Source organism: Raphanus sativus, chromosome 6 (assembly GCF_000801105.2).
Source record: "Raphanus sativus cultivar WK10039 chromosome 6, ASM80110v3, whole genome shotgun sequence".
Classification (NCBI taxonomy): Eukaryota; Viridiplantae; Streptophyta; class Magnoliopsida; order Brassicales; family Brassicaceae; genus Raphanus; species Raphanus sativus.
The window spans coordinates 26,058,460-26,128,073 of NC_079516.1; the positions used below are offsets into that span (position 1 = coordinate 26,058,460).

Consider the following 69,614-nt stretch of genomic DNA (forward strand, 5'->3'; position numbering starts at 1 on the left):
ATATTCAATACGTCGTTATCTCGGCTAACGACACGATTAAACGGGGTTAACTTCCGTTTACTGTTCCCGTTAAACCTAAGCTACGTCGTTTTGAAATTAGAAAAACCCCTAAATTTCTATCTTCTCAAAATTGCAATCCCTAATTTCCCAAAACAAAAACCCAATCACTTCTGAGTTTCTGCCTCAAGAGCCCTTGCTTCACGACCAGCTGCTCTTGCTTCACGAGCCTCTGCTCCACGAGCCTCTGCTCCACTTCTGTCACTCATTGATTCAGCATCTTTCTTCTTTCTTCGTCGATAAGGTAATTTATCCTTTGGATCCCTTTGTCTCTCATCATTCTCGCCGAAATTGAATCAAGAGTTTGTATTTTTGATTGGGTTTTTGATTTGGGAAACTAGACATTGCGATTTTGAGAAGATGAAAATTTAGAGGTTTTTCTAATTTCAAAACGACGTAACTTAGGTTTAACGGGAACAGTAAACGGAAGTTAACCCCGTTTAATCGTGTCGTTAGCCGAGATAACGACGTATTGAATATGGCTTAGTCAAATTAATTTGAAGCTTTAAACGGTTTGTCAAAATAAGTTTGTGCCTTAAATGGTTCAAGCAATACTTCAGGCTTTTTTCGAACCAAATTTGAAAGTTCAGGATTTAAAAGACAATTTTCCCCTACAAATATATATAATTGTCACGATTTTGTATAGTTTTTAGGCATGTATGGGATCCGTTGGACGCTCTACATGTGAATGGTTTTGCGAAACAACAAAATCAAGAAAGCAACATCATAAACTTAAAGATATTTTCATATTTCACAACATGGACGTGATCAAGAAATTGTCAGAGTCAGAAACAAGAATTGGAGACTTTACCTTCTGTTTTTGAGTCCTTGTAACATCGTCGCCAAGAGTTCACAAGAGTAGCCATGTATTTGCTGATGCAGCATCATCAAGATTTCCACTCGAGACTACCCCTTTATTTTTATTTTTTGAATTATATGTAAAATTAATTCAGAAAAAGTAGTTGTTACAGCTTTTAGCTACAGAAACAGAGCAGAACTTCTTCATATCCTTTTAGCTTCTTTGGGAGCATTATTAGGCACTGATTGCGAATCTGCCTATCGATGAATTTTACAAGGCAAGCCGTTGAGACAGGTTGTGAGCCATGCCGACGATTGTTCCTTCCCTCCATATTGAGTGTATCGCCACTTGGAAGCAATACCGCAGTAGGAAGAGCTTCTTTGTGGTGTGAGAGTGATCTGCAAGGAGCGCGATGATGTTATGCCAGTGATGTGTGAACCGAGATAACAAAAGCTTCCCGAGAAGACCCTTCCATATCTCATACGAGTAGGTGCATTCAAAAAATAAATGTTCTCGTGTTTCCAGATGTTGATTGCAGAAGATACAGCCAGCATCAATGTTCATATTCCAGAGAAGCATTCGATCACCCGTTGTTAAACGGTTGTGCAATGTTAGCCAACATCTCTTTGTTTCAAAGGAAACAACATCTCTTTTGAATCTTAATGATGCTGCATTTGCAACTACCGGCTGTTAGCAACTATCATAGGCTAGATCTTTTGCCTTATTCATCAAGAACCCAAACAAAACAACCACAGACGAAAAACCCTTGCATGCTTAAAAAAGAAAATTTTTATTCATTTATAAAAATGAAGTTTGTCTTCTTGATCGCCCTCACAGTCGCTGCATCTTATATGCATCTATCTCTCCTTCCTTTTCTTTTTATAACCGAAAGTTTACTACTCACACCTCGCGCATGATAATATTTTTATATATAATATGTAGCATCCCTATCCCCTGGGGATCGACCGGGGTTATCGAAAGGGAGTTGTAGACACGCGTATACCCTTATAGGCAACCCGCCATGTAAGTTACTGGTCCCATGAGTCGACGATCGCATTGCTTTCTTTGAAATTCCGATCCACCCGTATCCACACACTTCTACTTACAGTCCTGCACACAGGGAAAAGGAAAGGGAGGGTCTGAGTATTGGGTTACGCAGTGAAGTGACTCTAGACCAGCCTAGCCCGCAAGACACTCAATATTACTCTATGCGGGAGCTAGGGCTGATCCGCCACTGCAACAATAATGCATCAAGAATCACTTCATACAACATCATTTCTAGCAACCTAACGTTCAGTCAACATAATCAACACAGTCACTGATACACAGCAATCAATAATAGATAAGACCGACTCGACAAACACAACCGACTCAACTTCAAGAAAGGACCTATGACCGTTTACGGATGTCCCTACGGGTTCCGGTCTATCCTGGGCGGCGCCTCTTCCGAGCATCCGTCCCGCCCAGCTTCCTAAAGGCTACCCGGATTGCAGCATGTTGGCCACCTTGCTCTGTCTGCCTCCCGGCCATTCATAGCCTGACACAGCCACCTTTTTGGCTTGACTCGATCCTAAGGCGCCACTACACTTGCTTATTTATATCCCGCCCTCGCGCGGTTCCTTTCACATCACAACACATCACACCCTAGACTCTAGACGCCCACCCGTTCTCGGTGGTCCAAGCAGGACTACAAGCAAGATCCACTGACACTACCACTTTCTCAGTCTCATTCCCATACTCATACTCAAACACTTACACTTAGCCTCTTACTCATACTCAAGACGCCACCCGATATCGGTGTCACACACCCGTCACTTAGCACAAGAGTAATATGCACAACCAGTAAACAAGATGCTAAGAGAAATCTCTACTATCACATGGGACCAAACAACACGCAAGCAATCATCATATAATAGCCACATCAACACAAGGCAGTCCATTAATGTCCCTTTTAATCAGTATGAGCGTTCTTATGCAACATGATTCATGCATCTAACAACCTAGGTCCATCATGAACTACCAACCTAACTCCCAACAAGAACTAACCAGATCTAGTTCCAACAAGATTAATATAAAGGACTTGCGAGAGACTGGGTTCGGATCACCTCACCTTAACCTAGATCTGGACACAAGAGCGAGAGAAGATGAGATCTGAACCACCCGACTGATCAGCTACACCACCACCACACTACCTCGACACACGGCGATCACCACCTCAACCACCACCAAACCGCCGCCGACGAGGAGAGAGAGATCGGACGCCGCGGAGAGAGAGAGTAGAGAAGAGAGAGACGCGCGGAAGAGAGGAGAGAAGAGAGAGAGAAAAGAGAAAAGACGGCAGCGCAGGAAGAAGAGCTTGACGGCTAGGGTTTTCAGTTCTCCGGGAATCTCTGCAGAACTCCGCCTCAATTTTGTGAATAGGACAAAAAGGAGGTGGCTGCAGTCCTTTTTATAAGGATGGGAAGGAGAGACCTAGGTTTTCTAGTCAATCGGGCCGTAGAGAAGCCCGATCCCATTAGAAAATTATTGGGCCCGGGATAGGGATGTTACAATCTCCCCCACTTAATGGAATTCGGCCCCGAATTCAGCTTGTGTACTCCCAATACTTAACATCCCTCACCCAATATTTTTCCAACGGTTTCTGCAATCCAAGATAGCCCTTGGTACGAACTCACTGCGGCTTTATACTACTCCCATGTCACTCCAGGCGGTACTACTTGCTTCGAGGTTCATAGGTCTTCTTTGCTTTGCCTTTTTGTTCTCCCCCACTTCGATCAAGCATACCCATTTCCTAACACTCGTCATTTCGTCCCTGATTTCTGTGTGACACCCACTCGTCCCTTGCCCGCTAGTGGTTTCAAAATGTTAACCGAGGCGCTTATTACTATCCTTACTCGGCCCAATTGGTGATGTCGGCGTTGGTACCGCCAAAGACAATGGTTGAAAACTGGTTGTAACCCAGAAGCAAGATACTCTTCTTCTCCGTCCACCGTTTAAAAATGGACAGCGGTTGTGCACGGTCTTCTGCTTTAGCACTGTAGAAGTCAAGCAGTGGAGTGTCTTTGTCCTGCCATCTCACAAACTCTCTTTTCCAGATAGACAAAAATTCCCTTTGGAAGCACAACCAGTGGCTTAGCCTGAGGATACTTTGCAAGGAAGCTCTGCATGAAACTAATGATCATGAAGGTTTTCCAGAATCCGGAGCATGAGCCACGATACAATCCCCTTGTGGTGGAGCACCGCCCACAGCCCCAAATGGGTTTTTGATTTGGGAAACTAGACATTGCGATTTTGAGAAGATGAAAATTTAGAGGTTTTTCTAATTTCAAAACGACGTAACTTAGGTTTAACGGGAACAGTAAACGGAAGTTAACCCCGTTTAATCGTGTCGTTAGCCGAGATAACGACGTATTGAATATGGCTTAGTCAAATTAATTTGAAGCTTTAAACGGTTTGTCAAAATAAGTTTGTGCCTTAAATGGTTCAAGCAATACTTCAGGCTTTTTTTGAACCAAATTTGAAAGTTCAGGATTTAAAAGACAATTTTCCCCTACAAATATATATAATTGTCACGATTTTGTATAGTTTTTAGGCATGTATGGGATCCGTTGGACGCTCTACATGTGAATGGTTTTGCGAAACAACAAAATCAAGAAAGCAACATCATAAACTTAAAGATATTTTCATATTTCACAACATGGACGTGATCAAGAAATTGTCAGAGTCAGAAACAAGAATTGGAGACTTTACCTTCTGTTTTTGAGTCCTTGTAACATCGTCGCCAAGAGTTCACAAGAGTAGCCATGTATTTGCTGATGCAGCATCATCAAGATTTCCACTCGAGACTACCCCTTTATTTTTATTTTTTGAATTATATGTAAAATTAATTCAGAAAAAGTAGTTGTTACAGCTTTTAGCTACAGAAACAGAGCAGAACTTCTTCATATCCTTTTAGCTTCTTTGGGAGCATTATTAGGCACTGATTGCGAATCTGCCTATCGATGAATTTTACAAGGCAAGCCGTTGAGACAGGTTGTGAGCCATGCCGACGATTGTTCCTTCCCTCCATATTGAGTGTATCGCCACTTGGAAGCAATACCGCAGTAGGAAGAGCTTCTTTGTGGTGTGAGAGTGATCTGCAAGGAGCGCGATGATGTTATGCCAGTGATGTGTGAACCGAGATAACAAAAGCTTCCCGAGAAGACCCTTCCATATCTCATACGAGTAGGTGCATTCAAAAAATAAATGTTCTCGTGTTTCCAGATGTTGATTGCAGAAGATACAGCCAGCATCAATGTTCATATTCCAGAGAAGCATTCGATCACCCGTTGTTAAACGGTTGTGCAATGTTAGCCAACATCTCTTTGTTTCAAAGGAAACAACATCTCTTTTGAATCTTAATGATGCTGCATTTGCAACTACCGGCTGTTAGCAACTATCATAGGCTAGATCTTTTGCCTTATTCATCAAGAACCCAAACAAAACAACCACAGACGAAAAACCCTTGCATGCTTAAAAAAGAAAATTTTTATTCATTTATAAAAATGAAGTTTGTCTTCTTGATCGCCCTCACAGTCGCTGCATCTTATATGCATCTATCTCTCCTTCCTTTTCTTTTTATAACCGAAAGTTTACTACTCACACCTCGCGCATGATAATATTTTTATATATAATATGTAGCATCCCTATCCCCTGGGGATCGACCGGGGTTATCGAAAGGGAGTTGTAGACACGCGTATACCCTTATAGGCAACCCGCCATGTAAGTTACTGGTCCCATGAGTCGACGATCGCATTGCTTTCTTTGAAATTCCGATCCACCCGTATCCACACACTTCTACTTACAGTCCTGCACACAGGGAAAAGGAAAGGGAGGGTCTGAGTATTGGGTTACGCAGTGAAGTGACTCTAGACCAGCCTAGCCCGCAAGACACTCAATATTACTCTATGCGGGAGCTAGGGCTGATCCGCCACTGCAACAATAATGCATCAAGAATCACTTCATACAACATCATTTCTAGCAACCTAACGTTCAGTCAACATAATCAACACAGTCACTGATACACAGCAATCAATAATAGATAAGACCGACTCGACAAACACAACCGACTCAACTTCAAGAAAGGACCTATGACCGTTTACGGATGTCCCTACGGGTTCCGGTCTATCCTGGGCGGCGCCTCTTCCGAGCATCCGTCCCGCCCAGCTTCCTAAAGGCTACCCGGATTGCAGCATGTTGGCCACCTTGCTCTGTCTGCCTCCCGGCCATTCATAGCCTGACACAGCCACCTTTTTGGCTTGACTCGATCCTAAGGCGCCACTACACTTGCTTATTTATATCCCGCCCTCGCGCGGTTCCTTTCACATCACAACACATCACACCCTAGACTCTAGACGCCCACCCGTTCTCGGTGGTCCAAGCAGGACTACAAGCAAGATCCACTGACACTACCACTTTCTCAGTCTCATTCCCATACTCATACTCAAACACTTACACTTAGCCTCTTACTCATACTCAAGACGCCACCCGATATCGGTGTCACACACCCGTCACTTAGCACAAGAGTAATATGCACAACCAGTAAACAAGATGCTAAGAGAAATCTCTACTATCACATGGGACCAAACAACACGCAAGCAATCATCATATAATAGCCACATCAACACAAGGCAGTCCATTAATGTCCCTTTTAATCAGTATGAGCGTTCTTATGCAACATGATTCATGCATCTAACAACCTAGGTCCATCATGAACTACCAACCTAACTCCCAACAAGAACTAACCAGATCTAGTTCCAACAAGATTAATATAAAGGACTTGCGAGAGACTGGGTTCGGATCACCTCACCTTAACCTAGATCTGGACACAAGAGCGAGAGAAGATGAGATCTGAACCACCCGACTGATCAGCTACACCACCACCACACTACCTCGACACACGGCGATCACCACCTCAACCACCACCAAACCGCCGCCGACGAGGAGAGAGAGATCGGACGCCGCGGAGAGAGAGAGTAGAGAAGAGAGAGACGCGCGGAAGAGAGGAGAGAAGAGAGAGAGAAAAGAGAAAAGACGGCAGCGCAGGAAGAAGAGCTTGACGGCTAGGGTTTTCAGTTCTCCGGGAATCTCTGCAGAACTCCGCCTCAATTTTGTGAATAGGACAAAAAGGAGGTGGCTGCAGTCCTTTTTATAAGGATGGGAAGGAGAGACCTAGGTTTTCTAGTCAATCGGGCCGTAGAGAAGCCCGATCCCATTAGAAAATTATTGGGCCCGGGATAGGGATGTTACAATCTCCCCCACTTAATGGAATTCGGCCCCGAATTCAGCTTGTGTACTCCCAATACTTAACATCCCTCACCCAATATTTTTCCAACGGTTTCTGCAATCCAAGATAGCCCTTGGTACGAACTCACTGCGGCTTTATACTACTCCCATGTCACTCCAGGCGGTACTACTTGCTTCGAGGTTCATAGGTCTTCTTTGCTTTGCCTTTTTGTTCTCCCCCACTTCGATCAAGCATACCCATTTCCTAACACTCGTCATTTCGTCCCTGATTTCTGTGTGACACCCACTCGTCCCTTGCCCGCTAGTGGTTTCAAAATGTTAACCGAGGCGCTTATTACTATCCTTACTCGGCCCAATTGGTGATGTCGGCGTTGGTACCGCCAAAGACAATGGTTGAAAACTGGTTGTAACCCAGAAGCAAGATACTCTTCTTCTCCGTCCACCGTTTAAAAATGGACAGCGGTTGTGCACGGTCTTCTGCTTTAGCACTGTAGAAGTCAAGCAGTGGAGTGTCTTTGTCCTGCCATCTCACAAACTCTCTTTTCCAGATAGACAAAAATTCCCTTTGGAAGCACAACCAGTGGCTTAGCCTGAGGATACTTTGCAAGGAAGCTCTGCATGAAACTAATGATCATGAAGGTTTTCCAGAATCCGGAGCATGAGCCACGATACAATCCCCTTGTGGTGGAGCACCGCCCACAGCCCCAAATGAGCTACACGATGAGGCTTCATCTCGCTAGCATGCGTCGGATGAGCAGGAAGCCCACCTATCATCCGCCCTTCTGCAGATAACTTAATCTCGAAATCTGGTCCCCCAAACTTTTTAGTCCGAGATTCGGGAGCATATGATCTCGTGCTCTTTTTCGCTTTACTGAAGTTCACCTCAACAATATCTAAGATGCTTTTGTCAATAACTCCGCAGACACGGCAAACATAACCCCTGTCGTCCCTTAGTATGAAGGAGTGCGCACAGCCTTCCACTTCATCGGTCTTTGATTCATTGCGTGAGGTCTCTGCATCCTTGGTACACACTATTGACATGGCCATTTCATTCCAGATATTACCAAGATCCTCACCTGCTGCTTCAGACTCATTACCACTTTCATCATCCGCAACGCCCACCTAGACACTCTTATCGTTGACCACACCATTTCCAATGGCAAGGACCTTTTCTCTCCTCGTTTGTCCCATGCAGACATCTCTGCCAATTACCATACCGTTTCTTAACGCACGGAGATTGCCTCTGCTACTATGTCCCTCCACCGATGCGGTAATGGCACAAGACATCTCCTTTCACTTCCCCAAAACAACCTCCTCAAAAGCGAACTGCGGCGTCACAGGCACCATATCACCTTGACTCTTCTGATGCTGCACAAGACTCGACTGAATCGTATACTTAGGCTTCTCAATCAGCATCTTCGTCCTCATCATCAGAATCAAGAATAACAATCTCAGTGGAAGGTACCACACAGAGAGCCTTCCTCGAACCATCATCATCACCACCATTCAAGTCAATCACACAATCCAACCCAACTGATTCTCCCAACTCATAAGCTCTCCTTGACCATCCTCCTTACCAGAGCGAACTCCAGAGGCTCCAGAGCTGCCCCGAGTTTGTCGTGAATCTCCCTGCGTAGTCCGGTCTTGAACAACCTACACCACTCCTCTGCAGGCTTGGGCTGACAATGCCTGGCGGTATCCAAAAACTCCCACAAGTAGTCCATCACTTTGTTTGACTTCTGCGCAACCTGAACCCGCACGTCGCAGTCGCAATCGTCCTAATCTGAAGAAGGCTTCTGTGGGCGCCCCCGTTTCTTCTTGGGTGCTCTCCCACCAGATGCCTTGGGGTTCCCATCGCCCTCCTTCGGTTTCCCCTGCCCAGGTTTCTTGGCTTCAATCTCCCCTTCTTCTTCGATCGCTAAACCAGCCATGCGCTGAACCAAGACGAACTCCAGAGGTTCCAAGACACCCTTCACCTTGTCCTGAATCTTCTTATGCAGTCCTCGCTTGTACCATTTGCACCACATTTCTGCGCTCTTCGGCTTACACAGCTTGGCTTGGTTGATGAAGTCCTCAGTTGAGCCAGCAACAGATTGATCCTCCTGCTTATTCCGGAATAGCGTCTTGCACTGGCATTTCCCTGCGATGGATCTCGGAGGCTCTCGGGCTACCCCTGACGTCTTGCTTGGCCGGCCCCGTTTCCTCGGAAGGTCCTCATCGAGAGCGAGCTGGAACGTAGCACAACCCTGGAGTACACGCTCCTCCATAACTATCTTCAGAAAGTGTGGCATTGTCACTATGTGTCCCACAGTCTGCTCGAAAGGGTACCCGAATGGAAACTCTCTGAACTGTTCCTCTGGATCTGGAAACGTACGCAGCACCCAGTTGCCCTCTGCGTCACGGTGCCGCTTCCGGGCGTGCTCCTGAGTGCCCACCGGCCCGTAGTGCAAACGCGGCATCCTCCACTCGTAGTGATCAAGCGGAAACATCATGCAGTAGAAGAGACGATCAGAACCATAATAGAAGCATAGATATAATGGGTGGTTTTTGAAAACATCACACAACTTCCTCAAACATCAAAACTTTTGAAAACTCTTTTCTTTTTAAAACAAGGTTTTGAAAAACTTTGGAAATGCCGACCCCTTAGGATAGCACTAAGGGATCTTAACCCCCGCTCTGATACCAGTTGTAGCATCCCTATCCCCCGGGGATCGACCGGGGTTATCGAAAGGGAGCTGTAGACACGCGTATATCCTTATAGGCAACCCGCCATGTCAGTTACTGGTCCCATGAGTCGACGATCGCATTGCTTTCTTTGAAATTCCGATCCACCCGTATCCACACACTTCTACTTACAGTCCTGCGCACAGGGAAAAGGAAAGGGAGGGTCTGAGTATTGGGTTACTCAGTGAAGTGACTCTAGACCAGCCTAGCCCGCAAGACACTCAATATTACTCTATGCGGGAGCTAGGGCTGATCCGCCACTGCAACAATAATGCATCAAGAATCACTTCATACAACATCATTTCTAGCAACCTAACGTTCAGTCAACATAATCAACACAATCACTGATACACAGCAATCAATAATAGATAAGACCGACTCGACAAACACAACCGACTCAACTTCAAGAAATGACCTATGACCGTTTACGGATGTCCCTACGCGTTCCGATCTATCCTGGGCGGCGCCTCTTCCGAGCATCCGTCCCGCCCAGCTTCCTAAAGGCTACCCGGATTGCAGCACGTTGGCCACCTTGCTCTATCTGCCCCCCGGCCATTCATAGCCTGACACAGCCACCTTTTTGGCTTGACTCGATCCTAAGGCGCCACTACACTTGCTTATTTATATCCCGCCCTCGCGCGGTTCTTTTCACATCACAACACATCACACCCTAGACTCTAGACATCCACCCGTTCTCGGTGGTCCAAGCAGGACTACAAGCAAGATCCACTGACACTACCACTTTCTCAGTCTCATTCCCACACTCATACTCAAACACTTACACTTAGCCTCTTACTCATACTCAAGACGCCACCCGATATCGGTGTCACACACCCGTCACTTAGCACAAGAGTAATATGCACAACTAGTAAACAAGATGCTAAGAGAAATCTCTACCATCACATGGGACCAAACAACACGCAAGCAATCATCATATAATAGCCACATCAACACAAGGCAGTCCATTAATGTCCCTTTTAATCAGTATGAGTGTTCTTATGCAACATGATTCATGCATCTAACAACCTAGGTCCATCATGAACTACCAATCTAACTCCCAACAAGAACTAACCAGATCTAGTTCCAACAAGATTAATATAAAGGACTTGCGAGTGACTGGGTTCGGATCACCTCACCTTAACCTAGATCTGGACACAAGAGCGAGAGAAGATGAGATCTGAACCACCCGACTGATCAGCTACACCACCACCACACTACCTCGACACACGGCGATCACCACCTCAACCACCACCAAACCGCCGCCGACGAGGAGAGAGAGATCGGACGCGCGGAGAGAGAGAGTAGAGAAGAGAGAGACGCGCGGAAGAGAGGAGAGAAAAGAGAGAGAAAATAGAGAAGACGGCAGCGCAGGGAGAAGAGCTTGACGGCTAGGGTTTTCAGTTATCCGGGAATCTCTGCAGAGCTCCGCCTCAATTTTGTGAATAGGACAAAAAGGAGGTGGCTGCAGTCCTTTTTATAAGGATGGGAAGGAGAGACCTAGGTTTTCTAGTCAATCGGACCGTAAAGAAGCCCGATCCCATTAGAAAATTATTAGGCCCGGGATAGGAATGTTATATAATACGTCATACATTTTTCAAGAGAACCTATATAAATCACATTGTTTTCAAATTTGCTGATGAGTTGAGTTTGGCAATTTAGAATTTTGTTTCATTATTGAAATTGTTGTGCGTGTTTGTTTGTGAAGGTTATGCCAGAGAGGTGCCTAAGAATCATCCCCCACCTTGTTATGTGACTCCTCCACCACCACCACCAATTAATCATCCTCCACCTTGTTATGTGACTCCTCCACCACCACCACCAATGGATGATGCAAGAGAGATGTCCATGGAAACAAGTACTCATCCCCCACCTTGTTATGTGACTCCTCCTCCACCACCACCACCAATTAATCATCCTCCACCTTGTTATGTGACTCCTCCACCACCACCAATGATGCAAGATAATTGACAAAGTAAAATGATTTTGTCACATGTACTACTATACTTTAATATTTACCTATATAACTTTAAATAAAAGTTTTGCTTTAAATTAGAGTCTTTAATTTCCTTAAAAAAACATAAAGAAAACAAACATGTTCGGATTAAGAACATGCATACGAGACAATAAGATAAACAGAACTAACAACATGAAGACATCCCTGACCCTGACTGCTACTTTCTTCCTCCTCCACGAACAAGCCTCTTCCGATCTCACCGTCGCAGAATACACCACCAAAACGCAACTCCGGGAAGTTCTCCAAAAACGGCGAGGTATCTGCGTTTGGACGACCAAAGAAGAAGTCACCACGTCCACTATCAGCGAAAACAAAACCTCCAACAACCTCCCGTTTATTCGGTTTGGACACGATGTTTCTAAGCTGAGAAGATACAGCACCCAGTGATGCTTCAGCCACTTTGAGGTCAGGGATGTAAACTTGGAAATCATCACCCGTTTCGATTCCAGCGCCTTTGACTGTTAGATACTGTTCATCGGCTCTGAATAAACCCAAAAAAAAAAGTCATAAACGGGTCAAAAGAAAACGGATACATGTAATGAATCTTTACCCAGCAACTAGATGAAACACAAGTGAGGCAATGATCTCTGGCTTCTGCTCCAAACCAACTGAGTATTTTCTTCTTTTTATCACTCCGATGCATGGATCATCCACCCGGAGGGGGTTTCCTAACTGAGTTTCACATCACTTTAGCTACCAAGTCTTGAGATATATAAGATAAAAGAACATATTTTCAGATGCGTACCTGATTTGCTTCTATGTCATCTAGAATCTGTTCTCCATTGAGAACATCTGCTTCTCCAATTCTTTTTGCCGTCATAAGTGTAGCAGGCCATTTAGGCAGAGTACTAGGCAGAGTATTAGCCACCTTGTACCTCAAATCAACCGGTGAGATTCCTCTTGATATTGCAGTGTGAAACTGAACTCTCCCAGCTTCTGCTTCATTTAGGCACACAACAAATGTTCTCTTGTTTTTTTCCCAAGTAGATGATATTAAAAAGAAAACAGACACTTACCAACGGGTCTGTGTCTATCTCTTGCGAAGATTAGACATGCAAGAACTTTGCTCTCGTCTTCATGAAACTCAAATTTTCTTAATTCATTAGCTCGTTTATGTAAAAATTCCTCCCCCCTTTGATCACCCACGATAATGGTTTCAGCAGGCATGGCATAGTCTGCAATGCAAACAAATTAAATTACAATAATAAGAAAAAGGATGATATGTTTCAATCATATTCTTCGTGTCCTTGGACTTCAGTCTCAAATAAGTTAATTCCTGAAGATGAGTATTTCTGGTTTTAAAATTTTGAAAAAAAATGTACCATAAGGCCAGTACTCATACCCAATTTTCGAATGATAGGTTCTGTGACATAAGTATCAACCTACAAAATACAGCATGAAGACACAAAACACACATAAGCATAGAATTGAATGCATTTCAAGTGAGAGCCAAAAAGTATAGTTCTCACCCCGAAGAGCATAAGACAGGCTGGGGCAGCATCATCTGAAACTGCGGACACAAAATTCCTAATATCCATCACTAATTTGTCTCCAATTCTAGCTTCACATTCCTGCAAAGATATCAACAACACCAACTCTTTCATATATACATTAAAAAAAAAAAAGCATTGGGATAAATAGATAGACCAGTAAACCGGATGTTCACTTGAGTTATAGTTTTCTTTTTTCTATATGTGAAACAATGACTTCCTTTCTTTACCCCTTGTAAGCAAATGAAGCAGATCCATTCAACATAAAAAAAAAATATTATAATATTGAGGACACAGAAACGTTGTTAGATATCTAAATATACACCTCTTTTGCTTGAATTACAGGAATAACGTCGACTTTGATTCCTGGCAAGTAGCCAACGGTCAACAGCACTACAAAAGAACTTGGACCGGTGAACATGTCATCATTAGTTAAGCCAACTTCATGCTTCACCTGTAAACATGATATAAGCTTTAAGAAAAAGAAAAAAAAAAATCAAATCATTAATTGAGAAAATCTAAAAACAAATCAAAAACCTCTCCAGCCTTGTCGTTACACGATTCTTTTCCCAATACTCCTTCAACTACGGATACAATAACAGGAACCCTTGTTCCCACTCTTTCAGTTATCTAACATACATTACACATCATCATGAGCAATTATTATTAACAACATTTTAAAAATCAGTAAAAAAAAATGTGGGAAGAGATTAAGGAGCATCATTACCATATCCAAGGTTTTTCCGATATACCCACATGTAACGTTTGCAATGACGAAATCTGGTCGGATTGGCTCAGACAAAGCTTTATCAATTGCTTCTTCTACAGCTTTCTGCAATTAAAACAAAAATTAGGGTTTATTAGATGTGTCAAATTGTCAATTCACCAGTCTATGCTTTCTCCCTTGGCATGAAATTAGGGTTTTCTCAAGCTTACGAGTTGATCGGAGTTTCTGGAGAAAGCGGAGACCATTTTGGGGCGAGAGAGGATGTGATTGCAGACGATGTTCCACGATCGGTTAACGCAGGAAGCGAAGGCGAACGGTTTCGCGGGTAATCGTTGGAGAATGTTCTGTAGAATGTCGTCGTTCATTGAGGCGATGAACGTCATATCTGCCTTCTTCGATTTCTCCATCTTCTTCTTCGTCGTCTATCACTTCCGCCGTGAGATAATAACGTACTTGAGTTCTTTTCCGGACTAAAATCTCATATAGACCAAGGGACCAAAAAGTAATCTCCCACCTCCTAAATCATTCTACATGGACCGAGAGGAAAAAAATAACAACTTTGTCGTTAATGAAAGAGTTGTATAAACCCCTGGATCATCCCCTCTATGTTTAATCTTAGCCACACGATTTCATACATTTTTCATTCTATTTATTTTTATATATTTCTCTTTTTTAGTCACAATTAATCACAGCCACACAATTTTCATGATTTCATTTTCTCATTCGACTAGGTACAACTAGTATAACTCGTACAAATAAACATATTAAAAATTGTATTGATATATAAATGTTATAATTTACATATGAAATAACTAAATAAATATTATAGCTGGTATATGATGACAAAATTTAATCTGTTTTATTTGAGATTTAAATTTTTTTAATTACATTATTACATTATACTCTAATTTACATTATATACTTTATACTCTTATGTTTTATTAACTATATTATTATGATAAACAAACATTGAACATATTTTTACAAAGCTATAATGCGAAAATATTGGCACGTACAACCTCTAAAGCTATACATATAAATGATTGATGTAATTTTTATTTATTTTCGACGAGTATTACTGATACAACTGGTATAACTTTAACATTTCAGAAATTGACAAAACCAATTTGGTAATCTACATGAGATTACAATCAAATATCTTAACTGGTATGTAGTCAAAAAGTTTATCTTAATTTATTTGAAGTTTTGGAACAAATATTTGAAAATTATTATATAACTTCATAAGTTTACATGATATACCTTATACTTTTAAGGTTTGTTAACTTGTTTGTCCACATAATTTTGAAAAAACACACATGAAATGTATTTTTACAAAATTGATAATTTCATTGTAACCGGGCAAAGATATGTAAACATAAATAAGTGGTACAACTAAGGTAAATGTATTTATCATATGGTACAACTAATATTTTTTTATTTCACTGTCAAAGTACAATTGAACCACTTGTATAGCTTCAAAAACCATAAAATTTAATTTGGTTAGCTGGGGTGCCTGCAATTGTATCCAGTGTTATCAAGCACCAAGCTGATCATCAATGACTTCTTATTTTTGAGGGTAAGCTATTGGTCCTCTCAGATCAGTTCTTGAGGCGAGAGAGGATGTGATTGCAGACGATATAACAAGAGTATTATATCCTCTAATTTGATAACTTGTACGAGTATTATATCCTCTAGACCATAGAACAAGAATCAAAAAAGGTTTCAGCTCGAACAAGTACGTGATTTCAAAAACCTGTAAGGTCATCAAGGAAGAAAAATCTCCAGAACAAATCTGAAAAATAAACAATTTAAGACATGTTAAATTAACAAAATTTGAGAACAGGCAATTTGAAAGTTGAGAGGAACAAAACCGATAACCACAGTCTGAAAGCAACAAAACCGATAACCACAGTCTGAAAGCAACAACAGTAGCTGGTACATTCCACAAGAAAAATTTAAAAGAATCTACGGCGAGATCACTATAAAGCAGCATTATCAAAAATCCAAAAATTCTATAATATCCCATAAAGCATCAATTCCGCAGACGTCTTTTGATGACGATTAATTAATTTTAACCGTCGTCCGTGCCACCATCGTCAGCACAACCTGTTGCGACGAGGCTCCAGATCCTTTACGAAAATGTCACGATCTTCCGGCAAAGAAAACCCGACAAGTACAAATACTTCTCAGTCCTTGTAATGCGACGGAGATCTCCAAAGCAGGAGGCATCATTGGGAACTCTTTGATCTCGCTCCTCATGTGGGGACCTACGAGGGGGTTTCTGAGTCAGCTTCTATCTTCTAGTATGGGAGATGTCATGTGCTGGTCGACATCCTAAATTTTGTCCCTAAGAGTATCCGGTGCTTCTGATTACACCGGAAATTGCATTGATCGGTGCCGATAATCATGAAGTTATCGAAGAGTCTAAGAGTCAACTTTTCCCATACCCCTATTTCTCTACACACAATCTCCTATGGGCTCCCATGATCTTTTATACCCCTTTTTCATAATTCTATTTTTGATCAAAACCTACAACCCCAAATCAAATCTTTCCCCCTCTTCAAAACTATACCCTAACCCCCCTATAGATTAGTGAACCCATGGACAAGTATTTAACTTCTATACCTTTCAAATTTGAAAAAAAAAATATTTTAAAATCGTTTTTTAACCATATTTTGATGATTTTCGTGAAACTATGAAAAAACAGTTTTTTGATTTTTGAAATATTTTTATCAAATTCTATAAATCAAATAAAAATATTCACGTTTCGATTTAGTTTTATGATTTTTCGTTAAATATATAAAATTAAAAGAAGAAAACTGTCTAATAGAGATTGAGGAGTGAGATATAAGGGTATGAGAGGGATTGACTCAGAGTCTAAACGACTCGGAAAGGATTGATTTTCTTTGGTTGCTTATGTGTCAACGTATGTGTATTAATAAAATTATTTGATTGGATATTAAAAAAAAATCATTTATTGACATGACTCCTCCACATGATCCTAAAAATCTTAGATGTAACTCTTTGAGAGAGCCTTATGCTTTTAGTGTGTTGATTTTCAAAACATAAATTTAATCCAAAATAACTAAATCAAGCTTCATAAGTTTCGCCTATTTGTTTTGAAGCTTGATACCGGTTTACCGTTTTCAGATGATTTATTTATTTAAACACATCTCATGTCTTGGGATTTTGACATCAGCGTTCCTTTTTAACTGGTCTTGTTTTTTGAATTCAACAACGAAGTTAACAAAGCCTTTCAAACCCAAAATGTTTTGGAAAATTGTTTAGATTGCTTTTCACTTCAAAACCAAACAAGATTATAGGCAGACACTAATCTATTGTGCAGATTCTTATTTAACACTGTCCCGTTGCTGCCTCTAGAAGAAACTTATTATCCACGGTTTGAGAAAGGTCTATTTTTTATTATTTGGATGGAATGGGGTATAACGACCAAAGATTAATGAAGTCTTTAGACAAAGACTACAAATCAAAAATAGATTCCTCACTTAACACTACCCACACCTTACGTCTTAGGACAAATGCATAAAGGCATGTAGACCAACTGCTTATAAAAGATTTAAGATAAAGAAAGGCATACAAAAGTCTTAAAGACAAAAGACATGTAAGATTGAAAGAGCCACGGCTTACAAAAGTCCTAAGAACAAAGCCTTAAGACAAAAGCATATGAGACATGTCAGTTAAAAGACCCACGGCTTAGAATTCTTTACTACCTACGGCTTATAAGAATCTTAAGATAAAGAAAGGCTTACAAAAGTCATAGAAACAAAAGACATGCAAGACCAAAAGACCTATGGTTTACAAACGTCTTAAGAACAAAGCCTTAGGACAAAGGCATATGAGACATGTCAGTTAAAGTCTTTACTACCCACGGCTTAGAAGTCTTTACTACCCACGGCTTAAGAAAATATGTTTTTGATCATCTGGATGAAATGGAGTATAACGACCAATGGTTTAATCCGTCTAAAGACAAACACTACAAATCAAAACAGAATAACAGATTCTTATTTCACTACCCACGGCTTACAAAAGTCAAAGTCTTTTGACAAAGACATAAGACAGGGTCACAGTTCAAAACTCACGGCTTACAAACTCTTCAGAAAAAGAAATATACGATTAAAAAACCTACGGCTTACAAAAGTCTTAAGAGCAAAACCTTAAGACAAAGGCATATGAGACATGTCAGTTAAAATACCCACAGCTTAAGAATATCTGTTTTTGACATTATTTCAAATACTGAAGGCAAAAATACAAAATTTTAATCTGTTCATTTTCCTTACCTCTGCTTTATTTGTGTACAAGCAAGTGGTTTGTCTGTCTTTAGCACAGGTAAGAAGATACGAGCTGCTACTTGGACACCACTCCATTGCAATCACACCTGCCAAATGAAAAATATCACTGTTCACTAAGACATTAACACTAGGAAAAATAAACATTTATAAGCAGAAGTAGAGTTGATAGAGGGAGAGAGAACTCTAACTCACCATTAGTCCCATCGGATGAGGTAGATGATGATACATGTTGAACTTTTCTATTCAAAGGGCTTCCACCTTGCGTAGCAGAACCAATACACTGCATAAGACCCTCATAAAGATTAGGATGCTTCAGGATTCAAACTTATAAGATTGAACAAGTCTAGAGTTGTAAGAAGTGATGGTATACCTTCCGAAGTGAAAATGAGAAAGATCTGAAGACTTAACTAATCGCCAGACGCAAAATTCACCATCATCAGCCCCTTCCTTGTAATCTCCAACAACCAAAGCACTCTGGATGGCATCATTAAAATCTAGGCCGAAACTTTCTTCTTCTTCTTCTGACCTTTCATGAGTTTCTTCTACGTTGGCAACAAAGTTTGTCTCAGCTTTCACTGCATGTACTGTAGTATCCTCCAAGTCCAATCCAATGCCATTCAGATCTGAAGAGCACCCATTCACTGCCTGATCCTTTTCCCCAGAACGCAAACCAAAACCAAGATGGCTGATCAACTTTATCCTAGATCCATTCTCTTCGAACATGATTTTCAGAGAGCCCCATGTCTCCTTCTCTTCTTCCGATCTGCAAAATCAATGAATTCAAACAGAGCAAAACGTGAGTTGTCTGATCATTTTGCTAAGAACAACTATGAACATTCTCTCAACTCATAAGGATGGCATACTCGGTCTCTTCAGATATTTCCCTACACAAACCCCTTGGGGAAGTCTTCTTATCTCCAGTTGCAGCTTCACATTCAGAAGTTCGATTCACCAAACTTTCTTCTGTGACCAGGCTCTGCCCAAAAAAAAAAAAAAAAAAAACAGAACATTGACGTTTAGTGAGATAAAAATCTAAGAAAAATAGAACATATCAAGTATAAGTTGGGAAGGAATATGCATATAACCACTGATCCACCGCTTCCTTGTAATCAAACTTTGATCGCTTCACCAAACTTTGTAAACCTTTGACTGCAGATCATTTTTATTGATTCTTAGATTAAGGCTCATAATATCCTATGATTCTCTTCTACAATCTGTTAAAATACTGTATATTAGTTCAATTTTGGAAGGTTAGTTTTTCTTTTTTTTTTAACAAGAAAAGAGTATGACCAAGTCGAAGAAAATACTTCATTGCAAACCCATAAAAGAAAATATCCATTTACTCTTTCTTAATTTTTTCTTTTTTTCCAAAGGTAATATTGAAAAAGACCAAGTCGAAGGTTGTAGAAGGAAATGGCCTGTGAAACTATTACAGAACACAGAAGAACCACAAGACATGTTCTCAAATCTCTTAGAGGAATGAAAGAATTGATTGTTCAACTCCAGACATTACGTATATTTGTACATCTGGAGACATGATCAAGAAAAGCAATGATCAAACAAAGACAAAACACATTTGAGGGGAACATAACCAAAGAGGAAACAGTCGAGAGAATCTCTAACTCTATGAAAGAATGATTGGCACTATACAATATCAGACTAACCATCAGATTATACAACTCTTAAGCGGGCACATGATCGGCCATTCCTCTGTCCACAAACACCTTGATTCTCCACAACACCATCTTGCTTTCCATTGTCATGCCTTTGATTACGTAGAGTCTCTCAAGCAGAGACTTAAGCAATTTGTACTCGTCCTTACGTAACCAGTCCATTTGCTTCTTCACAATGATTTCCAAATCTCTGAAAGCTCTCCTCACAAACCCAACTTCCATTTTTCTTTCCACAAGCTCTCTCACTGAATCTACCATCTTATCTGCCATCTCCATCACCGTTCCAGCATAAACTTCCATCTCTACCAATTGAATGATGGCACAGAAGGCACCCAAAAACGCCAAGACCCAGCAGCTGTTATCTACCAAAACATCACCCGGTGGATATAGCCTTTTGTTTATCTCTGGGATAAGATGCTCCACTATAGGATCCATAAACTGCTCATGAAGCCACATTGTTAAGCACTGGAAGATATAGACCGCTCTCTGAAAATCTGTTTCGCTGTGTGATGCAATATAGTAGCCAAGATCGTCCCATAACTCAACATGGGAGATCATCATCTCAGACGCAACGCTGTAGACAACCTCACCAAGGACTTTGAGCATTCTCTCAGAGATTCTTTCTTTTTCCCCAAGGCAAGAGATGAGCAGTGGCTGAAGTTCTCTCAACAATGAAGCGTCTGTTGACTCCCTTGAAATGTAATCAGAGAGAAAATCGTTGAGCCGTCTGATTGCCATTTCTCTGAACCTCTCTTCAACATCAGTGGACGCAAAGACTCTTAAGATCTCAAGCGGCTGTAAGTTGTTCAAACGATCAGACCATTCACGTTCAGAAACTGGTCCATGTTCCTGTGGCTGTTGAACGAGTGATGGGGTAGACTTAACCAAACGATGGATCCTCCCCGTAGCCTCCTTCGTTAGGGGTCCCAAGTCTTTGATCTTGGACAAGAAACAAGACACAAAATCACATTGATCCTCATTGTAATTATACATCCCCTTCTCTCGTCCCAAGAACTTCTCGAGATCTGCAAGCCCTCGTACCAGAAACGGTTCCATACCCTTCTCCACAAGATCACTCGCTGCCTCGACAAGAAGAGTAAGATAACTCTTCACCATATCGTTACTCAACTCAGAGTCCAAGACTTGAACCCCAAGTTTCACAACAGCTTGCAAACCCAAGCTCCAATCATCGACTCGGTCTTGATAAGGAAGAAGCAACACCTTCTCTGCTTTCTCCACAACCACCCCTCCGCAGTTGTATACGAACCTCTCGTACATTGGAGGCAAGTCCGCGAAGACGTGCAACGCCTTTAGAGGGTCGTGGCACGATACCTCGTAGATACATTCGCTGAGCTCGTCCCAACCGCCGTCGTGATCGAGTATCATAACGTCGTAAGCGATGAAAGAAACGATCCGCCTGAAGTTTCTGATCTCGGCCGGTTCTTGTTGCATCCTCAAGCAAGAGATCACGAGAGGTTTGATCTCGCTGAGAGCGACGGGAGATAGTTCGAAGCTGCGGTCCTTGTAGTGGCTGAGGGTTGCGAGGAGGAGATTGATCAAGTGAGATCTGTGGAGGGGGATGGAAGAGGAGAGGTACATGTTGAGAAGCTTTAGGGTTAAGCAGTTGGGGAAGCTACGGGTGAGGAAGTTGAAGAGAGCATTCGCGGTTTGATATTCGGTGGTTTCTTGATCTATAAAGAGATGGCTGACGACGCTCTCCAAACCTTGGTGGCTTGGAGTCGCAAGAACGTCTCTCGCTTTCGAAAACATGAGATTTGGTGGTGGTGGTGGTGGTGGTTCCGCCATTACGCCCTGTTATCACATTGATAAAGCAAGTTTAGGGGAAAAATAAAGATGATCCAGAAGCTCAATATTTGATCGGTGGGGTAGAGAATGGACCTGAGACGGAATCGAAGCAAGGATTCCTCCCTAGAGGTTTATTCGGTAGGGTTCTCCGATTCGCCGATTTAGGATTCGAATATAGGAGATATATGATGATCTGCGGGGTAGTTTTAACTGACGACGACGAGGCCTAGACGGAAAAGCAAATCTATTTTATAATATGAATTATTTTAAAAATATTTTTTTTGGTTTCAAAATGTATATAATTACAATTGGTTTGCATTTGCACATCCAAAGCCAAGAGAGGAGGAGCAGCAGCAGCAGTAAACGTTATTTCACTTGGTATTAAACTATTAGATTAGATATTTTGTCGCTAAAAAAAAGTTATTTTGTCGTTAAAATTTTTAGAAAATTTCAAGTAATTTAGAAAAAAAAATACAATGAATTTACATAACTTCCGATAGTCTTACTGAATTACAAATGAAAACTAAATAGGTTTTTATAAACTTTAATTTATAATTAATTTTATGACTGGTTAGGTATATATTAATTTATGAGTAATTTTGATGGATTAGAGTAGGACTGACGTCTGAATCTCTGTCCTCTAACAGCTGAATCAAAAGTTTTTATTATTTTTAAAAGTTTGATTTAAAATTAGGAGTAGCATTAATAGTGAAAAACTTTGAAAGATATAAAATTTAATCTCAGTTAACCTGAAAGTTTGGGAGTCAGGTGAAAAAAATATTTTCCACAGTTTTTCTTTATCTTTTTTACTGTTTAACTGAAGGTAATAAATTATTTTATTCTCTTTTTTTTTCCGTCAAGGTTTGATTTAATTAAGGGCCAAGCCCAGAACATTACAAGCAAATCTTACAAGACCCAAATACGAAAAGGCCACCAAAGAAACACAAACGGGCCGAAAACCCACTTTACGAAAACCCTAATCTTGAAACGAGAAATGACGCTGATAACTCCTCCCGAGCCGTCACATCCCCACCACTTCGAGCCACCACCGGGAAACCTATCGTCGATTCACCAGTATTCACCGGAGTCCATGAACTCCACACCATTTTCACCGCAAACGCTTTCACTCATGTGTTTCTAATATTGGAGAGAATCAATCGCCGGAGCGAGATCTCATCCGCCACCATCCGCCGCAAACACCAAGAGACAAACTTTGCACCCAACATCACCGTCTTCCACCGAAGAGCTTCGATCGTCAAGCGACGAGATCTCATCCACCGAATCCAGACCGACACCACATGAAACTATATAAAATCCAAACCCTAAAAATCGAGGGAACCAAGGCCGGCGACGATGAAGCTGTAGTAGTCTCCACCTCCCGGAGTCTTTGCCGGCGACGTAGAGCAGGGGCAGAGCTACATCATGAAGAGTGGGGTCAGCTGACCCCGGTCAAATATGAAAAAAATAAATGTTTAAGTTTAGAGATGTGAATAACAGTTGCTCAGTTGGTTTACTTCCTTTTATTTGACCCCCCTTATCCCAACTTCGATTTCCGTCTGTGCACCCTCTTGTCCTTTTTTCTTACATTTTCTTTAACTAATTTGGGCCTAAAATCCAAGCATATTAGTCAAACCAGTTTTTTTATTGCTTTTCGAGTGTTTTCTTATATGTTTTTTGTTTGTTTAAGTTCACATTGTTTTTTTCTTTCAGTTGTTTTGCAATTTATTTAGTTATTTTCCACTTTTGTTTTAAATTTCATTTAACAAATAATTTTTAAGTACCTATGTACTATACTTTTTGTTTCAAATATAATTTCTTTTAAAAATTAAAACAGCTTAATAGTTTATGTTACAAATACTTTTAAATTAGTATTAATAAACTATATTTTATAAATTTTAATTTAATAAAATTAAATTATGATCCCAGTTTAAATATTTTTTAGCTCCGCCACTGCCTTCATGTAAGCTGCCCTGCTCGTCCTCAAATGTTTCTCATGATCTTTGTTCTAAAAAGCGGCCGAGTTGCCGAGTAAGCGTCCGCAAAATCGTGAAGCGTTGGGTCACCGTGGCGAGTTTGGCCAATTCGGATGCATTCCACGTTGACCCGCATTTTGCCCGCCAAGAACGTGATATAAGTTTACGCGGCCGCGTTATGTTGTTTCCGGAAAGCTAAAAAATCTCTGAAAATGTTTATAACTTGTAGATCTGATGTAATTATAGTGTACAAATTAAGAAAGCAAGTGAAAAAAGGAAAAAATAAATAAAGAGAGAACCATGGAAGCGCAAAAGTTTAACTGCAGAACCAAATAAAGAAGAAGAAGATGAAGACATACGTGTCTTTGACCAAAAGAAAAAAGAAGACATACGTGTCTTTATTATTTATTAAAACAATATAAATAAAAAACTGGAAAAAATCACCAAATATGGGTCGAACCTTGTGTTAGCATGCCCAAATGGTTTACACAGAACCACTGACCTAGTTTTAATAATATGCAGAGCCCACAAATGAAATATATATCCTATTGAAAGCTAAAACCATTAAAAAAAAATCCCCGATTACTCTTCGATTTATTTCCGATTTTCCGATAACTCGCTAGGCCCTTGTCAGCCGCACGCGTAGCGCCTAGCGAGTTTCCGAACAAGGCTCATGATTACTTTCCCCCAAATGGCTTACCAACAACTAAAGCATCGGCCATATTACTTGTGGGTATACACCGATCCACCGCTTCCTTGTAATCAAACTTTGATCACTTCACCAAACTTTATTCTCGGACTCTGGAGAATAAACAAGAACAAATAATAATAATATCTTTTAGTTAGTAGTGGATGTATTTCAGAATTTAGGTGGAATGAGATTGTATTTGGGATTTCAGAACCAGAATAATTATCAATTTTTGCAAGTTATTTGAAAGACAAATTTTTTTAAAAAAAGTTTCAACAATTTGAATCTCAATTATATTCTACGGACGCAAAATACAAAAAAAACTAATAGTTTTAGGCAATGCAAGAATATAAGCATCATTTATTATTTATATGGATATAAATACTGAACTAACAACACATGAATCTGTTTAAAATGCTGACGAAAAAAAATAGTAAGGACATAAACATATTTATTAATACAGTTAACCTTTGATTGCAGATCATTTTTATTGATTCTTAGATTAAGGCTCATAATATCCTATGATTCTCTTCTACAATCTGTTAAAATATATTAGTTCAATTTTGGAAGGTTAGTATTTCTTTTTTTTAACAAGAAAAGAGTATGACCAAGTCGAAGAAAAATACTTCATTGCAAAACCATAAAAGAAAATATCCATTTACTTCTTCTTAATTTTTTCTTTTTTTCCAAAGGTAATATTGAAAAAGACCAAGTCGAAGGTTTGTAGAAAGCAATGGCCTGTGAAACTATTACAGAACACAGAAGAGCCACAAGACATGTTCTCAAATCTCTTAGAGGAATGCATCCTTCTCAAGGAGCTTCACAACTTCGAGCTGATTGTTAAGCTTTGCCACATCAACCGGAGTTTTACTGTCTGTGTTTTGCAGAGTGCTGGAAACAATACAAACAATTAAGAAAAACATTTGAGTTCGATAAAACCATTTAAGAAAAATGTTTGAAATCGAAACTGAGATTATTTTGTAAACTTACACTGCAGCACCATTCTCTAAGAGAAGGCTTACACACTCTTTCCGTCCGTAACCAGCGGCATAATGCAATGGAGTGTTTTTGTTTTTGTCCACTGCATTGACATTTGCTCCAGCATCCACAAGAACTTGAGCACATTTCACCTAAAAAAGGGGGAAAAAATCAATTTATAACCGTTAAGGCTCAAACAGTTTAAGCTTTGAACAACACATGTAAAATGCACATAGGTTGACTGTAACTGTCAGCTTCCATTTTCACTGTTCTAAAACGTTATGTAATAATAAATAATCTTATAGTACATCAAGTGCAAAACACTTATAGCTTGTACAGCGAAATAGAATGCTTTGCATTATGATAATGTGACAATTTAAAAAGTTCTTGATTGTTGCTACGGTTTGTTTAAAGAGATTTGACATACCTCGCCATATCCACATGCAAAATGCAATGCTGTTCTTCCCTCAGAGTCTTCTTCATCTTTGTTACCACCAGATGCTAACGCAGCTTTCAGACCCTGATTGATTCAAGAAATTAAGCACAGCGAGTTCCAAAGTTAAACTAGGGCATAAAAACCACACCATTAAGAACTAGTCATAGAAAAAACAATTACCTCAACATCACCAAGACTAGCAGTCTGATGAACAATAGACTCTTCTTCATCTTCTCCTTCTTCCGCCTCCTCAGGTTCAGGTTCAGCTGCAACATTCTGCTCAGCTCCAACAGCTATACCCATTGCTTCTCCCAGCTTCTTCAAAACAGTTGAGAAGCTTTAGGGTTAAGCAGTTGGGGAAGCTACGGGTGAGGAAGTTGAAGAGAGCATTCGCGGTTTGATATTCGGTGGTTTCTTGATCTATAAAGAGATGGCTGACGACGCTCTCCAAACCTTGGTGGCTTGGAGTCGCAAGAACGTCTCTCGCTTTCGAAAACATGAGATTTGGTGGTGGTGGTGGTGGTGGTTCCGCCATTACGCCCTGTTATCACATTGATAAAGCAAGTTTAGGGGAAAAATAAAGATGATCCAGAAGCTCAATATTTGATCGGTGGGGTAGAGAATGGACCTGAGACGGAATCGAAGCAAGGATTCCTCCCTAGAGGTTTATTCGGTAGGGTTCTCCGATTCGCCGATTTAGGATTCGAATATAGGAGATATATGATGATCTGCGGGGTAGTTTTAACTGACGACGACGAGGCCTAGACGGAAAAGCAAATCTATTTTATAATATGAATTATTTTAAAAATATTTTTTTTGGTTTCAAAATGTATATAATTACAATTGGTTTGCATTTGCACATCCAAAGCCAAGAGAGGAGGAGCAGCAGCAGCAGTAAACGTTATTTCACTTGGTATTAAACTATTAGATTAGATATTTTGTCGCTAAAAAAAAGTTATTTTGTCGTTAAAATTTTTAGAAAATTTCAAGTAATTTAGAAAAAAAAATACAATGAATTTACATAACTTCCGATAGTCTTACTGAATTACAAATGAAAACTAAATAGGTTTTTTATAAACTTTAATTTATAATTAATTTTATGACTTGTTAGGTATATATTAATTTATGAGTAATTTTGATGGATTAGAGTAGGACTGGCGTCTGAATCTCTGTCTTCTAACAGCTGAATCAAAAAATTTTATTATTTTTAAAAGTTTGATTTAAAATTAGGAGTAGCATTAATAGTGAAAAACTTTGAAAGATATAAAATTTAATCTCAGTTAACCTAAAAGTTTGGGAGTCAGGTGAAAAAGGTATTTTCCACAGTTTTTTTTTATTTTTTTTACTGTTTAACTGAAGGTAATAAATCATTTTATTCTCTTACTATGTTAAAAGAGAAAAATAAATTATGATTACATTACTATTCTTTTTAATTTATTTTCATTTACTCGGTTAATGACAACCCTTCCATGGCTCTCCATCATTCACCAAACAGATTTTTGGACCTACCAAAAATTGACTCAAAAAAAACGTGAGTTGTCTGATCATTTTGCTAAGAACAACTATGAACATTATCTCAACTCACAAGGATGGCATACTCGGTCTCTTCAGATATTTCCCTACACAAACCCCTTAGGGAAGTCTTCCTATCTCCAGTTGCAGCTTCACATTCAGAAGTTCGATTCACCAAACTTTCTTCTTAAGTTATAAAGTTTAGTAAAATAAAAACAGAACATTGAACGTTTAGTAAGATAAAATTCGAAGAAAAATAGAACACATCAAGTAAGTTGGGAAGGAATATGCATATACCTTCATGCAGGGCAGAGCTACATCATGAGAGTGGGGTCAGCTGACCCCGGTCAAATATGAAAAAAATAAATGTTTAAGTTTAGAGATGTGAATAACAGCTGCTCAGTTGGTTTAATTCCTTTCATTTGACCCCTTTTATCCCAACTTTGATTTCCGTCTGTGCACCCTCTTGTCATTTTTTCTTACATTTTCTTTAACTAATTTGGGCCTAAAATCCAAACATATTAGTCAAACCAGTTTTTTTATTGCTTTTCGAGTGTTTTCTTATATGTTTTTTGTTTGTTTAAGTTCACATTGTTTTTTCTTTCAGTTGTTTTGCAATTTATTTAGTTATTTTCCGCTTTTGTTTTAAATTTCATTTAACAAATAATTTTTAAGTACCTATGTACTATACTTTTTGTTTCAAATATAATTTCTTTTAAAATTAAAACAGCTTAATAGTTTATGTTACAAATACTTTTAAATTAGTATTAATAAACTATATTTTATAAATTTAATTTAATAAAATTAAATTATGACCCCGGTTTAAATATTTTTTAGCTCTGCCACTGCGTTCATGTAAGCTGCCCTGCTCGTCCTCAAATGTTTCTCATGATTACTTTCCCCCAAATGGCTTACCAACAACTAAAGCATCGGCCATATTACTTGTGGGTATACACCGATCCACCGCTTCCTTGTAATCAAACTTTGATCACTTCACCAAACTTTGTTCTCGGACTCTGGAGAATAAACAAGAACAAATAATAATAATAATATCTTTTAGTTAGTAGTGGATGTATTTCAGAATTTAAGTGGAATGATATTGTATTTGGGATTTCAGAACCAGAATAATTATCAATTTTTGCAAGTTATTTGAAAGACAAATTTTTTTAAAAAAAAGTTTCAACAATTCGAATCTCAATCATATTTCACGGACGCAAAATACAAAAACTGATAGTTTTAGGCAATGCAAGAATATAAGCATCATTTATTGTTTATATGGATATAAATACTGAACTAACAACACATGAATCTGTTTAAAATGCTGACGAAAAAAAATAGTAGTAACTGTATTAATAAATATGTTTATGTCCATGCTGACAAAACACCTAGTTAACCTTTGATTGCATATCATTTTTATTGATTCTTAGGCTTTGATTGGTACAGCTGATGAAGAAACAGTAGCAGTATTCTGTAGAAGCAGTATGCTGCAGAAACTGTATGCTCTTATTAAAACTTTTAATAAGATTATTGGTAGAGCAGTAGCAATATACAATTTTAAGTTTTTTTGTAAAAGTTAGTTTATAATATATTTATTTTAAACCTATATATATTAAATTATATATATATATATATATTAATAATATATTTGTTATTAAAAATAATGAATCTTAATTAATAACATAAATTAAATTTTCAATGTGAAATATTATGATTTTAGAATGTATTTTAAAAAAATTATTTTTGGATATAAAATAATTTTGAATATTATTAAATAAAATAAATAAAATATAAATTTATTTTTGGATATAAATAATTTGAATATATTAAAAAAATAATAAATTATCATTATATATATCTTTTATTTTATATATTAATATATAAAAGAGATATAATCTATTTTTATATACTAATTTCAAAAATTATGTTTATATCGAAATTTTATTTTAAAAAAATAAAATTTACAATTAAAATTTATTTTTTAAAAATAATATTTTGCATTTAAAATATAATATAATTTATATAATCAAATTATATTTTTAATGTGAAATACTATTTTAAAAAAATATTTATATTGTAAATTTATTTCAGAAATCAAATTTTTATTTTCTGGATATAAAAATAATTTTATGATAATATTAAATCAAATAAATGAATTAATTATATATTTTTTTAAATTTATAAATTGTAAATGCAAATGCTTTTCTAAAAACTTTATATGAGAGCATTTGCTAGAAATCATTTAGAAAGCATTAGCATTTAGTAAATGCTTTTCTAAATGTTTTTCAAATAAATGTTATGTTGATTGGATAATGTATAGCATAATGCTAATGCTGTACCAATCAAGATTTTAGATTAATCAAGGCTTTAGATTAAGGCTCATAATATCCTATGATCCTCTTCTACAATCTGTTAAAATATATTAGTTCAATTTTGGAAGGTTAGTATTTCTTTTTTTTTTAACAAGAAAAGAGTATGACCAAGTCGAAGAAAAATACTTCATTGCAAAACCATAAAAGAAAATATCCATTTACTCTTTCTTAATTTTTCTTTTTTCCAAAGGTAATATTGAAAAAGACCAAGTCGAAGGTGTGTAGAAAGCAATGGCCTGTGAAACTATTACAGAACACAGAAGAGCCACAAGACATGTTCTCAAATCTCTTAGAGGAATGCATCCTTCTCAAGGAGCTTCACAACTTCGAGCTGATTGTTAAGCTTTGCCACATCAACCGGAGTTTTACTGTCTGTGTTTTGCAGAGTGCTGGAAACAATACAAACAATTAAGAAAAACATTTGAGTTCGATAAAACCATTTAAGAAAAATGTTTGAAATCGAAACTGAGATTATTTTGTAAACTTACACTGCAGCACCATTCTCTAAGAGAAGGCTTACACACTCTTTCCGTCCGTAACCAGCGGCATAATGCAATGGAGTGTTTTTGTTTTTGTCCACTGCATTGACATTTGCTCCAGCATCCACAAGAACTTGAGCACATTTCACCTAAAAAAGGTGAAAAAATCAATTTATAACCGTTAAGGCTCAAACAGTTTAAGCTTTGAACAACACATGTAAAATGCACATAGGTTGACTGTAACTGTCAGCTTCTTTTTTCACTGTTCTAAAACGTTATGTAATAATAAATAATCTTATAGTACATCAAGTGCAAAACACTTATAGCTTGTACTAGCGGTGGGCACTTTACCCGATATCCGAAGTGGCACCCGAACCCGAACCGAAATCAGAACCGAAGTAGCAAAATACCCGAATGGATATTAAGTTAGGAGAGATTGGATATCCGAACCCGAACGGGTAATACCCGAACCCGAATAGATATCCGAAGATAACCGAACATATGTATATTTACCTTTATTTTTCTAGTTTACATCTCTCATTTTATTTAAAATATTTAAATTGATGTTACACATACTTTAAGATCATATAGTATATATATAATTATGAAGAAAATAATTTGATATTCATTTAAAATGCATGTCAAATTTTTTGTTTCATGTATTAACAAAAGTTACATCCAAAGTTTAAAACAATAGCCAAATTAATATTTTTATTTTTGAAATGTTATATCCAAATCTATTAATCATTCAATCTATAAAAAATAGAAAAATCAGTTAAGTGAAATCTATATTTTTAAATACAAGAAACTTAAAAAATTGAAAATTTTTTATTTCTTCTAAAATCTAAATATCCGAACCCGATCCAAAATAACCGAACCCGAACTAAAAATACCCGAACCCGACCCGAAATACAGAAATACCCGAACGGGTTTTATATCCCTATACCGAAATACCCGAAAATCCAAAATACCCGATCCGAACCCGAACGGGTACCCGAACGCCCACCCCTAGCTTGTACAGCCATATAGAATGCTTTGCATTATAATTATGCGACAATTTAAAAAGTTCTTGATTGTTGCTACGGTTTGTTTAAAGAGACTTGACATACCTCGCCATATCCACATGCAAAATGCAATGCTGTCCTTCCCTCAGAGTCTTCTTCATCTTTGTTACCACCAGATGCTAACGCAGCTTTCAGACCCTGATTGATTCAAGAAATTAAGCACAGCTAGTTCCAAAGTTAAACTAGGGCAACAACCCCAATTAAAGGGTCTAAAAACCACACCATTAAGAACTAGTCATGGAAAAAACAAATTACCTCAACATCACCAAGACTAGCAGTCTGATGAACAATAGACTCTTCTTCATCTTCAACTTCTTCCACCTCCTCAGGTTCAGGTTCAGCTGCAACATTCTGCTCAGCTCCAACAGCTATACCCATTGCTTCTCCCAGCTTCTTCAAAACATCTTTATCATTCCAGTACCTAACACCGCAATACAAATTTACCAAACCAAACACACAAAGAGGTTAATAATTTCTATAAAGAAAGATCTCATAACATACTTCATCATGGCGGAAGGATCAGCATCTATCTCAGCTAATATAGGTTTCAAGGTAGGATCTTCTTTCATCTGTGCCATACGCTCAGTAAACTGCTCTGTTGCTCCAGGGTTAGCAAAAACCTCCATAAACGAAGACATTTGTGGATCCTGAAACAAAACAAAACAAAAAACTCAATCAGAGATTCAATGTCAAGAAGAACAATAACAACTTAACAAGAAGCAGCTTGTATTAGCTACCTGTACCAAGGCGTTGCCGAGTTTCTCAGCCATGGTTCTGAACTCAGGGTTTCCCATAACCTGATTCATTGTAGCCATGTACTGTTCCGGATCAAAGTTAGGGAGACCTCCTCCTTCTCCTGATGCACTTGGAACAGATTTCTGAAGCTGCTCAGCTAACTGGTTAAAGGTGGGATCTTTGGCTATTTGCTCAGCCAATTCCTTGATGCTTGGGTCCTGGAAACAATAACAAACCAAACCCACTTCAACTATAGAATCCAAAAGTACAGAAAACCAAAAGAAAAAAATAATAATGAAAATAGGCTCACATTGAGAATACCCGCCATGCTTGAGAAATCGAAAGCATTGAAGTCAATACCAAAATCAGCAGGTGAAGGTGAAGGTGAAGGAGAAGCTCCTGAGGCAGATCCCTGTTTAGGGCTCTTGCTCTTGGAATCGTTTTTCTCATCTGCACAAAAAAACATTAAAATATTTTATGTGTAACTCCAAGGAACAACAAAACAGCTACCAAATTAAATAAATCAGATAATAAACTTGAGATAAGAGTCAATACCACGAGTGTTGTCTGAACTTGAAGCCATCGGATATCACAGAAAACCTAGAAAATTCACAGAGAAAAATTTAACAGACAATTAATCAGAAAATCTGAAAAGAGAAGATCACCAGATTGGAATTGAGAGATGATCCTTAATTCCTTACGCACAATCCAAAGTAAAGAGAAGGGATGGAGGCGATACCTGTCGAAGCAGAGGCACGGCACACACGAAAACAAAAGATGGAGAAAGATAGTTGACAAAAGGCCACGTTGAAGTTTGAGTCTATAAGTTTAATGGCCTCAATTTTATGTGATACTTGTACCATGAAGCCCAAGCCCATTAATGGTCTCTCTGTAAGGTATTAAATATTATGAATTAAACATTTACTATATTAACAAAATTATAGATAGATCCAGATCCATATATCTGGAAAATTCATGAATTCCAGATCTAGATTTCATCCAAATCTGGATTATTGATTTTTGGATATCTAAAATCTGGATATTTGTTTAAATATTATATTATTTGCGGATATCTAGATTCGATATCATAAAAATAATCAAATTAAAAGAAATATTTTAGAATAGTAAGATTCTAAAATAATATATAAATTAAATACTTATATATATATATATAAATTATATTAAATACTTAAATATACATAAATTAAATTAACATATCAAATATAGCTATCAGTAAAAATTAAAAGTTCAATATATATATATATATATATATATATATTTAAAAATACAAATCTAGATATATGGACCTAAAATTAGGATATTCGAATCCGTTTATGACGAATCCAAGATTTGTATCGGATCCGACATAAACACATTTTATAAAATAGTATCTGTAAGTATATGGGCTTCATATATCAATTCTTCATGAGCTTGAAAATTGGACTGAGTTTTGTCTAAACCCAATTCAAGATAGCTCTTGCTTCACGTACAAGAAAAGGAAATTGTGTATGTGAATATGTCGGCTACAACTCATTATGGAGAAAAAGGAAAAGCACAAAAGACAGTCGGTGATCTTTGATATAAATAAGAAAACGTCCAAGCCTTATACGATCATCCGAGAGATCTGAGATAAACCCTAAACACAAGTACAAAAAGAAGTTTAGAGAGAGATATCTAAGAGTAGAAGAAACTAAGAGATATTGTTCGAGTCATGTCGCTAAGGGATAAAGTTTCTTTAATCTTTCTTATTCTTTGTTGGTGTCATGTCTTATACAAAGAGAGCGCTTATAGCGTTTGTGTAAACCCTTTGATTGATAGTAGATATTGTGGGAGACGGTTTCCACCCCATAGGTACCGCAAGAGAACTGGGTTAAAAATCTTGTGTCGTTATTTAATTAAGCAATCAAACGATCGATAATTCCTAACAGTATCGTTTAAAAAAAAATCCAAGTATGCATTCATCACTTAGTTGGAATGGTCAGTTGTCTTTCAACATGTCCAAGTGGGTTTAACAAACCAGTAACTCATGCACTATATATCAAGCTATTTCGCAAAAACGCGAGGTCATCTGTTCTTTCATTGTAATTACTCTGCTCAAATCTGGAACACCCTTGCGAGAGGGATTTTGAAGAAACTATACACACCAAACTGGGATGAGATCACTACACTTCTCACAGGTGGAGGACGTGATCATTACTTTGATTTCTAATAAGATACGTGTTCAAAACTAAGGTTGGAAATAGATGAATCAACGGAGACACACCGAACCGGCATCCATCGGCTCAAGAAAACAACTGACGAAAGCATTTGGAATCGTCTCAGCTTGCTACGCAACCTGGGCCAACCTAAATTTAAAGATAATCTTCAGTTTTGGTTTGCCACAAGAACTTAGTTGTTTCAAATAGTGTAAAATTAAGAGTTTTTCTTCGGTTTAAAAATTAATAATTAACTAGTGATTTTTCGGTGCTCATACACGGATATAAATATTTCTAAATTAAATATACTATATTGTTATTTAATTTTAATTTTAAACTAATTTATAATTTGTATCCAAAATTTATACTAATAATATTATATTATTTTAGTTAGACATATGATTTTAAATATATTATATCTAGTCGGTTTTATTGTTTTTACAGTCGATTTAGTTATCATTTCCATATATTGGATTGCATCCATTTCTCTGATTTCAACTAATATTTTTTTATTTTATATATATTATGATTAATTTTCTTATTTGCATTTACGTTGGTTGTTGTATAAATTGTGAGTTTTAGATAATTATGAGAGTTTATGTGATGAGATTAAAGAGATTAGTGAAGAACATGAGATGAGAGAGAGAGTATATGGTGAGAGTAAACAAGAGTGAAGGAGGAAACAATTTCCTTAATTGATTTAGTACGTAGGAGTGTTACATAAATAGAGAAACATGTTGCATAAAGAAATAATAAACAAAAAAATATCCTAGACAAATAATAAACAAAGGAGAGAGTAGGACAATCTGATCATGCGCAGTCTGATCTTGGATAGTGACCTTTCCTTAACGTCTCTCTTTGACTTAATACATTAACCAACCATGTGATCTGATTCCTAATGTTCCTATTGCTTCAAATATATCATGGCAAGTTGTTTATAATTAAACTTGACGAAATGCTCTCTTGCTTCCCTTCCTTGCCTTGCACTTCACACTAGGTTACATGGTCAGACTTGTATCTCAAGGTAACTTAGCTCCTTGTTTAATTTAACTTGCCTGGTTCCCTCTTCTTTCTTAGCTGCTTCCTCTCTTGTGTAAGTACTTCCTTGTGTTTTATTGCTTCATCTCAACACTCCCCCTCAAGCTTGACCATAGAGACTGGTCAAGCTTGGATACCATGAAGCATTCCCTCATTAAAACCTTAACTTGGAAAAACCACTTGGGATAAAAACCAAACTAAGGAAAAAGAGTAGAACACTTCATGGTTGATAGGATCAGTGTGATGATGAGAGGTCTACAAGTCCTAACTTGGAATGTATGAACTCGCAAACCTTAGTGCTAGCAGCCTTGGTGAAGATGTCAGCCAGTTGATCATCACTTCTTGTGTAACATGGCAGGATTATCCTTTGCTCCACAGCCTGTCTCACCTTGTGGCAATCCACCTCAATGTGTTTAGTCCTCTCATGAAACACATTGTTGGATGCTATGTGTATTGCAGCTTGATTATCACAGTGCATGGTGATAGGAGATGAAGTCTCTATACCCAAATTTTTAAGTAGATTCCTGATCCAAATCAGCTCACTAGTTAGCTTCCTCATTGCTCTATACTCTGCCTCAACACTTGAGCATGATACCACCTTCTGCTTCTTGCTCTTCCAAGTAACTAGATTGCCTCCAATGAAGGTACAATAGCCTGTAGTTGATCTCCTATCAACTCTATCTCCAGCCCAATCAGCATCACAATACCCAACAATTTATGTGCTCTTGTTGCATCCCATCCACACTCCTTGTCCTGGCGCCTCTCTTAGGTACCTTAGTATCCTCTCAACCATTTTCCAATGGTGTATCTTGGGTGCTTGCATATGCTGGCTCACTTGGTTAACTGCAAATCACACATCTGGTCTTGTGATAGTGAGATATATAAGCTTTCCCACCATTCTTCTATAGTGCTTCACATCTCCATATGGCTTGCCATCAATCTCCCCCTCACGCATCACTTTGTACCCATCTTCTAGTGGAGTCTTTGCTGTTCTTCCTCCTAAGTCACCTGCCTCATTCAAAAGATCAAGTGTGTACTTTCTTTGGGATAAGAATAGCCCCTCCTTAGATCGGCATATCTCAATCCCTAGAAAGTACTTTAACTCTCCCAAATCTTTGATATCAAAAGATGATCTAAGAAAAGCTTTAGTAAGGAGTATACCTTCTTTGTCACTCCCTGTGATGATGATATCATCAACATATACTAAGATCACAACAATCCCTTTCTTGCTGGTGAGTGTAAAGAGAGTATGATCTGCCTCAGATTTCACAAAGCCCCTTCCATTGAGTGTAGTGCTGAGCTTGTGGTACCATGCTCTAGGTGATTGTTTCAATCCATAGATAGCCTTCTTGAGTCTAAGAACATTTCCACGTTTCACTAGGTGTTCTAGGCCAGGAGGTGGCCTCATGTAGACCTCATCTTCTAGTTCTCCTTGTAGGAAAGCATTCTTCACATCCATTTGCCATAGATCCCACTCTAGGTTGACAGCCAAGGATAGGATTATCCTTATGGTGTGAAGTTTAGCAACTGGTGCAAAGGTATCTAGATAATCCTCTCCATATGTTTGAGTGAGCCTCTTGCTACTAGCCTTGTCTTGCGCCTCTCTACTGTCCCATCAGCATTGTACTTTATGGTGAAGATCCAGCGGCTGGTTACAGCTTTCTTCCCCTTTGGTAACTCCACTTCATACCATGTATCATTGATGATCATGGCATTAGTCTCACTGCCCACTGATTCTTTCCATTCCTCATGCTCCATAGCTTCCTCATAAAACCTTGGAATGTATTCCTGATCCAACTCTCCAATAAACACCACATGTTCTTGGGGATAATGAGCTAGAGAGCACACTCCTTATGGGATGAGCCACAGCTTGAGCATTGAAGTAGACCCTATTGTTCTTCCAATTTAGATCAACCGGCTTTCTGATCCTAGAACTTCTTCTTGGACCTGGCTGTGAACTACTTTCCTCAGTTGCAGCTTGATCAATATTAGGCTGAGGCTGGCTTGCAATCACTACTGGCTCCTCTTGAGTCATGTGATGATCCTGCTCCTCTTGTGTATGATGCTCAGCTTGATCATGACTTGCTGAATCATCAGCTTGATCAATATTAGGCTGAGGCTGGCTTGCAATCACTACTGGCTCCTCTTGAGTCATGTGATTATCCTGCTCCTCTTGTGTATGATGCTCAGCTTGATCATGACTTGCTGAATCATCTTGATAGTGTTCAGCTTGATTGTCCCCCTCAGGATCAAGGTGAGGAATCTCAATCACATCAGTATCAACCTCAGTAGATGGCGTGGACTGATGGGGAGTGGCCTCAGGTGTAGTGGCCTCAGGTGTAGTGGCTCCTTGATCTTGGTGTATACTGATTCCAAGTCTTTCCATTACTCTCCTTAGGTTGTTAGCTCTATCCGAGGCTGAGTGGGACAGGTTCTCTAACTCTTCCCAACTCTTTCCATCATAGTAGCCTCTAGATTCCACAAATTTCACATCTCTTGAGACTAAGACCCTCCTGGTCTCTGGTACATAACACTTATAGCCCTTCTGGTGAGGAGAGTATCCAATAAACATTGATCTTGTACTCTTAGCCGACAGCTTATCCCTCTGACCTCATGGAATCGAAACAAAAGACAAACACCCAAACACACGCATATGATCTATAGATGGTTAGTTTTTGTTCAGAACCTCAAAAGGAGACTTATGTTGAAGGACCCTGGTTGGAATCCTATTGATCAAGTAACATGCTGTGAGAACTGCATCTGCCCAAAATCGTTTAGGCACACTGGTATGAAACATCATACTCCTTGCCACTTCCATGAGATGCCTATTCTTCCTCTCAGCCACACCATTTTGTTGTGGAGTGTATGGGCAGCTGGTTTGGTGGATCATTCCGTGCCTTACTAAGTGTTGCTTGAAAGCATTACTTGTATATTCTCCTCCATTATCTGATCTAAAATTTTTTATCTTGGCAATAAAGTGGTTAGCAACATAGTTTTGAAAATTTATGAAAGCTTCTAAGACCCTATCTTTAGATGGTAACAGTGTGATCCAAGTGTATTTAGATTTTTCATCTATAAAGGTCACAAAGTACTTATGATTTTCTCTAGATATGCATGAAGCAGTCCATACATCAGAGTGAACAAGATCAAAGCAATTTTCATATATAGTACTTGATTTAGAGAACACACTTTTGCAATGTTTGCCTAAGATACAAGCCTCACAATCAGTTTTAAAAGAAATACTAGGCAACATGATGTTTAAAGCTCTAGAGTGAGGATGTCCTAATCTAGCATGCCATAAAACATCTTTAGGTAAATCAGAAATGGAATATAAAGCATGAGATAAATCGGCTGATGGCTTGGTGTCTTCAAGTAAGTACAAGTCTCCTTTTGTCACACCTTTGCCAAGCACCCTACTAGTTTCAATATCCTGAAAGTAAACCTCATTAGGAGTGAAGGTAACACTGCAATTTAAATCATTAGTAGCTCTTTTAACAGATAACAAGTTTGAGGTAAAAGTAGGCATATAGAAAGCTTTTGAATTAATATCAAATAACTTAAGATCACCTACTCCTTTAATAGGTACTCTTTCCCCATTAGCTATCATAACATTTCCTAGGGCAGGAACAATGTTTTTAATCAAGTTCAGATCACTTATCATGTGGTGACTAGCTCCTGAATCTATAACTAAAGGTTTAATCATTTTTGAGCTAGTTAAAGAGTTCAAGGAGATCCCACATTTAGCTGAAGCATGTAAGGAGGTACCAAGTGTTTTACCAGAGTTATCTTTGAGGATTTTGTTGAGAGCTTCAATGTCTGAGCGCTTGATAGTCTCATCTTGTGTGTTACTCATTGTTGAGCTGCTACTGGAAGCCATGGCCTTCTCATATCCTCCTCCATTGTTGCGCACAGGTCCAACATCACTCACATCACCAGTGTAGTTAGCTCTTGCTTCATTTCTAAATTTATGTGGCTTCAAGTGGGGGTGGAGTATCCAGCACTTATCTCTTCCATGTCCTTTCTTCTTGCAGTGGTCACAGACCCACACTTTCTTGTCTTCAGGCTTGAAATGTCCTTTGTTGGCTACTGCCTCAGCTCCATCAGCTTGATTTGCGAGTACCAGATCTTTCTTTCCTCCAAAGAGACCCACTGAACCTTGTTCCTTCTGGATTTGATTACATACTTCATCCAGTGATGGTAACTCATTACCCCTCAGAATATGCTTGATTAAATCACCATATCCTGGGTTAAGAGTAAACAACAGAGCAAAGACTTTATCCTGCTCTCTTCTCTGGTTCAGCACCTCAGGATCCACAGTAGATGGTCTCAGCATTTCTAGTTCAGCCCATAAAGATCTGAACTTCCCAAAGTGTTTATCAAACTCAGTATCCTCTTGACACAGGTTGTTAATAGCCCTCTTGACTTCAAACACTCTACTGATGTTAGAGACATTTCCAAACACCTTCTTGAGTGTATCCCATAGATCTTTGGAAGTCACACAGTACGAGTAAGCTTCTAAAATAGAGGTTTCAAGGCTGCTCTGGATGATAGACAGAACCATAAGATCCTCTTGAACTTTCTTCTTATCACCAGCTTCAGCAACCACCACCACTTTGCCATCCTCTCCTAGGATAGTTTTCTTCTCAAGGATCCTGCCTGCTTCAACAATATCCCAGAGACCTCTGCCTCCAAGAGCTGTCTTTGTGAGCCTTGCCCATAGTAAGTAGTTGACTCCCTTGAGAGTAACTGGAATCACAACCCTCTTTGAGTTTTCTTCAGAATCCATCAAGAACAGCTCAAGAACAGTTCAAGAACAGTAAGAAAACAGAGTAGATTTGTAAAAAAGAAAGAAATAAAAATTAAAAGAGTGAAAGATTTGCGGAAGTGCATAGGTTTCAAGAGCTTATAGCTCTGATACCATGTGAGTTTTAGATAATTATGAGAGTTTATGTGATGAGATTAAAGAGATTAGTGAAGAACATGAGATGAGAGAGAGAGTATATGGTGAGAGTAAACAAGAGTGAAGGAGAAAACAATTTCCTTAATTGATTTAGTATATAGGAGTGTTACATAAATAGAAAAACAGGTTGCATAAAGAAATAATAAACAAGAAATATCTTAGACAAATAATAAACAAAGAAGAGAGTAGGACAATCTGATCATGCGCAGTCTGATCTTGGATAGTGATCTTGGATACATTAACCAACCATGTGATCTGATTCCCAACGTTCCTATTGCTTCAAATATATCATGGCAAGTTGTTTATAATTAAACTTAACGAAATGCTCTTTTGCTTCCCTTCCTTGCCTTGCACTTCACACTAGGTTACATGGTCAGACTTGTATCTCAAGGTAACTCAGGTCCTTGTTTAATTTAACTTGCCTGGTTCCCTCTTCTTTCTTAGCTGCTTCCTCTCTTGTGTAAGTACTTCCTTGTGCTTTATTGCTTCATCTTTAATTATATTTGATGAAAATTATGTATAAATTAAGATATATTGTGCTTAGAATGAATTTAAAAATAAACTAAATTGTTTGATTCCAAATTACATAAATTAATATAATGATAATATTTTATAGTCTTATTCATGTATATAACTTTACGAAAGAACTATATTGTAAAAGTTGGTTAATATTTTATTTTTATTTGTTAATATGTTTTGAGTCATCCTATAATTTATATTTATAAAATTATATATTCTTATTATAGTTAAATATATGATTTTAGATATAAGTTGGATTGGTCGAGTCACTCATGTTGTGAGTATATTGAGTTACATCAAATTAATTTATTTAGTGTTTAAATGTGCATGTATTTTCATAATATTTATCAATGTTGATTTTGAAAAACAAAATATTAAAAATAAAGCGATGATCAATAAGAAGTTACATATATAAGTAACTAATACATTTTGGAAGCTCATGAAAACATATCAATATGTAAAATAATTAAAATATTTTATAAAACCTGAATAACTTATACCTTCGGTTTAATAAATGGTAAACTCAAATTTATTTTAAATAATCCTAAAAATGAGAATTCTGTTTTTCTTTGGTATTTTAATTATGGTTATATTAACTTTCACAAACATAAGAACAATTTAAAAGAAAACTTAATATTAAAATTTTTTTAACAATGGTAAAATATAATATATCTACCTCATTAAAGTATATAGTTTTATGTTATTTTAAAATGTTTTGTAATTATTTGATCAAAATATACTTATTGTTAATTTTAATTTTTTAATATCTCTTAAAGTTAAGTAGTTTAAATATTTTTGTGATTGTATTTTAGAAATCATATTATATAAGTAAATATAATTTATATATTTTTCATAATTGAAAGATATTATAGTCAAATAAATATATGAAAATAAATAAAAAATTAAATAATAATAATTATAAACTATTTTTAGTCAATTAGACATATATCTGTCTATGTTACTTAATTATTTTATGTAATCATCTAAGAGAATAGATAAATATTTAAAAATATTTTTTATGAAACCACATTAGATACAAATATATATTTTCATATAATAAAATATAGATGTAAAGAAATATTTTATTACTTCAAAAGTATATTTATGTTATTTAAAATATTTTTAAAGAATATTTCTATTTTGTGAAATTTCCTTTTTAATGAAATCATATTTTATAAACATATATTTTCGTTTTTAAATTTTAAATTTGTTTTACAATTTATAAATGTTTCCTTTTTTATTATATATGTTATTTAGAAAAAATTAAAAGGAAACTAAATAAAAATTCAATAATAGTATTTAAATGTAACATTTTTAATTCATTAAAAGTCTGAGGGTAATCAACTATCGTGCGTGACATTTTTAATGAAATCATATTGTATAAACATATATTTTCATTTTTATATTTTAAATTTGTTTGAAAATTTATAAATGTTTCATTTTCTTATTATATATGTTATTTAGAAAAAATAAAAGGAAACTAAATAAAAATTCAATAATAGTATTTAAATGTAATATTTTTAATTCATTCAAGGTCTGAGGAAAATCAATTATCGTGAGAATTAACGTGAGCGCGACACATAGAAAACTGACTTCTTAAATAATATTATAGAGATATAATTTCATATTCATTAAAATAATTTTTAAAACATTATTATTACATAACCAGATTAAAACATTAGTATAATTTTGTTTTGAACATATATGTGCCATAAAACCCAAAATAATAATATTAAGAGTTTATTCTCCAATAATATTCTTGAATTCAAGAAACTCCATCTTGAATGTTATTCGAATTGGTAAAAACATTTATGAAGTTTTTTTATTTGTAATCGCCTTTTATATAAAGACTCTCCAAATATGATCATGGACATAGAGTCATCAAAGGTTCAAGAACCGGAGGAAAACAGATCCATTGTAATAAAATAATTTTTGTTTTTTGACGAAATAAAATAAATTTTCTGTGGCCTCATTTCTGTTATTTGCATAGAGCTTCTATGAAATTCGTTTACTTGGTTTTTATCTATTGTTCACATGATCTTTCTTACGACTAGGAATGTAAACGCTTGCTTTATAAAGAAATGATATTGTATTTTCTTAAAAAATAAGTAAATACAAAAATATAGTTTTACACAGGAGTACTCTCTCTCTCCTCACACAATGATCGATCCTTTCTCTTGATAACTAACTCTTATTATTTACTACTTTTATAATAAGAAAAAAGAATAAACATGTCACCAACATCTCATGTGCATAGCTTTAGGCCGTTGTTAACGTTTCTTCTCCTTCTCACTTTATTCCTAATTCTTTTTAGATGATTCTCCTCTGGCATGCCTTCTTCTGATTTGGGGTCTTTACTCATGTAATGGTACAGAATCGGCGGCCTTATGAACTCACCTCTTCCATTGAAACTGACCTTGTCCTCAAGGTAAAGGTCAAGAAATTGTTTTTCGATCACACTCAACCCCTCCCCCCCCCCCTCCCCCCCTCAAGTACAGTCTGCATAAGGCAAGTCAGCCCACTTGATTAAGAGCTCCTCATTTCATGTGCAGTCATTAACCCCGTGATCAAAGACTTTTTCAGGTGCCCCTTCCAAACCCTTTCTGTCGTAAGTTGAGATGGAATAGTCGCTGGTTCAAAGAACTCTCCCACAGCCTTTTTCAACTAAGAGACGTGAAAGGTGGGATGGATGCGTGCTTCTAGTGGCAAGTGGAGGCGATATGTGACCTTTCCCACACAAGCTGAAACTTCGTACGACCCATAGAAGTGAGCTGACAACTTCTTAGTAGCTCTCCTAACCAATGATCTCTGTCTGTAAGGCCGGAATTTCAAGAACACTCAAAGTATTGCTCAACGCGAAGCACCCAACTCTTTGCTTCCTCGCCGTTGAAAAACGAATTTCCATCCTCCGAATCAAAGATTCATCTCTACCATCCAAGGTTCTCCATGATGATTGTTGGTTTGTAACCGATCCGACATATGGCCCGACTCCATCACGAACCGCACACCAGAGACACTCCTTGGTTCCTCCAGAATCTCCTTTCCTGATCCTTCCCCTTTGTACAACTCCGGTTTGAGAGTGTCGTCTGGCTTGGAGATCAGGCCAGAGGATATTGGCCCTGCCTCTCGCTGATCCTTTTCCTCTGTCTGATATGCCTTCCGCAGCTCGAGCCTCACAAACCCACGTACTGGCCATCATCCGCATCATCCCGTTCATTCATTCCTCCATCGTGGAAAGTTTCCCTTTAACAGCAACGAACCTCTCATCGCCAAGTTGGATCAGCTCTGCCACCTTGTCATAACTCTTCTTCGGTGCTATCACAAGTTTCCAGGTTCGTCTTTGTCTGATGGTAAGTTTGTTATGATTAGGAATGTAAAAACTTCCCTTGTAAAGAAACAATATTGTATTTCCTAAACTTTGACTCAAAAAAAAAAAAAAAACTTTGACTCTCTCTCCTAAACTTTTCTCCTCCTTCTCTCTAAGGTTCTCTCTATGGCTCAGGGAAAAAAAGTAGATATCTTTTCCCGGCGACCGCCATGTCCCTTTAGGTGGTCGCCGGAGCTCCGCTTTGTTTCTGCTCCTCCTCTCTGTCTCTTTGTTATCTCTGAAATATGATGCAAGGATAGAATGGACCTGATTCAGGAGCTTTGAGCTCTGATACCAAAATGTTGTGGGCAAGGGTCAGGCAGTCCGGAAATATGGAACTGAGGTTTAGTCCAATAGTTTGGATTGGTACCTGAAACAAAGAGTGAACCTTTTTATGAGTTTTTATAAGTTTTTATGATGCAAACAAAAACAAATATGAATAAGAAACAAAATGATAATATGAATAAAAACAAATAGAAAAGGGATAGATTGATGGAGATGGGTTCTTTGTTGCTGGACTGAAGTCACTCTCAACAAGAACAGTGGATGGAAGATGGATAGATATGGGATTTTCTTGCTGGACTGAAGTCTCTCTCAAGGCAAATCAGTTGATGGAAATGATGGGAGATTGAGGACGCCACAAAGCTCTGTGAAAGGAGGCTTTGATAAGTCAGGTTGCTCAAGAGCTGCTTCTCACAACACTCAAAAGACTTAGATAATAGTTTTAAGAAAAACTAGAAAAACTGCATATTCATTCCTAAAATTCAAGGGTGGTTTTTACAAAGACAACTACTGAGCTTATATAGGCTTGACCTTGGGACATTCTAACAGTCTAAAATGACATTCTAACAGTCTAAAATTGACTAAAGGAAACAAATAAAATCGAAATAAAAGTCTTGGAAGCAAAGGCTTTGATGGCTCCAAAGAAATAGCCTTTAGCTTGATTTATGCTCTTTTCAAAGGGGAAACTTGATCTCATCTTGTATCTGGAGAGCTTCTGGATGTAGCCACGGTCAAGAAGTCTTCCTGATGTGTCTCTGAGTTGCCTTGATGAAGAATATGGCTGTTGGTCTTGGGCAAAAATCAGCTGAAACTCCTCCAAAGCATTTAGTGTAAATGCTGCCAAATATGGAAGGTTGGTGCAAATGAAGATCCTCCTGATCTCCTGGGTGCTGGTGCAGCTGAGGACGTCTTGGATGTCTTCTGGATGGTTAATATGATCTCCTGACTTCCACAGATAAGTTTGGTTTGGACCAAATCGAATTGGTTGGCAACTTTCCCAAATTAATGTCGGTTTGACCGGTTTTGGGAAATTGATTGTATCTTGGTATTTCCTGAACCAATTCGCCTGATTCTGGACTCTATGGATAGATAATAAATCCCTCTTGAAGTCCTTGATTGATTCTGGAAAGGGACGCTTCATGGTTGGGCTGAAATCATCTTCTAAAGTCTGGTGCTCGCAGATGGACTGGCTGGAGAACCTCCGGTTTGTAAAATTCATAACTTCTTCCTCCGTGAAGTTTTTCTTGTAATTCCAAGCCTCAGTGAATCCTTGATGAGTTGGCCTTATAGTAAAATTGGATTCATGACAAAATACCTTCTGGTTGTTGAGATATTCGCCTGGGACTGGACCTATGTCGCTGGTATCTCCAAAGTAGCCGGTTTGGAAGGTTTGGTGAGACTCTGGTCGAACCATGTATTTCGTGACCACAACACAGATCCAGCGATTCCTTCTCAGATCTGGAGAGTGCTTGGCGGTGTTAGTGGGGGCTTGAGGACGGTCCTTCCTCCTGCTGGTTTCTTCTCTGGTCTGCTAAGAGATCTACTATCCGGAGCGTTTTTCTCCTCCTCAGCTGATTCACCTCGAGTAGATGGCATGAGTCGTGACTAATCTCTCCTGGGTATGTCTCTGGTGTAGCGTGGTGGGCTACATGGTGATAGTTCTTCAGGCGAGCTTGGAACTTGTAGATCTAGATCTCAAGTTCTTCTACTCATCTTTGAGCCTCTGGTGATCTACGGTGGATGTGCGAGACGAGCTTTAAACAGGTGGGTCGTCGGAAAATCTGTTTGGGGCTCTCTGGTGGCGGCACGTGGTGATGTGTTTGTTCGCTTCCGAGTTCATCCTTGGCGTGTGGAAATACTATCCTCAAAGCTGGTGTGGGGTTAACGGTGTGGCGCTCCTCGTCGTCTTGCTCTATCCTCTCGTCCTCTTCGCGGTGGTTAGGCTTCTTAGGAAGCAGTCTGTGTCTGATGCAAGAGATATGACGTGAGTTTGGCTATCGCTCTCTAAGTTTGTTTTCGAAGGTCGTCGCTCCGGAGAAGGTGTGCCCAGCCTGTCCGGTTGTCCTATATGGGCAGTGGGTTAAACGGGTGTAACGGTCCCGGGATAGTGAAGCGGAGGCAGCAATCTCTTGTTTTCATTTCCCGAACGACGGCATCGCAGGTGGTGGACTCCCTCTCGTGCTGCCGGTGAGGCGATGTCGAATGGGCTTATGGTTTCGAGATGTGATTCCTTGTTGAGGTGTTGATGAGTGGGTTCCCGGAAGCTGTAGGTTTGCCGTTGCAATCAAGGTTTGAGGGCGCCTTTCTCTCTGGTGACTCGCGGCAACGGGGAACTCAGTCCGCTCATACCTCTTATCTGGTCTGTCAACGCTCTGTTCATGTCCGATCTCTTTCCGGTCCAGCTCTTCTTTTGTTTAAGTCTTTCTTTCAATTAGAGGCTCTGTTTAATTGGATCGGTTCCGGGTCGGTTCCGGGTCGGATTCTCGGATCCGGGTAAAATGCCCAGGCCTATAACCCTTATTCTTTACTACTTTTATAGTAAACAAAAATAATAAACATGTCACCAGTATCCCATGTGCTGAGAGCTATAGGCACCTATTGATGTTTCTTTCTTTTTTAACTTTACTCCTTATTCTTTCTAGATGATTTGCTATTGATGTATCTTCCTCTTTTTACTTTATTCCTTATTCTTTCTAGATGATCTTCTTCTCTCATACCTTCTTCTGATCTGGGTCTTTCCTCTTGTAATGGTACAGAATCAACAGCCTTATGGAACAAGAGGGAATCCCAAGGAAACAAAACGCCACTCAAGTTTTGGTCTAACTAAAAACTTGAAATGAACAGTAAAGATTCCTGGTCAGATCTTGGAAACGTTTGGTCCGAAAGCATGCGCCGGTAGTACTCTTATCAATCATGGTAGATCGCAAAGAATGTGCTGTATGTTGTCTTTACAAAGGAATCACTACTCATAAAACCCACACCGATCAATAAATGTTTCTTTCTTCTTATCAAACAGACAAAACACATGACATAACATGGAAAAGAAAAGTGTGATTTAGAATAGAATTTCTCAGAAAATAAGGAAATATTAAACCATTAACGAATGCTTTTTAACAACAAATCAGAAAGAAACTACTTGGTAGCCTGAGCAATGATGTTACTTATGGAACTAGCCTCCTCTTTAGCAGCCTCCACCAATTGATCCTTCCATTAAAACAACACATGATTAGTACAACAACAACCCTTAAGGACTAGAGCATTAAGATTATGAAACCATACCTGAGCTGATATTATCCTCGCCACTGTTTTCTTGCTCGACTCTTGAAGTTCACCGGCGATCAACAGCTCATCCAGTATATAATACGCCTAGATTGAAAATTGCCATTAATGAAAGTAAACATATAGAGTATAGTAGAATCATTGCTTTTCACTTAGAAGGTTCTTAGAGTTGTGTGTATGCATTACCTTGTGGAAGTTAAAAATCAAATCGAGTTCACACACCTGTAGATCATAATAGAATAAACAACTCCAAATCAATAATTCGTTTTTTTGTAAGGTTATGATAGACGGACAGAACAACTTTTTGGATATGCGTTTACTCACACTGCCAAAGTAACGGTCAAGAATCTCGACATAGTGATGAATGATCTCCAGCACCTCTAGCTCGTTATCCGCCTCATCAATGCACATGCAGAAGTACAGGCTTGCATACCTGCACAAATACACAACAATCATCTTCATTACCAATGTTTTTTTAAAGTATAAGCTTTGTAGACATTTTCATATGTTTTTTTTTGTTTACCTTTTGTAGACAACCTTGTATCCTCTCCATTCGATGAAATTACAGAGCTTGGGACCTCTGTTAAGGATTACACCGCTGAGTTCGCGTATGACCTGTCGACATCAAGTTTCCAGGTGTCAGCAGGGATGACACAAGCTCAATGATTTTTATTGGTAAAACTCGAGGTGTACATACCTTAGACCTTTCCTTCTGTGTGTAAGGCGAATACCACTTGGTTAGCCTTACTTTTCCTTGTCGACTAACTAGAAGCACAAAATGTATCTGGAAATACAAACACCAACCTAAGATTCTTGAGCAAACTTTGAATTTATCTCTTCTCAGGACCATCTCACAGAAAGCTTTTATTGTAACAATTTTTAGAAAGCATTAACGTAGATGGTATACACCCAACTAAATAATTATGACTGGCAATCTATAGCGCACCACTGGTGTTTTCCGTCTGGAAACTCATCAGTTTCTCACCAATGTTAAGTAATAAAGAAGACAGAGAATTTCGGAAGCACACAATACGTAAGGCAGACAAAAGAGAGAACTGTGAGAGATTAAGTAACACAACATGAAATTCAATCTACCATCATTTACAAAAACCGTTGCATCTCAAGAAAATTTTGAAAGTCACTCAATTTGAATCGATGTTTCAGTTTCAATACAGAAAAAGAAAACAAGGCGGATCAAGATGAGACATAGAAGTAGCATTCCTATCTGAAAACATGAACTCAACAAGCTAAATTTCTTACACAGAAACAGAAGCCAGGTATACATACGAACATGATGATCCCTAATATTCTTGAGCCTAAGTTTGAATCAGATCAGTAAAAGCGCTTTTATCTTGACAAGAATCATATAACTTGAAGAACTGCATTACCATAGTTATTTGCCATCATCCAATCAAAACAAATTATAAAATGGAAACCTAGAGTGCATAATTGGTTTTGCCCATCTCAAAACTCATCAGTTACAAAGAGTAAATACATATATCTAAAGCTCTACAGGTTTGTGGAGAAAGCGTGGTTCTTTGACTGGCAACTAACGAAAAGAATTAAAGCCTATTTATAATACTTCCACAGTGGCTCAAATGGAGCAAACAATCAATCAATTGGTGCGCGAGACGAGCAATCGCTAAGCAGATCTAAGCAGAAATCTATCAGATTAAATCGATTACCAATCAAATCGCAACGAGAAAGGGAGCGATCAGAGGAAACAATGGCACAAGACGAGATCGAAAAAGGCAGATCCAAAATCCAAACAGTAACGAGAATGCGATGAATAGAACTGAATTGTTACCATGATTATCCGTAACTCAACAGATCCTCGATTCCCAGAAGAGATCTCCCGAAGCTGATGTTTTGATTGATCCTCCAACAATGAATTATCGTAATAATAGAAACGACCTGAATGTGAGGGGTATAATAATAAATATGACACTGTTTAATAGTAATACGGATCTACTTCCGGGTCGGATTCATCTAGACCTGCGATTTCGGATGTTCGGTTCGGATTCGGGTAGGACCGGATCGGATTTGGGTAGGACCGGATCGGATTTGGATATTTCAGTTATTTAAAATAGGTATTATCCAATAGGTAATTGGAAGATTTACAATACCGAACCAGTTCCGGGTCGGATCGGATTTTTGATGAAAGTAACCATATATAACCCAAAAAGAATCGGTAACATTCGGTTCGGTTAAATTTTACCCGAAATTATATTCAATATCCGAAATATTTTTTATTTAATTCATTGTATTTTTATTTTTGATGAAAATAAATGAAAATTGTATATATACTACTAATATGTACATAAGTAGAGCGAAGTTGAGCTAGTCTAATGGTATTATCCCTGAGACTTTACCTTAAACGATTCCGGGTTCAACTGCCAGTGGTTACAATGTAAACATATACAATAATATAAAAATAATCCAGTGGTATTACTAGGACTGGGCAAATAAACTGAACCCGAAAATCCGAACCGAATCCGATCCGATAAAAATGAATCCGAACCGATCCGAACCCGACATAAATACCAAATGGATCTTATTTTTTGGTATTTCGGGTTATGGGTATTACCCGAACCGAACCCGAATCTAAATGGATATCCGATAAAACCCGAAACATTCAAAACCCCAAAAAGATATATACGAAACATAATCTCAATTCATAATATGTATTCAAAATACATTAAGATATATTGAACATCTGAAATATTTATCTATTACATAAAAGTTGGTGGTTATAATACATGAAGATTGATGATTAAAGTTGGCTGTTGAATTTTAAAATATTTAAATTTAGATTTAGATTTTGTTTTCAGTAAAAAATGTTTCTCATTTCATGAGGTCGTAGTTTTCGTTTTATGATTTCCCTTTCGTTTGATTTTAAATGATCATGGTTGATGTTCTTTTCTTATTTTTAAATCGATTTTATTTATGTTTTGGTTACAAAAAGTTACAAATTAGGTATTCGAAACCAAAACAAACCAATTTTACTTATGTTTTGATTACAAAGTAGGTATAAATCAGATATTTTTAAACCGATGAACCGATTGGGACCCGAATCCGAAAGTACATTGGATTGTATCGGTTCTTTGAAGATTTACTAACCCCGATCCGAACCCGATAGAATCCGAACCGATCCCGAACCGAACTTTTAAATAATCCGAATGAGGCTGATTTTGATAAACCCGAAAAACCGAAACCCGATTGGATAAAACCGAAACCCGATTGGGACTCCGAATACCCACGCCTAGGTATTACACATGCTATATCATTTTTCACACCTGGGTTTGATCCTCATGAGACGCATATTTATGTGTTTTTACATATAATTTAGTTTAAATCGGGTACCCATTCGGTTTTGGATAAACATCCAAACCGACCCGATATCTATGGTTAAATATAATTTGATCCATCGGATAAATTTGGCTTACCCAAACCCATCTGAACCGGTTTAATTTTTGGTCGGTTCTGATTCGGATAAATGGATATGGACAAAAATTCTAGGCATAGATTCATCTCCCAAGTCATATCCTCTATGTGCTCTCTCTTCTCTCTAGAAGTCGTCGACGTTTGATTCTTTGTGTCTCCGGCCGGCGGGTGAGCTTCCATAGTCACCGCCGGTCCGGCACTGCTCTTGATTCCTAATTTGTCTTTCGTACTTGTCTTTTGGTTATAGTTTTTAGGTTATCTGTTAATTTTCTAGATCTAGATTTCCAGATCTTGTTTTGATGGTTGGGATTTTTCGGTGTGGCGCTCTTGGATCGTCTCTTTCCGGCATGATCTCCTTCCCTAGGGGTTCGATTGGCTTTCCTTGGTCTCTTGGTTCCGTCGGAGCCTTGGTTCTTTGGACCTTGCTGTTCGGTTTACTCCTCAGATCTGGCTGTTCTTCTGGTGCTGCTTCCTTTGGTAGGTTCTGTCGAGACTAGTTGGTGTGTTGTTCCTTGTCTCCGCTCGCAACAGGATAGTCCCTGGTTCTTTCTCCGTCCTTTGTGTTTCGGTTGTCCGGCCCATTTACAAGGAACAGGGGCTTCGGCCTTTTGCATCTTGCTGTCGGAGTTGATAGGTTAAAGCTGTGTCCTTCTTCTCCCTGGGTTCTTGGCCTATTGTTCTCCTCGTGGCTTGATGGTGTGTTTCCTTGAGCAAAATATTGAGGTGTGAAGGCTTCCCAATAAAGTTCAGCTGTTGATGTGTGCTTACTCTCTCCTCCTGGTCTCGGTGGTGCTTTCCCTTTAGGCAATTTTTTGTATATGATCTAGTCTTGCTTTCGGATTTTCCTTTAAACTTGTTTGTAATGATGGTTATAGTTTGTGTCTCCGCAAAATGTTGCCGGCAATTGTCTCCGGAGGAGGTCTATCTCCAACATGTATCCTCCCATGGTTAACTCCATGGTCAGTAATCAATGAATGGTTTAGTCTGAAAAAAAAGATTCATCTCCCAAGTTAAATTATTTCAGTTATGGATTCTCCAACTTGCGCAAAGAGTGTCTTAAACTTTTTCTTCTTTTTGTTCTACCTAAGAATATAATAAATAACAATTTTATGTTAGCTAAACATCAAAATCATATTAAATTTTTAAACATCAAATTTTCAATACTTAGATATTAAGTAGCTTAATTCAAAATAAAAGTACAAGTTATAACATTTGTTTTAAAAAGTTATTTTCATGTTTTCAAAATCGAATCACAAGTTTTTAAAGTAGAAACACAAGTTTCTATTGAGTTTCCAAAATAAAATTTTTAAGAAATGAGTTTCTAATGAATTTCCACGAGTTTCCAAAAGATTCCAATTTTAAAACGTTTCTGAAACGTGAAACAAACTTTCATCTGAATTCTCATGCAACCTAGCTACACAGTTCATCATCACAACTCGAACCTTATAACAATAATTATTTTTTGAAAAACAATGATCAACCCAAAACGCAAGCTTCACAACTACAGTTACCCAAGCAAATACTGAGATGAAACAAGAACTCCATCCATGACCCTGCGCTTGCACTGCGCTTGCACGGAGCAATGGCCCTTTTTTTGGGGTAGGAAACTGGGAGAAAGAAACTCCTAGTGTTTATTAAAAAGAAAACTTCAGACTACAAATAAACATGTCGTGGCCGTGAGGGTCCATCGACATCTTCTATGAAAACACTGGCAAACGAGTAAAACCTCCAAAGGTGCAGTATCTAAACTATGAAAACCAAAAGGAAATGAAAATGCAAGGTTCGCAATGGCCCTAGTAGTATGTATAGTTTTTAACTTTATTTTTCTGTATAACATATAAAACACAACACATAGACAGAAAAATGAAAAAGATACGTAATTCATCTTTGTCAATGCAGCTGCACTGATATTTTGTGAGAAATTCCACGGCTCAATGGGTTTGATATTAAATATCAGATTTTTCATTTCAACGGTTGGTTTCTCGTAAATTTAGATTTTAGCGTAGATGGCCACTAGAGTTCTTAATCATTTACTTTCTTGAATGTAAAAAATCCAACAGTGAGAAATTTTCCAATTAATAATATTAACTTGTTCATCTTGAATTTCCGATTAATAATATTAACTTATAGTGATGAACTGAAGTTATTTGTGGTTGTTTGTTTTAAAGTTTTTTTATTACTTGCTAACTTTTTGTTGTTAGATATTTGCTGTGTAGAGCTTTAGTTTCTTTTTTTTCTTTGTTTGAAGACAAAAAATTGAATATTAAGCTTTAGTTTCTTGATTCGTTATTGTGCAACAAAGATGTGATTGTATTCATATTCATTTATTTTTTTTTGAAAAGGGATTCATATTCATTTATATAATACATGTTTTGAATAAAATATCTGTGGTTTTTCTTTTCATATTGATAAAAAAATTTCTATGTAAAATAAATTTGGTCACTTTTATTTTTGTTTATATTATATTATGCCATAATCGAAATATTTTGCTCTTGTGTGGGAATTTTTATTCTTATGGGTTGTCATTGTGTTTTGACCGTTTCCCAAAGGGTTTCTGATGGGATTCTACCATTTTTGGATTGACAGTTGAATAAACTAGAAAATAAAAGCAATTTGAACAAGAGTGATTCTAGTATTCTACTGGTACGTTTGTAGTGAAATTTGTAATAGTTGTTGCATGTGCAAAGTCACAAGTGTACTTCATCTAGAAGTTGCACTCTCTGAGAGAGCAGAGTCTCTATTATTATACCACCAAAGACTCGTAAATAATTTGTTCCTCTCCAACTGCACCAGTTTTGATATTTGTACTTGTAGAGCTTCACTTATGTCAAACTCCCATATCACTCCCATCCTCTCCTACACCCACAAACCACATGTTTACATTTATTACTACCTAACTCTATCGTCTACTTCGTAACAGCACAACAAAACACTACCACAATTATTAACTCAGAATTATTACGATTATGCCTTAATCTCACACCTTGCTGCTAATCTAATCATCTTCCACAATGATCAACTCTATATTACCCCGAAAATGAAACTGAACCCAGGGGATTATCCTGAATTCCTGATTACACTAGTAGCATCCAACATGAATATGATCACTGAAACGTAAAGGGGGTCCTCGTATATGTCATGGCTACTCAAATTATGTTCATTTCCTCAAGGAATAAAATAAAGAATCAGAGAAATGCAAATAAGTTTTTCACATTATATCCATGATTTATGAATCTCAATCAAGCATCACAAGTGGCAAACAACAAGAAAATCCGAGGAAGTAGACATGATCTTTGGATTTAAGTAGCTCATCATAGACCACATCACTACTAAAATCATGTTTAATTCCTTATAATCAAGCGTTAACCGCTCTGTGACACAAGCAATGGTCAAAGCAAGTTTATGCATGATCTTTGGACCCTGAGGACATCCCTCATTTCATTGCCATTCAAACAATGTTCCCTCCGGAAACCAAACAACGAAACAAGAAAATGGCTAGTTTTACTCAAATCAAGCATCAAGTAGCTGTAACAACTAGAAAACTTTTAACAATGGGAGTTGAAAAAGAGGAACCTTTGACTTTCTTGTTCATCCAAGCCTCTATTAGCATGCCAGCACCACTCCCACCATGTATATAACTTCCATAAAAAGCAAGATAATCAAACGGTCACTTATCAAAGATTATGAATCTTCCCTAATCTGATTAGATGTAAACAGTTGGTTTAAAACGTAGTAAGATAATCAAACGGTCACTTATCAAAGACTATTCATGATCTAAAAGCCATGAAAGTACTAAATTGTCTTTACATAATAAATAAGGTAGTTCGGAATACATACATAGCTAGAAACGGGGTCAATCAATGAAGAACAAACAAATGAAGGTTACTAGATCAAATCTTTTTTTTTACTAATTTGTTTTATTATCTGTTTCATGCTCATCTGTTCAGTTGAGATGAAGGGCCAATGTCTCTGCTGGATCTGTTGTACTTCATGTGGCTCTTTACAAGCTGTCCAGATGCAATAGCAGACATTAGCGACAGCTCTCCCGCAAGAACCGAACCAGCAATAATTCTCGCCAGTTGCCTTGCGTTCGAGCCAGCTTTCTCCTCGTCGCTTGATGATCCTTTTACACCGAGCAGGTTCAAACAAGCTGACTGTGATGCAAGCTGTGTCCCACCTCCAACAGTACCAACCTATAGTAGCCACATCATAACAAAACATTCATGAGTTTGGGGGTCCACACAAAATATCTGCAACATGCAAAAACTAATGTCTATTTACCTCAATGCAAGGCATAGAGACAGAGACGTGAAGGTCTTCGCCTTCAGCTTCAAACTGGGTGATACAGTGAGAGCTCTCCACGTTCTGAGCAGGGTCTTGGCCAGTGGCGATGAAGACAGCGCTGACTATATTGCTTGCATGAGCATTGAATCCACCAAGGGAACCAGCCATAGCTGAACCAGTAAGGTTCTTGAGCACGTGAAGCTCGACAAGATCCTCTACGCTAGTCTTCAACACATTCTTCACAATCTCACCTTTAATAAGAGCTTCACACACAACATGCTTTCCACGTCCTTGGATCCAGTTTATAGCCGAGGCTTTCTTGTCCGAACAGCAATTCCCTGAACACCATATTAACACCAAGAATCAAAAGAGTTGCACTTCAATCCACAAACCAAGACAAGTAAAGAGTAGACTACAAACCTGAGATGCCAATAACAACCATGTCAGGAAACTCTGTCTTGACAAACTCCAAGACATTCTGAACACCTTTGGAGACCATGTTCATCCCCATAGCATCGCCAGTACCACACGCAAACCTCGGATAAAGATTCCTCCCAGAAATCGAGCAAGTGATACTCTGAAGCCTAGCAAACCTACTCGACCTACATACACACACACACACACACACAATGTCAATACACAAAATCAACACCTTACCTAAAATTCAAGCCAAAGTTGAAAACTTTACTTGTTGAAAATAAGAGAGAGTCTCTTGAAATGAGCAGGATCCTGTAGATAAAACATGGCAAGAGCAGCTCTTCTGACAGAAGGGAACTTAACCACAGGAGCTCTAGACATTGCATCCTTCATGAGAACACTGAAAGCGCCACCAGACAAGTGAATAGCCTTGCACCCTCTGTTGGTACTCGCAACCAAACAACCCTCCGTGGTCGCCATTGGCACCGAGTACTCTCTCCCGTCGAGCAACAAAGGTCCGGCGATCCCAACCGGAATCTGAACGTAACCAACCGGCATCTCGCAGCACTGTCCCAATATCGAATCGTAATCGAAACCTTCTAAAGGAAGTCCGGTTAACGATCTTCCAGTTATCCTCTGAACCGCTTCTCGTCTAACCGCCGCGGCTCGCTTGCAGTCTCCGAGCTTCGCCTCGAGTGAGTAAGACGAGGTGGTTCCGTCGATCACGGACTTGACGATCTCTTCGTCTTCCTCGGAAGTAAGATCAGACTCGCGAGGAGGTTCATCGAGGGATTGAATTGAGAGAGGACAATCGATGTCGTTGACGTCCCAAACGTCGTCGTCGTCGGGGGATGATCGGAGAAAGACGGATTGGACGAAACCGACGCCGAGGAAACCGATGAGGTAGATTAACGAAGCGATGACTCCGATGAGTGAAAGGATCTCGGAGAGGTTGACGACGCGGAGAGGCGTCGAGGTGCTGATCTTATCGCCGCGCCGGATGAGGAGGAAGTAGACGGTGCCGGCGAAGAGGAAGCTGAAAAAGAAGTTTGTTACGTGTAACGGGAGAGGAAGCGCGTCGGAGCCTCTTCGACGAGGAGTGACGACGTCGTCGTTTTGAGTGGGGAGCTTCGTCCTCGGTAATCTGCGACGGATACTCATTGACGGTTTTTTTTTTCTTTTATAAACTGAGATGTGATTTATACATTCTTTAGGATTTTTGAGGGGTTTGTATATATAGTGGTGGAAGTGGGGGTGGCATCGAAATCAACGTCGTCAATAAGTTTTATGTTTAGTATGATTTGGTCTTCGTCTCAATCTTGCTAACCACTTCTCCTATTATTTCTTAATTGTTGATTGAAATTAATTAATATTCCTTTTTGAGTTATTTCTTAATGAAAATTACAAGTGTAAAAGCTTACAGATTTACGCCTCTTTTAGTTTATTCATTAATTAAAAACTAAATCTAAAGATGTTTTTTTAAAAATTTGTTGAAACTAAAATATTTTAAATATTTTTTTGTTTTTCTTAATAGAGACCAAAACTACAGAAAGTGATTGAAAACTGAAATCAATACTATTAAAACATAAACATCAACTATTTGAATATAATTATTAAAACCTCTTATTAATTCCCCTATTAATTATTTAAGAAAAATAATATACAAATTTACAAATCTATAATAACACTACTAAAAAGAAGATACCAAGTTTTCTAAAGATATCCAGCTAGGATAGGAAAATCAACCAGTAAAAATACAGCAATCTTCCACGTCATTAAATGAATGTTAAATTTGTTTGGGCTTTTGTGGTTTTTGGGTGTGACAGATCTGTGGATTATAACCACTAGAGTTTTTCTCCGCGCTACGCACGGAAAAGTGTGTTGATTATGTAATAAGTTTCATTTTTTTTGTTTGTAATGGGAGTATTGATTTATCCAAAACGATGAAAATCATAAATAATGTAAGAAAGAGATCAAGTCATTTGGAGGACAGAAGCTGCAATGTAGACCATAAAAAGAAATATCCTAAAATTGATAAAAATTAAGTTAGTTAACTTAAATGTATATGTATCAGGAAGAAATATTCTCAAAGCTATCAGAGCTAAAATAATCTTTTGACACCTTATCAATCTGCGAGATGGTATATGCATTGATCTCATCAAATGTTTCATTACGGGGTATGAGTATATTTTTATCAGTGTATGATGTTTGTGAAGCTGACATTCTGTTGACTTCTCCATATGCTGCATCAACATTTTTAATGGGTCAACATAACTCTGGCGAATCAATGATCTATCGAGAGCTATCATTTGTTCATGGTAGTCTGCACACTCGTTTCCCGAATCTAGATGTGGATGACCTTCGCCGACCTGAAGGAGCCAGTCGGAGAATTCTTTTTCTTCCTGATTGACTCTCATATTTGTTTTCAAAGAGAATTTGTGGCAGTTATTCCAGTCGGAGAATTCTTTTTCTTCCTGATTGACTCTCATATTTGTTTTCTAAGAGAATTTGTGGCAGCTATTCCATATGTATGATTGACTTATTGAAGCTAAGACAGTGTCAGCTTTGGTACCTTGTGGAATCACAAAAAGTCTTATCTGTTGCAGAAGCATTTTTTTTAGACATTATGTTTTTCAACGTTTTGTCCAGTGCCTCAAAAACATGCTTATGTATCATAGATGTTTTCTCGATTAGTTCAGCCAACATTATTCCTGGTTTGATGTTGCAAAGCTTATCTTCGGTGAGCTTTAAAGAGATATTGAAGCGTGAATGCGCTGTTCTACCGTTAGGTAGCAACAATGCGGCTATTTCTGAAGAGGCAACCGACAGAACTATCTTGTGTTGGGAAGAGCCTTCTCGTATAATCAGTTTGTGTGATTATTTGCTAGGAGCGGAGCCCTGCACAAGCACGGAGTTATTTGATAATTAGATGTGTTGTAATACTTTAAAATGTTATAGAAAATGTTGTGAAATGATTTAGTTGTTTAGTTGAACTTGAAGTGGTTTAGAATAAGAAAATATTATGTTCAACATTTTGTTAGGCCGTTAAAATAAGAGAAAATTAAATCTATAGTTATAAATAAAATGGGGCTGTGTTCTCTAGTTTTGTAAACAAAAAAAAGAGCTAAAAGATTTGATTTTGGGCAATTTAAATTGCCTCTTTTTATAAATATAGAAATAAAAACCAATAAAAGATTGAGTCGACCCAAACAAAAACAGGAATGGGGAAATTCAGAGATACTTCTTTACCAGAAGGAAGATTACTTTTATTTGTTCTGTTACCTCTGTTTTGACTAATTAAATGAGAATATTTTAATTTGTATATTGAAGTAAAAGTGTATTCTATATTTATAAAAAGTAATTATTTGTTTAGAACCGTCAACCTATTTAGACGTTATTCTTTTTTTCTTAACACTGAATGATTCCTTTCAATAAATTAAACTGTATACAAATAATAAGGAAAAACGAATGCCAGTATGCATTAGGAAGATGTGCAAGCAGCTGGATCATATCCTCTACTGTAATGAAAATGATAGATCTTTTATATACCCGATTGTGGTGTCAAAAAAGCTGGATAAATACTTCCTCAGATCTCCATAGTTTGTGTTCCCAAAGAGAAGCCTTTGCGCTAATCGACAACAGACCTTTACATGAACAGACCTTTAGTTCCAGAAGAATACCAATTCTCTAAAGCCCCTGGTACATCCTAGGAAACAACAGACTTCAGTTCATTACATTCAAAACCTGTTCTCCATATGTGACCCTTCAATACAAAAATTCACATAATCATATCAGACATTATCAAAATCAATAAAACAAAACAGAAAGATGGAAACTTGTTTTGTTCTCTCACTTGTAAATCCTTTAAAGCAGTGATCTTTCCATCTGCATAGTTGAAGATTTAGAGCACCGGGCTTTTGAATTTCTTTTTAAAAATATATCAAAATATAAGATGATTGTCGATACAATACCTTCTCATCAAGGAGAAGTTGAGTGATTCCCATGAATTCACCATGCTTCTTGATGTTTTTCGAGTCCAAAAAACAGAGAAGCCGGGGAACAACGAAGTGGGACAATCTACCATCGGAGGGCGTGGACCCAAAAACAGTACCGGAAGAAGATATTTTCGAAGAATCTTGCAAGATAAGAATATAGTCTGAAAGTGATTGCTAAGGTTCATCCAACTCTCAACCATCTACTATTTATAGATTTGACATCTAAGAAACGAAGAGGCCGGAATCGTTACGGAATTTAATGTGAACAACACTAATTACCGAATTTAAAGAATCATTAAACGATAGGGAAGGTAGAGAGATGAGAGGAGAAACTTTGCAGATTAAGGAAAACGAAGGCGGCGAGTTCAACTCAGAAACACAAAACACGGCGTTTTATTATTTACTTTATTTTCAGACCGAACTATTACTTTCTCATTAATAGAACCAAAGCGCAGAGAATCAGACCAAACCACAACACATTCGACCAAACAAAACCGAAAATTACGCGGGCCCCACAATGAATAAAAGAAAGAATATGATTGGTTGATTATTTTGTAATACGTGGTATGTCTAGATGTTGAGGATATTCTCCTTTTAGTATAGTACTGATTTTGCGCGTCATGTTCTTCACCTTAAGTGGTCTCTTTCGCTTTTTTTAAACCTAAAATCGTTCATCCCTTTTCGACTTCCATTTCTCTTCTCTGTAGATCCGTTTCGTTTGGGCCTTTAATAGAAGGAAAGTTACTATGCCTGTGGTTAATCACTTAAAGCTTGGAACTAAAGGAATTTTAATAGAAGGTGGAAACGTTACTATGCCTGTGGAGTTTCAAGCGACTGCGACTTTACGTTCTCCTCTCCGTTGTGATTTTGTGATCGTTGATCGGCTTTAGGCTCTCCTCTCCGTAATGGCTCATTGATTCATACAACAAAAATGATCTTGAGACTCCTTGAGCTCGAAGCTCCCATCAAATCTACGGTAATCAAACTCTTTTTCCTTTGATATTTTCTGTGTGTTTTGTTTTGTTTTGAAATCTGAGTTCTGGTCTAAGTTTGTTAGTAGTTTTTCTTAGATCAGCTCCTCCAAAGAAAGAGTTTTTGGTTTTTTGAGTAGGTATTGTGAAACGTGAGTCGGTTCTAGCCAAAATGTCATTGTATGTTTGGTGAAGATATAGACAAGGAAGAACAAAAAGAAGTTTTTATTTGGGTGGATAGGTGGAGTAAGATATGTTTAGTTAATCATCTGATTGTAGCAGATTCATCTCAAAATAGAGAGAAGTTAAAGGAGTCATAAAGATCACTTGAATTGCTCTAAGTTTTGGGTGAGCCATGGTGAAAAGTTTAAGGATCTTAGACTATTGTTTTTCAAGGATTAGCTGAGTATCGTGATGTAACCTAGGATTGCTTTTCTCTGGTCTTTTTTTTTTACAAAGAACAGATATGGTGATGTGTTTCATTGGTCTCTTAAAGTGACACGGATTTGTAATGTTTTTTTTCTCAGATGATATTCATGGACAATACTCGGGTCTGTTGAGGCTGTTTAAATACGTAGGCTTCGCTCCTGCAGCTAACTATTTATTCTTAGGAGATTAAGTGGACGAAAGGTAGCAGAGTTTGGAGATGATCTGTCTTCTACTTGCCTACAAAATCAAATACCCGAGAATATTTTCCTTCTAAGAGGAAACAACGAACGAGCTTCCATCAGGCATCAACAGAATCTACGGATTCTATGATGGATCCAACTGCTGTTTCAGTGTGGGGCTCTGGAAACTGTTCTCAGTTTCTTTTAAATGCCTCACGTAGCTGCTGCAATAGTGATAAAATATTATGCATGCATTTCTTTCCATGATTTGACAACCGTGGAACATATTACAAACATTAAGCAACCTACTGATGTTCCAGACTCTACTAAGCTCTGTGATCTGCTTTGGTCTGATCAAGCAAAGATGTTTACGTACGGTGAGTTTATAATAAAGAACGATATGGATCTCATCTGTAATGCTCAACAGCTTAGTCTACTACAAAATGTCCATTTTTCCTTTTCACTAAACAAGTTGCAGAATTTATAATATAAACGTTTTTCCTTCTCTCACGCAGGTTGTTGAGGATGGTTGTGACATTTTCCTGATCGACAGCTTCATGCTATTATATTTTCTGCTCCTAACTACTGTGGTGACTTTGACAATGCTGGTGCAATGACAAGTGTTGATGAAAGTTAAATGAACTCTTTCCAGGTGCTTAAGCATGTGGATTGGAGGCCCTGGTTCTTATGATGAAAAGAGGTACTTCAATTACCTTCTTTATTCGGTCTTTTAGATTCGCAGGTTGCAGTCGTCTTTCATCTAAAATAACATAGCAAAGCTGTCATAACTTCATAGACAAGTGCTGAATACTAATTCTCAAATTGTGTAGATTACAAAACTACTTGAAAGTATCACTTCTGTAAATTTAACATTTTCAGTTTGATGTGTTCATGTCCAATCAAACAGAGTTCACTATGTATAGTAAAAAGAATAAGCAAACATGACTGAAAAATCTCAGGAGTTACTCGCATCACAAGTAACCATCGGCGAATGATTACAGATGTAGCCAATCAAACAGGATCCATAAAAACAAAGGAGGCAGAGCACAATGTAAAAGATACACGAGCACTGCTTTAGTAATTGCCGAATAGATCAACTCCTTATTAACATCATTACTTCTTTTTTCCTGCAGAAATATAGCATTTTTAAAATGAACTAGGTGAGTTGCATAATGTAGTAAAGGAAGGGCCATCTAGAAAATAGACAATGCTACTACAGATACGCTACTTCTAAGAGAAAATAAATAATTACTCCAAATGCAAGACACGTTAATTTACACAAATAGCAAAAAATTATAGACTCCACAAGTGAACTAATTCCTTGAAAAATGAAATAAATAATTACTCCAAATGTCAGACACATTTACACAAATCTCATGAATTTATCGACTCTATAAGTAACAAATAGACACCATGATCAGTAAAATTATCCCAAGAAAAACAAGGACAGCCGACAGAGAACAAGGCAACAGATTCTCACAAGCAGTTGTTAGTAACTTGCCAAATAAAATCCAGTTGTAACCAAGAATTCCTTTCGATTAGAGAGAATGAACTTTAAATAAATGCTTTTTATTCCAATAAATCTGTAGAAAATAGAAGTTATGACACGAATTCTATAAAAATCCTGACATGGAAAATATATTTTCGTACAGTTTAAATGGTATATGCAATAAAAACACATAAGCAAATACTGTATACGAAACTAAATAATCTAAACAAAATTAAAAAATTATATGCAGCCAAAATAAAAATAGTGCATATTTCCATTGAAACCACTTCAACAATCGTATTAAAAATTAGCTAAGCAAGACTAAAGTTGAATACTCTAGCATCAAACAAATTTAATCGAAGAAAATAATTAAATATAAAAATCGGAATCAGAAAAAAAAAATCCATACATACTATATAATCAACACCAAATATAATGTTTCTGGTTATTAATAAAATAAAGAGCTCATGTCAAAACCGACTATTAAGTATTAACAGTACTGACTTTAGAGATGTCAATGTCAATCATGGACCTGGACCGCGGGTCTGGCCCGTAAAGAACTGTCGCGGGACGGGATTGGACCGAGATTTTACAGACCCGCAAATTAGCGGGCTTTGCGGGACGAGTCTTTGCGGGACTGGGTCTTTTGCGGGATGGGACGATGCGGGTCTGCGGGATTACAAAGACCCGCATTTTTTCCTCTTCAATTCTTGTTTTACTTCAAAAAAAAATAAAAAAGAGTGAAAAAGGTAATTTATATGACTTTCCTCTGAAAAAAGAAAAAAGCTTCAGCAATGATGATTCGAGCTCCGACGATGATGTTTTGAGCTCCATTAGTGTTTTAATTTGGTGTTTTTTAATTAATTTTGGGATTAGCAGCTTAGTTTTGGTGTTTGATTATATTTAGTTTTTATTCATTAAAACTAAAAAAATTGGTTATGAACTTAGGAGTTATAAGCTAATGAAAAACATATTCTGAAATTATCTTTAATTGGTATGTAAATATATTTGAGTGTGACAAAATTAACTATAACTATTTTATTTGGTTAAGATAACATGAACAAGACTAAGCTCTGATCAAAGCGGTAACGAGAATAAGCTATGGTTAGAGCTTTGATCGACTAAGCTATTTAATTCTATAACAATGATGTCGTTCAGCTGAAAGAGTTAGTCTTGTTACTGATTAGAGCCTTCTTCGATATGTATTTTATTCTTCATGTTCTCTCGATACTTATCATTGTTTTCTTGTTACATCAATAGAATAGAATATACATTAACATCTCATTTTTACACGCACTTTTTGTTTGGTTATGACTTCATATATATATATAATCATTTCATGTTCTATATGCACTTTTAATAGAGAAAATATGCATAATATATTACAAATTTTGAAGAATTTGCATTGTAGACATTTCATGTATATTAATTATGTGAACTTGGTTATGTAGGAGAGCAGCCTGAGGCATCTTAGAGAAGCATACAGCATCAGGAAGTGTTCTGGAGCGGCCTGCAGTGTCAAGCATGATCAGATACATTACATTAACGTATGTTCCGCAGGACAGCCTGTAAAGGAGTGTGCAATTTGCGGTACGGGTTTGGGACGACCTTTTGGAGACCGCAGCCCGCGCGGACCTGACCCGCCGTGACCTGCCGTGACCCGCAAAGAGATGAGCCCGCTGCGGTACGGGACGGGATGGGACGGATCAACCTGTTTGACATCTCTAACTGACTTATTATCATTCAACAAAATCACCAAAACATTGCCATAGTCCATAGAGGCCATATTGCCGGCAAGGCACACCCAACCAAAAATTTTTTTGATGAAATTTTTAATTTATTGATTTCATCAAGGAGGATTTACAAAGAATGATGAACTAAAAGAATGAGGATTTACACCCAACCAAAATTACGAACAACCAAATTGATTAAAGGCCTACAAACGATCTGAAAACAACCACACTATTTTGGACCATAACCCACCAGCTTAAAATTACAAAATCAACGTCAAATACAAAAAGCCGGTCTAGCGACCAAACATGCAGACCATCCTCAACGTTTTCAGAATACCACCAATACAAAGCAAAAAAAAATTGGTACACCCAACGACCAAACACACCTTACACAATAGTATATACCATCAAACCAAACCATCACCATATAATCAAAATAAAACCGTACTTATACCAGACAGATTCCACAACAATAGCATAGATTAAAAATCAATCAACAATCCGCGCAATGCGCGGACAACCTCCTAGTATAACTAAAAACACAAATCAAAACTATTAAAATAGAAGCATGATCTATTAATATAGGTCACCCAACTATTTTAATATAATTATTAAGATTTCTTATTAATTATTTAAGAAAAACACTATACAAATAAAAACAAAAATATAATTAAAACACAAATATAAAAATTATTTTTTTAAAAAAATGTAAAACAAAAAATATACCAGCCCTTTTAAGAGCGGATCAGAATCTAGTTTTTTCTTAAAATCCTTTATATACGAATCATATTTTGCCACATAATAAATGCTTAAATTTTTTTAAAAAATCAATAAACAAAAATGCTTAAAAGAATAGAAAGCTTAGTACAATTTTTGTTTTCAAATAGAACAGAGTAACAAACATCTTTTTCCACAATCCTTTTTTCCATACTACATCAGATTCAATAAACAAACTACAGAGATTTTCCAGTTGATCAAAAACAGAAAATACCAAACACCTATGATCATTCTTTTATTTCAAATACCCTAATTCATGATTGGGACCGTATGGAATGTTCCAAGGCAATGCAAGAGTGTTCGAATTCTATGGAATACGGATATGAGCTATTGCTTTCAGCTAATTTGAATGCTTATGAAAGAGTCTATATGTGGGTTGTATCTCCATTCGGGAGTTAGATTTGTGTCTTTAATAATTTTCGGTCACTATTTCTCTTCTTTATATAGTTTTGTTGATTCGGTGGAGCACTATATATTGCTTCGACCTAACCGGTTCATGGCTAGGAAGTTTCGTTAGAGAGTAGATGTGGTGAAACTGAATTGCTAGATATTCAGTCGGAACAAAGCCACTATAGGGAAAAATGCTAGAAAGTGGAGGAAGATACTAAGCAGGCGAAATACATATGCAAATATGGTAACTGGAAAAAGGCTTTTGAAAAAAAGTAAATACACTTCCATTAGTTCACGAGATAAAGGATCAGACTGATAAATTGTTTTCTACTTTACAATAGGTACTAGGATAAGACTCGCGCCATGCGCGGGATGAGTTTATTTTTGAGGTTTTACGACATTAGTGATATTAATTTTGGGTATAAGTTTGGTTTTAGGTTTTGTTTTCGATTTTTTAAAATCGAGGGGGATGATATTTGGACATGATTATTCAATGTTTAATTTTATTTAGTTCGTTGCAATGTTCAAGGTTTTTTTTATTTTTTTGGTGTTAATGAGAAGACTGTTTATAATTGTTTGGTTGAATGTTACAATAATTTTGAAGACATTCCTAATGTCAACAAATCTTTTCAATTTTATAATTTTCATAAGAATCATAATAAAAACAACTTTATGTATAGTTACATACGTAATAACATCAATATGAATATTTATGTGTCTTTAAAGAAAATTAAATATATATATATATATATATATAAATAAATTTAATAAATATCGAAAGAATTGTTATTTAATATAACAAATAAAATACCAAATTTAAACCAAAAATAAGTAAAAAACAATTTATATATAATTATGAATTAAAATATTAATAGAATATGAATTGGGCTGTGTCCAATTAATTAACATAGGCCCAATTCGTTGATTTTTTTTACTAATTAACGTGAAATTTATATTTTTATTGGGCTTCGATTTGAATGTCAAATAAACATGGGTCCAACAACTATATCGAGAATAAGCCCTTATCAAAACAAAGTTAAACATCTCATCTGTAAAATGACGCCGTCTTATACCGTTTAGGGTATCTTCCTCACCGCGACAGACCAACAGAATTTCGATAATCGTCAGGTGATCCTGTCGTTTTTGTTTGTTTGGAGACCAGTGTTAGAAGATGCGATAGCGGATTACGATCCAATGGTTTCCATCACGACATTTTCTTCATTCCTTCCTCCCGATTATATCTTCAACATTTCGAACAAAAAGCTTGATTGGATTGATCAATGAAGAGAAGTCTGAGAAATCTCGACCAGTCGTTCTTCACCAGAAGGTTTCATCTCTATATCTATTTTGTTTTCATTAACTATTGTTTCCGGTAATATATATGTTTGTTTATCATTCAGATTGTATCGTTCAGATTTCACATTTTTAATTCTACCATTAATTTTGTAAATATTCTTTTTGACTCTGGCTTTTCATGTACAAACGGCGAGTGCAAGTGATGGTTGTGCTGCGAGTTCATATTTCAAAAACGCATCTATAGTACAAACAGTGAAGTAATCAAAACAGAGATCGCAGAGAGGAAGGTCTTAAGCTTACCATATAAGAAGCAACAACAACAGTGTTGTTAAGGTAAGTGGTCTAGCTAACTACAACTTTCTAGTATCTACAATACAATAGCACGAATAAGATAAATGCATTGAATACGATCAAGCAAGGATAATTTCGTGTAGGGTACACATTATGAACTAAAAATAAGACACCAAAATAGATAAAACTAATCAAATATAATAAAAATAAGTTCCATGATAAAAAAGATCCAAATCTCATCCTTGCTATTACAAAGATTAGTCTAAATATTATTATTAAAACCAACTTTAAACTAAAAATATAATAAAACATCTTCGATACTTCAGAATTCAATGAATGGAATCCTGCATGTAACAAATTGAAAAAACTATTAGGAGAATCCAGATTTTATATATAGTACTCATAAGTAATAACCAACTTATTACAATATACTTACTGCGCTTTGAAGAACTAAATATCTGGAATATCAGTATCAAATAGAATTTCAGAACCACCTTGTAAGTTTGTAACATATTTGAAGCCACCTATAAAGTAGTTTGAACAGTTATAAGACAAAAGAAAAATTTTGAGTATAAAAGAGTGTGAGTAAATATAGATTACCTGTTCCCCATTCAATTCGCCATAACCTTAGAACACACACGACAACATCTTCAGTAGTCGAACGCCAGAACGCATTTAAATTATGGGCTAGAGCTCCGTAAGCAACACACTTTATATGAGTGAACCTGTTATTTTTAAGAAAGCTATCTATCAATATACAGATATCTCATCTGCTCAAATTTAAAAGTAACAGATACATCAAACTAAAATTTCAAACCCGAGACTTATCAAGGAGAACTCCATCGAATAGAAGAAAGTATTGTAAATGTTAGCAGGATCAGGTTGCTGATGCGCAATAAGATCTCCTACACGCACCAACGCTCCACATAGATCTACATAATCGAAAGGTCTTTCGTTTTTTAGTAACATTACTTAACAATATAAGAAAGAGTTAAATATAGTTGACATACCAACACAGTACTTAGGATGATAAAGACCCCGCTTTATAGCACGAAAGTTGGCACAACACAGAAAGTTAGAATCGTTGAGTGGTTCTATCTTCGAAAACAAAGTTGATTCCGTGAACTTGATTCTGTATTTGTTCTTTGTGAGTCTGTACAAATCAGTAGCAAGTCCTACTTCAAAATTGAGTATCTCAACCCAATCACCATCTTTCAACTCAATCTCGTTACGTAGATAAATAGAAAAGTTCAAGCTTCCTTGTATTGTTACTCCCTGTTTAAAACAAAATAAACTATCTGTTAATTATTTTATACATTTGATTTATAACTGGTTAATTAAAATATAATAAAGCTTACATTCTCATCCCCTAAGAGCATGACCGAGTGATGATCTCCTCCGATTTTTGCACTCCATTTGCTGATTATCTTAACACGGATTGCAGGGAATGAGATCTTAGTACGCAAAGCATTCAAAGGAATGAAGTTCACCATCACGAAAACTCTGTAAGACCCGACTATATAATGTGTTATTTTTAGTTTAAGTAGTTTTATTAGCATAGACAGCATATATATATAGGTTGTGCACAAACCCTAAAACAGATTTAGTTTCTCGCCCTTGGAAATATTATGGTAGAATCGATATTGCAAGTTAATATACTACATTCCTTATTGAAAATGAGTAAACTTTATTACAATTGTCATGGCTTAGTAGTGGACATTCCAGATTAACCCAAATAAGGATATACCTAGGATCGGGTATCACGAAAACACTTTTCTTAAATTATTAGTGCATAAATTTGCTTGCGCTACAATTACTACCTATTTATAAAGGTCAGAAAAATTAGATGGGTTGTGCCGGAACCGTAAAACAGATTTATTGTTAGAGTTATACATATATTTGTAAAATCGAAATCGCAACTTAATATACTATATACCTTATACAACACGCATACAATTTATTAGAAATGCATAGATGTAAATTTACTTTTCTCGCGCAATACTCTTAGGACGTTTAAATATTGTTTTGTTTTGCTTTTCAGGAAAGAATTGAGTAACACGTCTACGGTTCAGCAAATAAGGAGAGTTCATTTTATCTGCAATTAAGGATATACTTACGATCATATATAAAGAAAACTTTGGGTTAATATTAATTATAACA

The 69,614-nt window shown here is 37.3% G+C and overlaps 8 protein-coding genes and 3 long non-coding RNA genes across 16 annotated transcripts; 1 reads left to right on the plus strand and 10 right to left on the minus strand.

Moving 5' to 3' along the window:
- Window positions 1-11,890: 11,890 nt before the first annotated feature.
- LOC108806774 (F-box/LRR-repeat protein At5g63520) lies at window positions 11,891-14,610 on the minus strand. Of its 2 annotated transcripts, none has more exons than XM_018578966.2 (10): window positions 14,306-14,610; window positions 14,097-14,201; window positions 13,907-13,999; window positions 13,695-13,823; window positions 13,349-13,450; window positions 13,222-13,261; window positions 12,896-13,054; window positions 12,625-12,818; window positions 12,430-12,551; window positions 11,891-12,360 (listed from the first exon to the last, which is right to left on the minus strand). In XM_018578966.2, the coding sequence occupies exons 1-10, from the start codon at window positions 14,501-14,503 to the stop codon at window positions 11,967-11,969; spliced, it is 1,536 nt and encodes a 511-aa protein (XP_018434468.2). In that variant the 5' UTR covers window positions 14,504-14,610; the 3' UTR covers window positions 11,891-11,966. The 2 variants fall into 2 exon arrangements, with proteins under 2 accessions (XP_018434468.2, XP_018434469.2); XM_018578967.2 differs by having other exon boundaries at window positions 12,625-12,815; window positions 14,306-14,606.
- A 3,372-nt stretch (window positions 14,611-17,982) lies between these two features.
- On the minus strand, window positions 17,983-24,745 carry LOC108836530 (uncharacterized). The gene is made up of 4 exons (XR_008936129.1): window positions 24,559-24,745; window positions 18,777-19,169; window positions 18,599-18,686; window positions 17,983-18,492 (listed from the first exon to the last, which is right to left on the minus strand). It is a non-coding gene; the product is annotated as an uncharacterized LOC108836530 (long non-coding RNA).
- On the minus strand, window positions 19,861-22,147 carry LOC108836529 (uncharacterized). Its single transcript, XM_056990056.1, has 2 exons — window positions 21,979-22,147; window positions 19,861-21,891 (listed from the first exon to the last, which is right to left on the minus strand). The coding sequence occupies exon 2, from the start codon at window positions 21,883-21,885 to the stop codon at window positions 20,089-20,091; it is 1,797 nt and encodes a 598-aa protein (XP_056846036.1). The 5' UTR covers window positions 21,886-21,891; window positions 21,979-22,147; the 3' UTR covers window positions 19,861-20,088.
- A 413-nt stretch (window positions 24,746-25,158) lies between the features above and the next one.
- LOC130496866 (ankyrin repeat domain-containing protein 2B-like) lies at window positions 25,159-26,723 on the minus strand. The gene is made up of 5 exons (XM_056989459.1): window positions 26,589-26,723; window positions 26,141-26,501; window positions 25,952-26,044; window positions 25,537-25,676; window positions 25,159-25,437 (listed from the first exon to the last, which is right to left on the minus strand). The coding sequence occupies exons 2-5, from the start codon at window positions 26,261-26,263 to the stop codon at window positions 25,338-25,340; spliced, it is 456 nt and encodes a 151-aa protein (XP_056845439.1). The 5' UTR covers window positions 26,264-26,501; window positions 26,589-26,723; the 3' UTR covers window positions 25,159-25,337.
- A 3,230-nt stretch (window positions 26,724-29,953) lies between these two features.
- LOC108813775 (ankyrin repeat domain-containing protein 2B) lies at window positions 29,954-32,966 on the minus strand. 3 transcript variants are annotated; one of them, XM_056989456.1, is made up of 9 exons: window positions 32,859-32,966; window positions 32,675-32,719; window positions 32,430-32,569; window positions 32,122-32,337; window positions 31,886-32,031; window positions 31,640-31,805; window positions 31,430-31,522; window positions 30,330-30,469; window positions 29,954-30,230 (listed from the first exon to the last, which is right to left on the minus strand). In XM_056989456.1, exons 2-9 carry the CDS (start codon window positions 32,700-32,702, stop codon window positions 30,131-30,133), a joined length of 1,029 nt encoding a protein of 342 aa, XP_056845436.1. In that variant the 5' UTR covers window positions 32,703-32,719; window positions 32,859-32,966; the 3' UTR covers window positions 29,954-30,130. The 3 variants fall into 3 exon arrangements, with proteins under 3 accessions (XP_056845436.1, XP_056845438.1, XP_056845437.1); XM_056989458.1 differs by having other exon boundaries at window positions 32,825-32,893; XM_056989457.1 differs by having other exon boundaries at window positions 32,821-32,875.
- Window positions 32,967-38,360: 5,394 nt separating this feature from the next.
- Window positions 38,361-40,326, minus strand: LOC130496309 (uncharacterized). The gene is made up of 2 exons (XM_056988287.1): window positions 39,130-40,326; window positions 38,361-38,782 (listed from the first exon to the last, which is right to left on the minus strand). The coding sequence occupies exons 1-2, from the start codon at window positions 40,136-40,138 to the stop codon at window positions 38,775-38,777; spliced, it is 1,017 nt and encodes a 338-aa protein (XP_056844267.1). The 5' UTR covers window positions 40,139-40,326; the 3' UTR covers window positions 38,361-38,774.
- A 7,138-nt stretch (window positions 40,327-47,464) lies between these two features.
- Window positions 47,465-49,717, minus strand: LOC108807305 (AP-1 complex subunit sigma-1). Its single transcript, XM_018579576.2, has 7 exons — window positions 49,567-49,717; window positions 48,457-48,543; window positions 48,283-48,374; window positions 48,084-48,192; window positions 47,946-47,981; window positions 47,760-47,846; window positions 47,465-47,684 (listed from the first exon to the last, which is right to left on the minus strand). The coding sequence occupies exons 1-7, from the start codon at window positions 49,567-49,569 to the stop codon at window positions 47,613-47,615; spliced, it is 486 nt and encodes a 161-aa protein (XP_018435078.1). The 5' UTR covers window positions 49,570-49,717; the 3' UTR covers window positions 47,465-47,612.
- A 5,203-nt stretch (window positions 49,718-54,920) lies between these two features.
- On the minus strand, window positions 54,921-58,000 carry LOC108806082 (3-hydroxy-3-methylglutaryl-coenzyme A reductase 2). Its single transcript, XM_018578108.2, has 4 exons — window positions 56,176-58,000; window positions 55,908-56,089; window positions 55,485-55,825; window positions 54,921-55,396 (listed from the first exon to the last, which is right to left on the minus strand). The coding sequence occupies exons 1-4, from the start codon at window positions 57,063-57,065 to the stop codon at window positions 55,139-55,141; spliced, it is 1,671 nt and encodes a 556-aa protein (XP_018433610.1). The 5' UTR covers window positions 57,066-58,000; the 3' UTR covers window positions 54,921-55,138.
- Window positions 58,001-58,843: 843 nt separating this feature from the next.
- Window positions 58,844-60,305, minus strand: LOC108806083 (uncharacterized). The gene is made up of 3 exons (XR_001942507.2): window positions 59,876-60,305; window positions 59,758-59,789; window positions 58,844-59,667 (listed from the first exon to the last, which is right to left on the minus strand). It is a non-coding gene; the product is annotated as an uncharacterized LOC108806083 (long non-coding RNA).
- A 205-nt stretch (window positions 60,306-60,510) lies between these two features.
- On the plus strand, window positions 60,511-64,834 carry LOC108810423 (uncharacterized). Of its 3 annotated transcripts, none has more exons than XR_001943088.2 (4): window positions 60,511-60,875; window positions 61,398-61,855; window positions 61,994-62,178; window positions 64,419-64,834. It is a non-coding gene; the product is annotated as an uncharacterized LOC108810423 (long non-coding RNA). The 3 variants fall into 3 exon arrangements; XR_008935816.1 differs by lacking the exon at window positions 64,419-64,834 and adding an exon at window positions 62,386-64,107; XR_001943087.2 differs by lacking the exon at window positions 64,419-64,834 and having other exon boundaries at window positions 61,994-62,379.
- Window positions 64,835-67,904: 3,070 nt separating this feature from the next.
- LOC108808218 (uncharacterized) lies at window positions 67,905-68,947 on the minus strand. The gene is made up of 5 exons (XM_018580397.1): window positions 68,813-68,947; window positions 68,465-68,729; window positions 68,272-68,359; window positions 68,055-68,179; window positions 67,905-67,978 (listed from the first exon to the last, which is right to left on the minus strand). Exons 1-5 carry the CDS (start codon window positions 68,945-68,947, stop codon window positions 67,905-67,907), a joined length of 687 nt encoding a protein of 228 aa, XP_018435899.1.
- Window positions 68,948-69,614: the final 667 nt, after the last annotated feature.

Coding starts and splice junctions, on each gene's coding strand:
- LOC108806774 (XM_018578966.2), bottom strand. CDS start 14,503: ATGGAGAAATCGAAGAAGGCAGATATGACGTTCATCGCCTCAATGAAC. Junction 13,055..13,221: donor ACCTATCATTCGAAAATTGG/GTATGAGTACTG, acceptor TTTGCATTGCAG/ACTATGCCATGCCTGCTGAA. Junction 12,819..12,895: donor AGATAGACACAGACCCGTTG/GTAAGTGTCTGT, acceptor GCCTAAATGAAG/CAGAAGCTGGGAGAGTTCAG.
- LOC108836529 (XM_056990056.1), bottom strand. CDS start 21,885: ATGGCGGAACCACCACCACCACCACCACCAAATCTCATGTTTTCGAAA.
- LOC130496866 (XM_056989459.1), bottom strand. CDS start 26,263: ATGGGTATAGCTGTTGGAGCTGAGCAGAATGTTGCAGCTGAACCTGAA. Junction 26,045..26,140: donor CTAGTCTTGGTGATGTTGAG/GTAATTGTTTTT, acceptor TGAATCAATCAG/GGTCTGAAAGCTGCGTTAGC. Junction 25,438..25,536: donor TTAGAGAATGGTGCTGCAGT/GTAAGTTTACAA, acceptor TATTGTTTCCAG/CACTCTGCAAAACACAGACA.
- LOC108813775 (XM_056989456.1), bottom strand. CDS start 32,702: ATGGCTTCAAGTTCAGACAACACTCGTG. Junction 32,338..32,429: donor GCATGGCGGGTATTCTCAAT/GTGAGCCTATTT, acceptor TATTGTTTCCAG/GACCCAAGCATCAAGGAATT. Junction 32,032..32,121: donor TCGGCAACGCCTTGGTACAG/GTAGCTAATACA, acceptor GTTTTGTTTCAG/GATCCACAAATGTCTTCGTT.
- LOC130496309 (XM_056988287.1), bottom strand. CDS start 40,138: ATGGATTCTGAAGAAAACTCAAAGAGGGTTGTGATTCCAGTTACTCTC.
- LOC108807305 (XM_018579576.2), bottom strand. Junction 48,375..48,456: donor CACAGAAGGAAAGGTCTAAG/GTATGTACACCT, acceptor TGATGTCGACAG/GTCATACGCGAACTCAGCGG. Junction 48,193..48,282: donor TACAAGGTTGTCTACAAAAG/GTAAACAAAAAA, acceptor GTATTTGTGCAG/GTATGCAAGCCTGTACTTCT.
- LOC108806082 (XM_018578108.2), bottom strand. CDS start 57,065: ATGAGTATCCGTCGCAGATTACCGAGGACGAAGCTCCCCACTCAAAAC. Junction 56,090..56,175: donor CTCTCTCTTATTTTCAACAA/GTAAAGTTTTCA, acceptor GTGTGTATGTAG/GTCGAGTAGGTTTGCTAGGC. Junction 55,397..55,484: donor TCTCTATGCCTTGCATTGAG/GTAAATAGACAT, acceptor TGGCTACTATAG/GTTGGTACTGTTGGAGGTGG.
- LOC108808218 (XM_018580397.1), bottom strand. CDS start 68,947: ATGGTGAACTTCATTCCTTTGAATGCTTTGCGTACTAAGATCTCATTC. Junction 68,360..68,464: donor TCATCCTAAGTACTGTGTTG/GTATGTCAACTA, acceptor TGGTGCGTGTAG/GAGATCTTATTGCGCATCAG. Junction 68,180..68,271: donor TTCTCCTTGATAAGTCTCGG/GTTTGAAATTTT, acceptor TAAAAATAACAG/GTTCACTCATATAAAGTGTG.